Below are 72,089 nucleotides of genomic sequence, written 5' to 3'. Positions count from 1 at the left end.
AAATAGGCTGTAAAATCATATTTTATATGAATGAATCTCTCGCAATTATATAATTTATATTTATATGTGTTTAGAAGTGTCCATATATGTTACCTTTCAAACTAACGCGTCAATGGATCCTCGCAATTGAGTAGAATATAGGTGTGTGCACTATGAGCGTCTTGTTCACTCAACCACCAAACCTGTTTTGACTTCCCTCTGAGTCGCCCAATCTGGCTAAAGAGATCTGGAACACCAGCAACTGCATATGTTGGCGCAACACCACCATCATCATATCTTCTTAGAGCTCTTCTCCGGGTACGTACTTTTGACGCAAAGTAGTACGATGTGAAGTGAGAAACTTCTTCCGTCAAACTTCCAGCAATTATAGAACCTTCAACTTTGGCGAGGTTTCTTGCTTTTCCCTTCAAATATTTCATGGCTCGCTCATACTGATACATTCATCCGTAATGTACAGGTCCACGAAGCAACGCCTTATATGGGAGGTGGACAGCTAGATGCTCCATGATGTCAAAAATATGGGAGGAAATATCTTCTCCAAGTTGCACAATAAGATGGGAATGTTCTCCTGAAGCTGTTCCACAACTTCTTCTTTAAGAGTGTGTGTGCTCAGATCCCTGAAAAATGCTCCAATGCCTTTTATATTCCAAAAACAATTAAACACATTGTTAGTCATATATTATTTTGCAAACTAAATCGTTATAAAATTATTGCGCTATAAAACACTACCTGCAAGTGCTTCATGTACGTTTGTTGGTAGTAGCTCCGCAAATGCAAAGGGCAGTAGTCGTTGCATAAAGACATGACAATCATGACTCTTCATCCCAGAGAACTTTTGACCCTTTTCAACACATCTAGAGAGATTTGAAACATACCCATCAGGGAACTTCACTTCTGATACCACCCAGTTGAACAACACCGACTTTTTTTCTGAAGACAATCTGAATATCAGAACTGGAACTTGTCCATTGCTTTTTATATGTAACTCGCTTCTTGAGCAAATATCCGACAAGTCTAACCTTGATTTTATGTTATATTTTGTCTTCCCTGGTACATTCAATATTGTATTCATGATGTTCTCAAAGAAATTATTCTCTATATGCATCGCATCGAGGTTGTGGCGCAGAAGAAGATCCTTCCAATATGGCAACTCCCAAAATATACTCTTCTTGTGCCAGTTGTGATGAACACTGTAAGAATCAGACATATTACAAGGGACATGCCAATTACCACCCCAACGAACTGTTTCGTTAGCTCCGTAGTATTTGATTTGCGCTTCAATTTGTTCTCCGGTTAGATATGGAGGAGGAGTGTCTCTCACAACCCTTTTGTGCCTTAACAAATTCTTGTTTCTTCGGTACGGATGGCCAATGGGAAGAAATCGACGGTGACACTCAAACCAACTTGTCTTCCTACTATTCTTCAGTTGAAACGCATATGTCGTTCCATTACAATATGGACAAGCTAATCTCTCATGTGTAGTCCATCCAGACAACATCCCAAAGGCAGGAAAGTCACTTATGGTCCACAAAAGCATCGCTCGCCTCGTAAAATTCATTTTCGTTGAACAGTCATACGTCCCCACCCCTGTTGACCATAAATCCTTCAACTCTTTTATCAGTGGTTGTAGGAAAACAGCCAGAGACCTTTTTGGATGGTTCGGACCAGGTATTAATATGGTCAAGAATAGCAACTCCCATTGCATGCACATCGCCGGTGGCAGGTTGAATGGCGTAAGAAAGACTGGCCACAATGAATATTGTCTCCCTGACATTCCGAATGGACTAAATCCATCTGTGCATAATCCGAGATACACATTTCGGCTATTGCTAGCGAAATTCGGATGTACTTTGTTAAAATGTTTCCAGGCTCTTGCATCTGATGGATGAGTCATCTCACCATCCGTCTGAGTATGCTCGGCATGCCATCTCATCTTTCCAGCTGTCTGCTCTGATTGGTACAATCTTTTCAATCTGTCTGTAATTGGTAGGTACCACATCCTTTGGTACGGTACCATATTACGTCCCCGTCCTTGTGGCTTGAATCGTGGCTTCTTGCAGAATCGACATTCTTATAACTTCTCATCATCTCTCCAGTAGATCATGCAGTTGTCGATGCAAACATCTATCATCTCCGAAGGCAACCCAAGACTATAAACCAGTTTCTGAATCTCATAATAAGAATCAGCAGACACATTATCTTCCGGCAAAAACTCTTTAAACAAGTCTGCCCATTCGTTCATGCAACTTTCAGATAAATTGTGATCAGTTTTAATATTCATCATTCTAGCAGCCAACGAAAAATTAGAGAGAGCTTCTCTACAACCACTGTAAAGTGGTTGATTTGCCGCGTTTAACATTTCTTAAAACTTTTTTGCATCTATATTAGGTTCTTCGTCTTCGTCATGAGCTACGAATGCATCAGCTACCATATCATGAACCCTATCATAATCTACCATCTCCTCCTGATGGTAACTATGTTCATTATGCAAATGATGATCAACCGGTTCTTCCTGAAAATTGCTATTACTACTACTAGCTTCATTCTGATCATAATTATAACTTCTCCATGTTGAAACCAGATATAGTAATTTGGCGTGAAACCTCTATTTATTAAATGGTTCCAAACATTTTTATGGTTTGCCAATTTCGAATTGTTGCATTTCCGACAAAGACAGAACATCTTACCACTTTCTTGGGCGAGCGGTGTTGAATCTGCTTGATGTATAAATATTTCCAGCCCCGCAAGGTATTCTTTCGTCACTCTCCCGTTAGCATCTCTATGCATATACATCCAATTCCGCAATTCGAAAATATTCCCGGAGACAGCCATTTTTTTATTTCACGTTTTTTTTGTTGATGTGTTTAAAATGATGTTCAAACATCCCTATTTGTAGAAAATTTTCGAATCTGGTAGTTGTAATTTTCCTACGAATTTACGACGAAAATTAGTTAGGTGGCCGAAAAAAAAACGTGTGACAAACAAAGTTGGTGGATTCAAAATTTCGTCGCTAAGTAGACGTAAATTATTTCCTCGTAAAGATCACGCTAAGTTTACGTGGAATGTACGAGGATATACGATTTCCTCGTAAAAGGCACGTCACTTTACATCGACTTTACGACGAAACTGTTTCGTCGTTACTTTACGAGGAAATAACGCTGATTTTATTTTTCCGCGTAATTTCCTCGTAAAATCGACGTAAATTAACGAGAAAAAATATTCCTCGTTAATTTTCCTCGTTAAGCTTGTGTTTTCTTGTAGTGGAAATCCTTTTGGTTGGTTCATGTAAAACTTTTCTTCAACTAATCCATGAAGAGACACCGGTTTATATCCAGTTGCTCAAAGTCAAGGTTCAACAGAAACCTTACAGATACATATTTCACTATGGTTGAACACACATCTTGATAATCAATACCCTCTCTTTGAGAGTTTCCCTTTGCAACTAACCAAGCCTCGAATATAGGCTTCTCAACACGATTTATACTAGACTTCAGTTTAAACATCCACTTGCAACATGTCACCTTACGCTTCTTACAAGTTTCCAGGTTTGGTTCTTATCTAGTGAATCACATCTTCACCACATGATTCATCCCATTGACCACTTTCTTTGCTGCTCATTGCTCCATGATAGTCTTGAGGTTCTTCCACACATACATCATCAGCTACATGTAGCGCAAACTCTGTTATATCCTTGGACTCAGAGTACCATGCAGGTGGCACTATTCTTCTTTCATCCTCTGTCCATTTCTAGCCGATATCTTTCAAGACTTTTCAATTTGTTCAACATTTGTGTCAACAGCTATGCCAGTTGTTTCGTCAACAGCTCCACCTTAAGTGTTAACTTCTGGTCCTGATGCAGTGTCCTCATCGATAATATACAAATGTGGATAAACTTCTTATAATCACCCTCTTAAACCAAGGATCACATAAACCAGTGATTCTTCAACCTTCCAGCGAAACCTGAAACCCATCTTACACCGCCGTCTGTACCAACGGAACACGCCGCTTAACTCCACATTTGTTAAGAAGACTTTTGACACCAAGACCACATAGCATCATTCGAAAGGTCACACTGAGGGTACCATCCACACCAGACTTGAAGTTACATTCGGAGTTCCACACACAAAACGTCATGTACATGCCGGAGAGCTTCACATTAATCATGTTTAAAAAGGAAAAAAAAAGAAATGCTTACAAAATTTATAAAGAAAAGCCACCGTATAAGTTTACATTTACATATATTCCCTAGACATTATTTGAGAACTGATTTGTAACATGTCCTCTCTACAATCACTTTCACAAAAAAATAAAAAATATGACATGACTACTAAAATTGATGACATGGTTTATAGATAGATTTGACATGAATAATTACATTTAAAGTTGATTTATATTTTTGGTAAACTTTTTATATTACGGTAATAACTCATACATTACATTCAATCTTGATTTATATTTTAAATAAACTTTTAGAATATGGTAATAACTAATACAATATCATTAATATATATATATATATATATATATATATATATATATACATATATATATTCTAATATGACATTACAAATTTTGAAATATTATTTAATTCTATTTTTATAATTATACAATTTTATCATTAAACTTTTCGAAAAAAATTACAATTTTTTTTTAAAAATAAATTTTAATCGTAATATTATTATTTTGTTTTATATATCTACAAATTTTATAAATACTGTTTTGTTTAAATTTTTGATAATAATAAATTTTTTTATCAAATTTTTTTTATTAATTTTTTACAAGTTGATTTAATATATTTAACCAAAATAACTAGATTTAAAATTTATATAGTATTATAAATTTAAATATATACAGATATATTCTTAAATGTAATTTAAAACAAACAAAAATATCTTTTATCGTAATTTTCTGTTTAGTTAAATCAAATTTATATTAAAATATTGGCAAGAAAATAATTAAATCTACAATATTAATAAAATTTTATTTTAAATATAATTTTAATTAAAAAAATTATTACTCACTACAAAAAAAGGACTAGTTTACATCATTTATTTTATATATTTGCATTAGTTATAAATGATGTAAAAAACTTTTACATCAGTTAAATAAATGACTCTGAAAGTGGTGATGCAAATAATTTAAATCATTTTATTCAAAACTGATGCAATAAAATTATAAATTTACATCAATTATTTTAAATGATTTTAAAATATATCATTTGTAAGAAAATGATGTTAACTTTAAGATCAGTTATGCGAAATGATTTAAGTATTAGTGTCAATTAGAAAAACTGATTTGAATTGTTAAATTATTTATTATAAACTGATGTAACAGTAACATAAATTCTTAGAAATGATATTAGTAATTGTATCATTTATAACAAGAGATTTTAAATAATATATCATTTTAAACAATTGATGTTAACCTTAAATCAGTTTTTTAATAGTGATTTTACTAATTATATCATTTAAAGCAAGTGATTTAAAGTATTATTATCATTTTACGTATTGATGTTAAATTTATATCAGTTTTAAGAAGTGATTTTTATAATTGTACCATTTACAATTTAGTGATTTAAATTTCTATCATCATTTGTATATAATTGATGCTAAATCGATGTCAGTTTTCATAAATGATAATAATATATTTCACTTATATATAAATGATACAAATATTATTTTATTTACATATTTATGATTTATATTAATATTAATATATAAACGAATTTTTGTTTTGTTATTAAATTTAAAATATATATATAAAAATTTAGGAAAATTAATTAAATGAATAAAACCTGATTTAGATAATAAATAAAGTATTAGAAATCAAATCAACTAATCCATCATGCAAATTCATAAAATAAAATAAATTGAAAGTTGTTATTAAACTAATGTTGATGAAGATCACTGCCATTGCTTCCAACGTCTGAGTCTTAGTCTCTAACATCATCATCACTCCATTCCTGAAATTGAATTATAAAATAAATCAGTTAATATTTTGAATAATTATTGATTAGAAAACTAAAATTAATTATAATTTACCTGATTTGGATTTGGTGGAACTGGTACGTTGGTAAAAGCTGGATTTAGTATGTTAGCAAAAGCTACGGCAAAGCTTGAAGCCCATACTCTTGCCTAAATAATTAGTTCAACATATATTAGTTTACATATCAAAAGTATAAAAATAAAATTAACTTATAAACTATACACTACAAGAAAACATAATCTTAACGAGGGCGGTTTTCCTTTACGACGAATTAGCGAGGAACCACGTTTGCTCGTTACTCATCTGTCGTAACACATATTTTATCGCTAATTCGTCGTAACTTAGCGAGGAATATATTTCGTCGTAAATACGAAGTAGATCATTTCGTCGTAAAGACCACGTCAATATTCCACGTAAGGAGGTCGCTATATTTCTTCGTAAATACCTCGAAATGAGTTCCTCGTAAACTACACGTAAATACCTTGAAAGTGTTTCCTCGCAAAATACACGTAATGATCACGAAAGGATTTCCTCGTAAAATACTCGTTTATCTTTCCTCGTTATTTCCTCGTAAATGTTTTCTCGTAAAATACTCGTTTATTATTTCTCGTCATTTCCTCGTAAGGTTTCCACGTAAATAGGTCGTACATTAGCTACGAATTTACTTCGTTTTTATTATTTTACAGAATTTAAAAATATAATTAAAAAATAATTAAAATTATTTAATTTATTAATAAAATTTAAATTTAAAATAAAAATAAATCAATATGAAAATATTTTATATATAAATAAGTTTTGAATTTATAATACAACAACCGGAAAAAAAAAAACTAAGGGTCGTTCATCGCCTGGTAGAATTCATCACTCCTCCTCGTAACATCCGCCTCGTTATGTACGTTGGATGACTCGCCTCGAATGGGATGTTGTTGTCGCATGTTCCTCAACATGGACTCCCATTCCGGATTTGTGGCCGCTATAACGTCCAAGAAGCCCTCGACTCCACCCATACGAGATTTTGTCGCGGACAACTCGTTACGCAGCTGAGCGGACTCTCTACGCAGCTCAGTAACTTCATCATCCCGTCGCTGACCATAAGACGATGTCGCTCTCGGAACATCGTTGACGGAACCAATCCCCAACGTCCGTCCCTTTTTTTTAGGGACAACCTTAAAAACAAAAAATAAATATTGTTAGTAAAAATTTGAAGTTATATTAAATGAATAATAAAAAATTAAAATTTTTGAAAATATACCTCCTCGTAAATCTTATCCACTTCAAGTGTGGATAAGGTGACAGGTAATCCGTCGGTAGACTGCTGGGTAAGCTGAGTCTGGCGGTCTTCAACCCGAGCAACCACGTCGTTGTAGATTTGCTCGGACTTGCCATCTACAAATACGCCCGCCTTGTTCTTGTGGGTCCTCTCGTAAAGTTCCATAAGAGACGGGAGATGTCCCGTCTCTTTGGCCTAAAAAACATTTAAGAAAGTTAGAATAAAATATATATATTAAAAAATTAATTTAATAAAATATTTGATTACCATTTCCAAACGGACACCGACGTGGGGTTTTTGGCCCGTAGTGTGAAGCATCGGCCCGTTTCCGTGCTCATCGACCGTGTTACGGGAGTTAGAGCAAGCCTGGGCGATTCTAATGGAATCAGGAAGGCGCCAATAACGGATGAGGCCATCCCACACATTCGTGGTTAGCTCAGCGGGTTTGCCACGCTCATACCCCTGCACGATCCAGTCACCCTTCCAGTTGGAGACCGTGTCCAACAAGCGAACTTTCGCCTTCGCGTTAAACTTCTTCCTCACCCTCTCAGTGATCCCCAATGCCCAATTATATTTTTGTTGTTGGAAAAAATAAATTAACAATTAGTTTTTTAGAAAGTATATATATAAATCATGAAAAAATTAAAGTATATATAATTAATTAATAGAAACTTACAGCGTAAATTTTGAACCACGTCTTTCTGACGTAGTGAGGCGTCTTACTCCAGTTCGGATGTGCCATGGAGAAGTAACCTTTGATCGTGTCGGTTACGTCCGATGCAAGACATCCGTCAACCCCCCACCTGGAAAATACAAATTTAAAATATAAATTATTTTTTAATGTTATAAAAGAATTTTAAACGAATTAAAAAAAATTAATGCAACATACCACAAAGTTCTGTCCGGTCGGTCAGGGTCGATGACTGGTAAACCTTCTCTGCCTGGCAGACAGAGAATGTCCTCTACAGTGTACTGCGAGTAAGGAGCACTCGGAGGCACCATCAAATCGGGATGAATATCGGCGGCCATCGGAGGTGCCATCGGAGGAGGCACAGGAGGAGGCATCGTCGGATGAGCCATCGGGGAAGGCACATGAGGAGCCGATGGTGCACTAGAAGAAGTAGACCCAGAGACTCTCTGAGTGTACTGAGTCTCGGGGACAGTCTCCTGACCCGAAGAACCAGGGGCTGAAGAAGAGGCCGGGTCTAAACGACTACCCGACTCACCGAAGATCTCTCTGTAATGGGCAGTAAGTCTTCCTTTTCGAACCTGAGAAAAAAAATTAAATTTTTAAAATTAACATCAACAGTATATTTCCCAACATTATCCACCTAATGAACACTAAATAACATAAAATCCGTAAACCTATCTAAATTCCCTATACTAACCACCTAATCTATCCTAAACTAACCAAATTAGAGAGGAATTAGAGAGGCTTACCATTGCTACGAAATGGAGAGGAAATGGAGAGGAAGTAGAGAGGAAAGAAAGAGTGAGCGCTCGGGGGTATATATAAGATTACATATCGTCGCAAATTCGTCATAAGTTACGACGAAATAGCGAACAGTTACAAAGGCCCGTGTTTTTCAATACGAGGAAATTGCGAGGAATCACAAAGGCCCGTGTTTTTATATACGAGGTATTAACGACAATTTTGCTTACGTGGAATTAACGAGCCTTGCTTTCCTATAAATATACCCACAACTCTCATTCTCAAACCACACACAAACTCCCAAATCACACCCTATCTCAAATCACATTCCTCAGCAAAATCCTATTCAAATTATAAATATTTGAAAAAAATAGGAAAAGGAGAAGATATTAGAATTCATGTGGGCGAGACTTACGTATTATAATTGCTGGAAGTCTTGCCACATGTTAATCTGGTATTTTTCTCCTTTTCCTTTTTTTCTAGTTTTTACACTACGAGGTATTTACGACGATTTCTGCTTACGTGGTATTTACGACGATTTCATCCAACGTGGTCTTTACGACGATTTGGGCTTACGTGGAATTAACGAGTGTTTTGTTTAAATCCTTTTACGTGGTGTTTACGACGATTTCTGCTTACGTGGAATTAACGAGTATTATGTTTAAATCCCTAAAATCTGAAACTTCTAAACCCCAAACCACAAACCCCAAACCCCCAAACCCCAAACCCCACACCCCAAACCCCAAACCTGAAACCCCAACCCCCAAACCTCAAACTCCGAAACCTCTAAACCCCAAACCCCAAACCCGAAACCCCAAACCCCAAACCGCAAACCCCAAACCCGAAACCCGAAACCCCAAACCCCATATTCCAAACCCCAAACCCCAAACCCCAAACTCCATATTCCTTATTTTCATATATTCCAAACTCCATCTTTATTTTTACATTTCGTCGTTATTTCCTCGTTGGCTTACGAGGTATTTACGACGATTTCTGCTTACGTGGTATTTACGACGATTTCTTATACGTGGTCTTTACGACGATTTGTGCTTACGTGGAATTAACGAGCCCCGCGTTCTTTATTTTAATATTTCGTCGTTATTTCCTCGTTGGCTTACGAGTCCTTAACAACGATTTGTGCTTACGTGGAATTAACGAGTGTTATGTTTAAATCCCTAGAATCCGAAACCCCAAACCCCAAACTCCATATTCCTTATTTTCTACTTCATATATTCCAAACCCCATCTTTATTTCCATTCCAAACCACATTTCCCACATTTGCTTATTCATAAAACAAACTCCCACATTACCTTATTCATAAAACAAACCCCACATTATCTTATTCATAAAACAAACTCCCTCATCTTATTCATAAAACAAATACATCAATCGGATACATCGACATTCTCGTCATCACTAGAAACATTATCATTTTCATTAAACTCGTCTTCAACAGCTTCGTCTGTGGCATCATCGGTAAGATCTTCATACTCGTGATTATGCGGATCAATGAGAAGGATGTCATCAATTTCTTGTTCAGGTTCCTCGACTTCATTTATCTGTTCTTCTTGCAATGGTGGTTCTTCTCCACTGATGATTCGTCCTCGAGGTGTAACTTTGATCACTGCTAACCAATTTATACCTGAATCTCTCATCCGAGGGTATGGAAGGAAGCTAACTTGGTCTGCTTGTGAAGCTAAGATGAAAGGCTCGAATTTGTTGTACCTTCGTCCACCGTTGACATCAACTACACCGAATTTGTTAGACCGAACACCTCTGTTGACGACGGGGTCGAACCATTCACATTTGAAGAGGACGCATTTCAGCTTCAGTATCCCTGGAAATTCGACTTCAATAATCTCCGTCAAGATCCCGTAGAAATCTGTTTCCCCTTTCACACATATTCCATAGTTACTGGTCGCCCGCTGTCTACCATACTCATATGTATGAAAAGTATAGCCTCGTGTGAAATACATCTGTGATGTGGTGACCTTTACAAGTGGAGATTGAATTACTTCGTGTAACCACTTAGGATAATCTGCATCGTCGTCGTCATAATCAACCTGCAAAAATAAAGAGAATGTTAATGAAATACAGATCATGTATGAAAAAAGAGTTTGAGTTAATACCTGATTCCGCAACCACTTAATGAAGTGTTGATCTTTCCTTTTGTCTACGTCACTTGTGGATATACCAGGAAATGTTTCTTCGACTTGAGAAACAAATAGGCTGTAAAATCACATTTTATAGGAATGAATCTCTCGCAATTATACAATTAATTATACTTATATGTGTTTCGAAGTGTCAATATATGTTACCTTTCAAAATAACGCATCAATGGATCTTCGCAATTGAGTAGAATATAGGTGTGTGCACTATGAGCGTCTTGTTCACTCGACCACCAAACCTCTTTAGACTTCCCACCGAGTCGCCCAATCTGGCTAAAGATGTCTGGAACACCAGCAACTGCATATGTTGGCGCAACACCACCATCATCATATCTTCTTGGAGCTCTTCTCCGGGTACGTACTTTTGACGCAAAGTAGTACGATGTGAAGTGAGAAACTTCTTCCGTCAAACTTCCAGCAATTATAGAACCTTCAACTTTGGCGAGGTTCTTTGCTTTTCCCTTCAAATATTTCATGGCTCGCTCATACTGATACATCCATCCGTAATGTACAGGTCCACGAAGCAATGCCTCATATGGGAGGTGGACAGCTAGATGCTCCATGACGTCAAAAAATCCGGGAGGAAATATCTTCTCCAAGTTGCACAATAAGATGGAAATGTTCTCCTGAAGCTGTTCCACAACTTCTTCTTTAAGAGTGCGTGTGCTCAGATCCCTGAAAAATGCTCCAATGCCTTTTATATTCCAAAAAAATTAAACACATTGTTAGTCATATATTATTTTGTAAATTATTGTGATATAATACACTACGTACCTGCAAGTGCTTCATGTACGTTTGTTGGAAGTAGCTCCGCAAATGCAAAGGGCAGTAGTCGTTGCATAAAGACATGACAATCATGACTCTTCATCCCGGAGAACTTTTGACCCTTTTCAACACATCTAGAGAGATTCGAAACATACCCATCAGGGAACTTCACTTCTGATGCCACCCAGTTGAACAACACCGACTTTTTTTCTGAAGATAATCTGAATATCGGAACGGGAACTTGTCCATTGCTTTTAATATGTAACTCGCTTCTTGAGCAAATATCCGGCAAGTCCAACCTCGATTTTATGTTGTCTTTTGTCTTCCCTGGGACATTCAATATTGTATTCATGATGTTCTCAAAGAAATTCTTCTCTATATGCATCACATCGAGGTTGTGGCGCAGAAGAAGATCCTTCCAATATGGCAACTCCCAAAATATACTCTTCTTGTGCCAGTTGTGATGAACACCGTAAGAATCAGGCATATTACGAGGGACATGCCAATTACCACCCCAACGAACTGTTTCGTTAGCTCCGTAGTAGTCGATTTGCGCTTCAATTTGTTCTCCAGTTAGATATGGAGGAGGAGTGTCTCTCACAACCCTTTTGTGCCTAAACAAATTCTTGTTTCTTCGGTAAGGATGGCCAATGGGAAGAAATCGACGGTGACAATCAAACCAACTTGTCTTCCTACCATTCTTCAGTTGAAACGCATCTGTCGTTCCATTACAATATGGACAAGCTAATCTCCCATGTGTAGTCCATCCAGACAACATCCCATAGGCAGAAAATCACTTATGGTCCACAAAAGCATCGCTCGCATCGTAAAATTCGTCTTCGTTGAACAGTCATACGTCCTCACCCCTGTTGACCACAAATCCTTCAACTCTTTTATCAGTGGTTGTAGGAAAACATCCAGGGACCTTTTTGGATGGTTCGGACCAGGTATTAATATGGTCAAGAATAGCAACTCCCGTTGCATGCACATCTCCGGTGGCAGGTTGTATGGTGTAAGAAAGACTGGCCACAATGAATATTGTCTCCCTGACATTCCGAACGGACTAAATCCATCTGTGCATAGTCCGAGATACACATTCCGGATATTGCTAGCGAAATCCGGATGTACTTTGTTGAAATGTTTCCAGGCTCTTGCATCTGATGGATGAGTCATCTCACCATCCGTCTGAGTATGCTCGGCATGCCATCTCATCTTTCCAGCAGTCTGCTCTGATTGATACAATCTTTTCAATCTGTCTGTAATTGGTAGGTACCACATCCTTTGGTACGGTACCCTATTACGTCCCCGTCCTTGCGGCTTGAATCGTGGCTTCTTGCAGAATCGACATTCTTCTAGCTTCTCATCATCTCCCCAATAGATCATGCAGTTGTCGATGCAAACATCTATCATCTCCGAAGGCAACCCAAGACTATAAACCAGTTTTTGAATCTCATAATAAGAATCAGCAGACACATTGTCTTCCGGCAAATACTCTTTAAACAAGTCCGCCCATTCGTTCATGCAACTTTCAGGTAGATTGTGATCAGTTTTAATATTCATCATTCTAGCAGCTAACGACAATTTAGAGAGACCTTCTCTACAACCACTGTAAAGTGGTTGATTCGCCGCGTTTAACATTTCGTAAAACTTTTTTGCATCTATATTAGGTTCTTCATCTTCATCATGAGCTACGAATGCATCAGCTACCATATCATGAACCCTATCATAATCTACCATCTCCTCCTGATGGTAACTATGTTCATTATGCAAATGATGATCAACCGGTTCTTTTTCCTGAAAATTGCTATTACTACTACTAGCTTCATTCTGATCATAATTAAAACCTTCTCCATGTTGAAACCAGATATAGTAATTTGGCGTGAAACCTCTATTTATTAAATGCTTCCAAACATTTTCACAATTTGCCAGTTTCGAATTGTTGCATTTCCGACAAGGACAGAACATCTTACCACTTTCTTGGGCGAGCGGTGTTGAATCTGCTTAATGCATAAATGTCTCCAGACCCGCAAGGTATTCTTTCGTCACTCTCCCGTTAGCATATCTATGCATATACATCCACTTCCGCAACTCGTAAATAGTCCCGGAGCCAGCCATTTTTTTTTCACGTTTTTTGTTGTTGGTGTGTTTAAAATGATGTTTAACCATCCATATTTATAGGAAATTTCGAATCTGGTAGTTGTAATTTTCCTATGAATTTACGACGAAAATTAATTAGGTGGCAAAAAAAAACGTGTAACACCTACAAAGTTGGTGGATTCAAAATTTCCTCGCTAAATACACGTAAACTATTTCCTCGTAAATAACACGCAAAGTTTATGTCGTATTTACGAGGAAATAGTTTTTTCTCGTAAAATACTCGTCAAATTACATCCACTTTACGACGAAACACTTTTGTCGTTACGTTACGAGGAAATAACGATGACTTTAGTTTTCCACGTAAGTTCCTCGTAAAATCGTCGTAAATTTACGAGGATTGTTTTTCCTCGTTAAATTTCCTCGTTAAGCATGTGTTTTCTTGTAGTGATATTATTACCTGTTGACCAGTTGAAGTACCAATTACTTGTTGGATGAACGTAGTCATTCCCTTGACTTGATCTAATAATCTTTCACTTGTGACTTCAGGTCAATAAACATTTATTAATTCTCTATCTCTTGTCTCGTAACAGGTGAATGGTTCACTAATTTTGAAGGTGTAGGTCCACGACCAACACACTGTACTCGTCCTGGACGCTCTGGACCAAAAACTTGTGCATATTCATCATCCAAACTAGCAATAGCATTGTTTGTCACATGTGACTTTTGGCCTAACAACGTCGTAAGTTCTTCCTAAACCACAAATGAAGAATAAATATCAAGTAGAATTAACTTACAAATCTATGATAATATTGACTGAAACTAACCGTTCGTGTTTTTGCTTCTTCACATACAAAGCTTCCATTAGGTTTTGTGCGAGTCTCGAAAAAAAACTCTGCTCGACATGGTCGTTTTCCAGTCTTGATTGTCTTTGTAACATTCATAAATATATATAATATTAGTATAGTAAAGTAGTTTATATCAATATAATAAACTAACTTTACATTACTTACCATATCATTTCTTTTCTTTGAAAACCTTTTTCTTCCAAGTACGTGAGGCATGATATTTTTCTTTTGGCTTTCTATATTCCTCTCTTGCATTTTCTAAAATCTCACATAAAAAAATATTGCTTGTATTTGATATAGAACTATGTATAAATATCTAACAAATAAAATTGTACCTTCCACTTTTCAGTAAATCTCATGTGAACGAAATGACCCCATTGATTTTCAGGAACATTTTCTGGTCGATTGAGCAATGTCTCACTTAGACTGTTTCGCTTGTATTCTTTCCAAAGACGTAGTTTCACATCTTTGCATCTGCTACCTAATGCATTCATCACAAACACTTTTCTCATTGGTGGATCATTAAACCAGAGTTTGGACTGAAATAATAAAAACAAACCAAACCATGTTCATCAGACGAATATATTATCTTACATCTCAAAGTTAAAAATTTATAAAGAGATTAAATGTTATGTATTACCTGTATTACTTCCCAGACTTTATTTTTTATGTGAGGATTAACCATTCTCCAGTCACTGTAGTTAATGGGTTGCAAATTCGCATCATTTCTTAGTTGACCTAACCATGACCCTAGTAGACCTCCCGACTCTCCGATTGAATTTTCCAAACTTCTTTAGATGTTATCATTTTTCCTTCGATTTTCCCAGCAGTATCTTGTTAATAAAAACAAAATATGAGTGTTATATAATAGGCTAAACTAGCATGAAGTATCTTTTTTTTTTGAACGGACCATATAGAAATAATTCTAGCATTGCAAACAAAAAAGCTGATTATCTAGACAAGACATTGTGCAAGAATAAACATTAGCTCTCTTGATGAACTAAGTTAATACGGTATAGCAAATAAATTGACTATAACTGAATCTTCCTTGCCCACACAAATGACGGTGCCGTAGTGACTACGTTTAATAATGTGTTCTCTGAATTTCAATTTAACTTTCTCTACACATTAAAAATATCTGATGACTAAATAACATAACAATTTTAAGAAAATAAACAGTTTTAAGAAAATAAATTTCAAGTAAAAAAAAATAGTTTTTAGTTATATTACCTATAACTTCTATTTTCCATTTGAAACTTTTGCATTCGGCGGCAAGTGGAGGAGGCATGCCGTACTCTGTTTCCAGATATGGTAAATCATCTGGTTCTTCTGTTTCTGAGTCTATGTAATCCATGATCTAAAATAATTGAAATCAACAAATCTATGAATCAACGATCTCCTTCTCATTATTTAAAGTGAAGAACACAATACAATACCAAAACAATAGACCTAGAGAGATACATCACCTTGATCCAATAAAATTCACCGATATTAACTCGCAGAGATAGGTTGCGGGAGGTTTTCCCTAGAGAACGTGGATTTGGTATTTAGGAACCCTAATTAGAACAATTTTATTAGAGGTGGTCAGTTTATATAAGATATAATTATTTCAATTCCCGCTTGAGATGAAAAGATAGCGGGATTTTAGTTTTCACCAAATAAATATATTTTTAGAGTTTTCTTATCATTTGTGTGCTGATCCGTATAAGCATAAAAATAAAGTTAGTTATACTGCTCACCTGGCGTGCTTGACACCTGGACGCGTTCATGTTATATATCATGCGCACACACAGAAAACATACACACTTGAGTATGCATTTAACATGGAGATACAGCTCAAGCTAGAGTAGGACACCTGGACACCCAAGAGCCTTTGTCACCGACAACAGCTATATATATTCTGTTTGACAAAGAAATTTCATATATTATGTTATACCTTTTCAGTGACTTGAGATGTAGAATGTTTAAGAAGATCAGAGATAGAGCTCGTGGAATTATTTGACAACGAAGCTCACCATGTGTCTATTGAAGTGACCATCGAATGCTATGCAACATAAATATTCAGGCACTATTACTTCCATCATATTCTGCACCTAATTAATAAGTCACAAACAAACAAGGAAAACAAAACCAACGGAAGAGAATAACATGTTAAAAAGACAATACGAAAACCAGGAGAAAAAGAAGAGAGACAAAAGCATAAAAAACAACTTGTTAAAAATAATTCATCATAAAAATAGTCTAACATTCTAAAAACCGATAACCAAATAAATAATTAAATATCTCCTCACGAAGAAACAGAGATGCTAGGTTCGGATCCATCTTCCAACGGCTCTGCATCATCTGAATCACCCATGTCATACACATCTCGAGGTTGAACATGAACAGCAATATTCCATTCTACTTCAGAGGGATCTTTCACATAATAAACCATTTTTGCCTGAGACGCTAATACATATGGTTCATCCCCTTCTTCTTCAGTGGGTAAGAAACGTGAAAAGTTTACCATATGATGACCATACGCATCCTGTTTATAACCCCGTTCTGTACGAGTGTCCATCCACTTACACTTAAATAATCCAACTTTGAAAACTTCATAGTAATTTAGCTCCATAACTTCAATCAGATTTCCATAGTAAGTAACAGTTTCTGTTCTTGAGTTAGAATCACGAGAACTAGCATAGCTCATAGTCTCAGCAGCCACATACACACCACTATTTTGTGTTTTCATATTAGCTTCTCTTTCTGTTGCCCAAAATTTGAAACCATTGACATTGTAAGCTGTGTACTTTAAACCTTTCTCAAACGGACCCATAGCTAAGCATCGTAAATCATCAATTATCCCATATATCTCATTAGTCTGTACTTTCTGTTTGATCCATTCTGAAAAATTAATATGAACTTCTCGGTCAATGTCGATAGCACGATTTGTCAACAATTCATTTTTGTATTTCCTACACAGACAATTAAAAAACATGTACATTAGAGGACGTCAAGCAAAAATAACTAAAATAATAATAGAACCTTACTCTCTTAAGTGATCAAGTAGTTGACAGTTGACTAATATATGTCGATGTGCTTGCTGCCTCTCTACATGATTAAGAGAATAAACCTGACCTGCTCCAACAAATCTTCCATGGTTTGGAAAAATATGTGGAAGTTCTGAATTTGTTCTTATACTAATCTCAACTGGAGGTTGATCATCTACGCGTCCAATCCGATTAAATCGTGTCTCTATATCATTTAGATACATTGAGCAAAATGTTATACACTCATCAGCTAAATATTGTTCACTTATAGAACCTTCAGGCTTGACGCGATTTCGAACATATGATTTGAAGTGTCCTAGAGTCCTGTAAATAACTGAATCATGTAAGTTTCCAGTTTTGTGTATATACATATACATACATATACATAATAAAAACAACGCACCTCTCAATCGGATACATCCAACGAAACGGAACTGGTCCACCAAGTTTTGCTTCTTATGTCAAATGTACTATTAAATGTACCATCACTGTAAAAAACGATGGAGGAAAAAACATCTCCAGACGACATAAAGTCATAACAGTACGATCTTGTAATTTATCAAGCTCATCTATATCAAAGACTTTTGCAGATATATCTCTAAAAAATTGGCAAAGTTCGACAATGGCTGATGACACATCTGTAGGGAGCAGATTCCGAATTGCGACTGATAGTAAATCTCTCATTATCACGTGACAGTTGTGGGTTTTTAAGCCTGATAGCTTTTGACTATTAACATCAACACAACTTGACAAGTTAGAAGCATAACCATCTGAGAGTTTAACATTCTTTAAGACACTTAAGAAAATGTCTTTCCCATGATTGTTAAGAGAAAAACATGCAGCTTGATATTTCTCATTATCATCAGGCCACAAGTCAGAACGTATATTTAGCTCACGAAGATCTTTTCTGGTATTCAGATTATCTTTCGATTTTGTTTTGTTATCCAACAATGTGTAGACTAAATTATCAAACACATTCTTCTCTATATGCATGACATCCAAGTTATGTCGCAGCATTGTAAATTTCCAATAAGACAGCTAAAAAAATATGCTTTTTTTCTTCCACTGCTGAGTACTAGATCTTCCGGCATCACTTCTGTCTCTCTTTCTTCCAACTACCACAGACTTATCTTTTTTACCAAGAGTAACATTAAATTTCTCTAATTGATGAATAATTGTGGAACCTGTCAATGTGGCTGGTGGAGATCTGGTTTCTAATTTTCCATCAAAATGTGCTCGATTCTGCCGAAAGCCATGATCTAGAGGAAGAAAACGATGATGACCAATAAATTTTTTTTTTCCATGTCGTAAATGTTGTCCGATTCCATCAAAGTTACAGGTTGGGCAAACTGATGCTGTATACGTATTCCAACCCGACAAATTTCCTAAACCCGGAAAATCGCTTATTGTCCACATGATGGCTGTTCGCATGTCAAATGTTTGTTTTGTGGAAGCATCTAGCGTTTCAAAACCATCAGACCATCCTTCAGATCTTTGATAAGTGTCTGCAAGTAAACATCAATATCATTACCAGGCATATGTTTTCCGGGGATAACCATCAAGAGAATCATTGACATCTGCTTCATTGACATCCACGGTGGAAAGTTATAAGGAAATAATATCACTGGCTAGATGTTATAACTACTACCCATTGTACCAAATGGGTTAAAACCATCAGTCGCCAACCCTAGTCAGGATATTTCTTGGATCAGATGCAAAGTCAGGATATTTCTTATCAAATTCCTTCCAAGCCCTTCCATCTCTTGGATGTCGTAGTTTACCATCATTGTTAGTAGCAGATCCATGCCATCTCATGTGGGCAGCAGGTTTTGATGACATAAATAAACGCTGTAACCGTGGCTTCAGGGGAAAGTAACGCAAAACTTTTGCAGGAGATCTTTTCTTCTTTTTTCCTGATCCAGAGACATCTGTGCTCTTTGTATCTTTCCAACGAGAGGCCTCACATATTTTACAAACTTCCCTTTCTGAATCAGCTTCCCAATATAACATAAAATCGTTTGGACATGCATGAATTGACTCATAAGTCATTTCTAATTTGCGAATAACCTTTTTCATATCATTAAATGAATCTGGCAATTTAGCATGTGAAAATGCTTCTTTCATCAAATCAAGCACCATGGATATCCTCTTGTCACTAATCCCACACATACATTTTATATGGTATAACTTCAGTATAAAGGACAACTTTGTGAATTTATCGCATCCAGGATATAGCTCTTGATTGTAATCAGCAAACATCTCATCAAAACCTTCTCTTTTTTTTAGAATTTCCACTTGAAGCTGATTGTCTATCAGTGTCCATAGGTTGCCCAGACGACCCTTCTTCATGTTCCTCATTCATATTTGTACTAATATCTGGAAAAATATCGTCCAAGAGGTTGAAAGTTGAATCTAGTTCAACATGAGCACTATCAGAAGGTACTCTTGCATTTCCTGTGACACACATATCTTCTTCGTGTACTATCCAACTTGTGTAAGAACTTAAAAAGCCATGACAAATAAATTACCTTCGATATCTTCCCTTGTCTTAAATTTGGCTAGAGAACAACGAGTAGATGGACATTTTACCATGGGTGCTTTAGATTTACCAAATGCAAAATCCAAGAAATGTTTCACTCCTAATCTGTAATCTTGCGATAAACGTTGTTTGTTTATCCATGATTTATCCATTAGAACCAGAAAAAAACAGATTTTCACAATTAGTAGACTTTTAGAAATTCACGACAAACAATTGAACTTCAAAAACCCAACAAACTTCATATCAGTAAGTAATGGGAGAACAGTATAAATAAATTACATCAATTGTATGCAACGTCTGATTTTCTGAGATGCTCACTATTGAGTTTTGAAACCAAAAGACAAAACTATCTTTGCCAGAGAAGAGAAAGAGATATATATTAAGACTCTTATAATTGTTAAGAGGAAAAAAAAACAGGATTGATTAAAATTTACAAGAAACTTACTTTCTTTTGTTTCAAATCTCTTAGAAACACAAAGAGTTATAAGAACAATTTTTCTTATTAGCTTTAGAAACTACTCAAAACTAAAGCTCTCAATATGTTTCTCTTAGATCATATGGAACACCTCTTTATTAGACCTATATTTATATGAAAGACAATTTCCTTTAACATGTGAGATAAGGAAAACACAAATCAAACCTAAATAGAAACTTTCTTTTCCTATTTCTAGGTTTCCTTATTGTGTTTATCTTAAGACCATCCGCATTAGCGGTTTTTTACCGGTTCATGGGCTCGATATCTTAGGCCCGTTGGATTAAAATAAAATGAAAAAAATGATTATTTAGATGAACCGGGCCTTGGCCATGAACCCGTAAGGCGCGGTTTTTACCACGCGTCGTGCTCTCGTTTGTCAACCGCTTCGGCGTTGACGAGGAGGAAAGGTGGGCTTCCTCGTGATTCATCTCATTTTCCCCTATTTCTCAAAAAACTAGGGTTTCGCCGTGAGAGGCGATTTTTCATGCGACGACGACTCCCGGAGATTTGCTCCACCCAATCGACGACGATCTCTAGTATCCACGAGCGTAGGTGAGTATCAAGTAGTTTTACAGAATTTTTGGGTCGATTTTGTGGTTGGATGACATTATTGGATTTTGAAAAAAATTTGGGGGTTTCGAGTAAGGGATCTAAATCGATATATGGGTTTCGATAAAGGGTTGTAGATCGTGATGGTGGTTTGTTTTAGGGTTCTTTTCTTTGAGTTTTCAAATCAAGTTAGGGGTTTCGTTTTATGGTTTAAATCGTCATGAGGGTTCGATTTTGGTTTCGTTTAATCCTTTTGTTTCGTTATTAAGGTTTAATTTTGACATAATTTTGAACCATTTTACAGATGGATCCGGCAGAAGATAGAAAACATTCAAAGAGGCAAAACCACCACATCAACATGTTAGGGTTCGTGACCGATTCCGAGTACGGGATTCCTAGAAGGTGTCCATGTGGTGGGAGACTCATTAACGAGCTTCGCGGGAAGGAGGACTACGACACTCTTCCTGGGAAGCGGTTCTTCACGTGCAAAAACTATGAGGTAAAGTCTCCTGTGTAAAACTACACTTTAATAAGTTGTATATCATTGTTGTTATTGTTGTCAATCAAAAAGACTCAGATTATTCTTTATGTTGTAACCAAGGCTGATGGGTTCCATTATCGTCAGCCTTGGGTGATAGGTGTGCAGGAGGAGCTGGAGAGGCTGACTAAACGGGTGGAGGAGGCTGAGCAGGTGATGATGGGGGTCTCGAATCTCACTAAACAGATTGAGACACTTGAGGTTAGTGAAACATTGCTCTTTCATCGCTGTAATTTATTTTTCCATATATTTTTATTACAGTGACTAACACAAATGTCCTTTATTTTTCCCATGTCCAGGAACAGGTTAAAATCCTCAATGAGCAGGTCTATGACCTCACTGTGCAGGTCGATACCCTCGAGAAGGTCTGCTTCGATTGACAACCAAAGGTTAGACTCAGCTAAACTAAATCTCTGGTCATTGGTATCTCTCGATTGAATTAGAAGTAGAACTAGAACTAGAACGAGAACTAGATGTAGAACTCAACTAAACTACAACGAGAACTAGAACTAGAACTAGAAGGAGAACTAGAAGTACAAGTAGATATTTTTTAAACACACATTAATGATCTGTTGGTTGGTTGGTTGGTTGCTGTGATTAATTTGAATTGTACTTAGCAGGAGTTAATTGTTTCGCCTGATTTGATGTGTATCTGCTCATAGGTATCTAGTAGTTGTGTAATGGCTTGTGTAATGAATTTTGGTTGGTAAAGTTCTTTTAATTATCTCTCATTTCAAACGTAAAAACTACTTTAAAAATATAGTAACTCCACACTTAAAATTCACAGAAACATCTACACACCAACCCAAACCAAAACACCCCAAACCAAAAAACATGGACCCTTTTTCCCTTAACTCTACCGGGTTTGTAGACTCTGCTGAGCAAGGTGTTAACTCTCCCGGGTTAGTTAAGCCTGCGGAAAGGAGAAAGTGGTCAACCAAAGAAGGCCTTGTGTTGATCAGTGGTTGTTTGAACACCAGCAAGGATCCCATAGTCAGTAATGAACAGAAGTTGGGCTCGTTTTGGAAGCGAATAGGGGGGTATTTCAATTCGAGTCCTCAGCTCATTGGCTCTGCTCCTAGGGAGTGGGGTCAATGTAAGCAGAGGTGGAGAAGAGTGAATGAGCAGGTTTGTAAATTTGTGGGATGCCATGAAGCGGCGTTGAAGGAGCAGGCGAGTGGCCACAGTGAGAATGATGTCATGAAGGCGGCGCATGACATCTTCTTCAATGACTACAAAGTCAAGTTCACACTTGAACACTGCTGGAGGGAACTGAGGTTCGATCAGAAATGGAGATCACACGCTATCTCGAAGGAGAAAAGGAAGGAAGCTGATGCGGAGGTGGTGTCTGAGGAGGAAGAGGTGAGGCCGCCCTGTGTTAAGGCCAACAAAGCAGCGAAGCGAAAGAAGCCAAACCAGGCAGCTTTTGATCAAATCCAGAGCATCCTAGCTCAGAAAAATACCATCTCCAAACAAAAGATACTTCATCGCCTCGTATCCCAAAAAGTGGAAACACTTTCTGATCTGGAACTTGCTCGTAAGACTAAAGTCATCTCAGAAATGCTTTAGTTGGTCAGTAGAGCTTCATTGAATCTGTTAAGTAGTTTTGCTTGATTGAATGTGTTGTCTAAATGGTTTTATTACTTTTCTTTTGGTTGATTGAATATCTTGTCTTGTCTTTTGCAGGTCACGGGTTGTAGGACACGGTGTTGCAGGTCACGGGTGGGAAGGTGTTGCAGGTGAAGGTGTCTTTTCTTTGTTTCTATATGTTTAAGCCACGGGTAGTAGGTGAAAGTGTAGCCTTTTGTTTCATGCTACACTTCAGTCACGGATGTACTATGTCTAGACTTGATGTCTTTTGGTTTTGTTGTAACATTGATGTTGATTCACGGATGTAAACTTGATGTCTCTCTCTATATAAACTATGTGTTCCTAACTTGATGTTTGGTAAGCACAACAAACTTGTTTCTCTCTCAGTTCTCTTCTCTTGTTTCTCCCATTTCACTACAATAAAAGCGACAACAAGCTTCAAAAAAATTGAACAAACTTCTTTCTTACAACAAACCTCTGAACCATCTATCTTCTGTAACAACACACTTCAACAACCTTCTTTCTCATCGTGGTGGTCAAACAACAAGCTTCAAGCTTCAAACCAAAACAACCCTTCAAGCTTCTTTCTTCAAGGTATCAAGGTAAGTGAAACATTGATAGAATAAAATGAAAACAAAAGAGTTTATGAAAGAATATTATAGAATCCTTGATTAAATGTTATAAATTTTTGTTTATGAAAAGTTTTATACAATTATGTAAAAAATAAGAATTTGAAAAAAAGATGATAGAATACTGTTAAAAAATTATAGATTATATGAATACTGTTAAAAAATTGATTATGAAAGAAAATGATAGAATAAAACTGAAATCTCCTTTTGTCGTTTTAGGAAAAAAAATTACCAATGTCTTCCTCATCAAGTGATGAAGTAGATGAAGCTTTAGAAGAAATGGTCGACCAAGTAGTTGATAATTTCATCGACTCAATGGTTCATGCTCACCCGAACACGAGACGAGCTTATATCGAAAGAGATCGGGAACTAGGACACAATCAACTATGGAACGATTATTTCAAGGAAAATCCTACATATCTACCGGAAATGTTTAGGCGTCGTTTTCGAATGAACAAGCAATTGTTCCTTCGCATTGTCGAACGCTTGAGTAGTGAAGTTCCATACTTTCAGCAACGAAAAAATGCTCACGGAAGGTACGGGCTATCTGCCCTTCAAAAGTGTACGGCAGCTATACGTATGCTGGCATATGGTTAATCGGGAGATACATATGACGAATATCTCCGACTTGGTGAAAGTACATCACGTTTATGTTTGGAAAATTTCACTAATGCAATAATACAATTGTATGGAGATGAGTATCTACGAAGACCTACACCCGAGGATCTGCAACGATTACTCGATGTTGGAGAGGTACGGGGGTTTCCGGGGATGATAGGCATCATCGATTGTATGCATTGGGAGTGGAAAAACTGCCCAACGGCTTGGAAAGGTCAGTACACACGTGGTTCAGGAAAGCCGACAATTGTCTTAGAAGCTGTGGCATCACAAGATCTTTGGATATGGCACGCATTTTTCGGATTACCAGGTACCCTCAACGATATCAATGTTTTTGATCGGTCACCAGTTTTTGATGACATCTTACAAGGCCGAGCACCTAAAGTTAAGTTCAAGGTCAACAACCACACTTATCGTATGCCCTATTATCTTACTAACGGAATTTATCCAAATTGGTCAACATTTATCCAATCCATCCCACTTCCTTAAGGTCGTAAGGCAGAGCTATTTGCTGAACATCAAGAATCCTATAGAAAAGATGTCGAACGGGCTTTTGGAGTTTTGCAATCGAGGTTTGCAATTATTAAAAACCCAGCTCTACTATGGGACAAGGAAAAGATAGGAAAGATAATTAGAACTTGTGTCATATTGCACAATATGATAGTAGAAAACGAATGACACAGATACGCTCAAATTCATACATCTGAGTTTGAGACAGGAGAGTCAAGCAGAAGTTCCAAGGCCAAAAAGAGAGAAAGTATTCAGGTCGATAATATGTTAGGCATTCGCAGAGAAGTTCGAGATAGAGAGAAGCATGATCGTTTGAAAGCTGATTTAATGGAGAATGTATGGCAAAAGTTTCGTGATGAAGATGAATAATCTTTGTATTTTCTTGAAATCTCAAATGTATGAATTCTGAAATGTATTGAATAAAACTTTTATGTAATTTTTTTTATCTAATCTATTCTTAATGTATTGAATAAAAAGTTTTAAAATATTTTTATATATTATTATATTTTATTCATGAAACGTCAATATATTGAAAAGTTTTAAAAAAATTAAAAAATAATATTATTTTATTCCTATGAACCTTTTTTGAGGTTCACTAATGCAAGAACACAATAGATAGAGGTTCATCACTATTCAAGGACCCACCAAAAATATATTAGAAAAATCCTATGAACCCCAAGAGGGGGTTCACTAATGCGGATGCTCTAACATATTAAACATCTAATAATATGTTAAGTTTTCACAAGCTTGGAATTATCCAACATTCACCTCCTTAATTCCAACTTGAATTAAGGAGATCAATTTCTTGAACTCCGATTAAGCTCCTCATTTTCTTGAACATAATCCTTGCTAATGGCTTAGTAAGGATGTCGGCCTTCTGCTCAACACCCGGCACATGCTCCACTTCGATCTGCCCGTTCTCCACACTCACGAATGAAGTGATACTTCTTGAGTACATGCTTACTCCTTGCATGGAAAACTGGATTCTTGGTTAGAGCAACGGATGATTTGTTGTCGATCCTAAGCTTGACCTTCTCGCCTTCTTTGCTTAGTATCTCACTCAACAATTCCTTGATCCATATAACTTGCTTCGTTGCTTCTGTTGCTGCCATGAACTCTGCTTCGCATGATGACAATGCAACTGTCTGCTGCTTCTGCGATGTCCAAGTGATCAGTGATGAACCGTAGTAGATTGCATGACCTGACGTGCTCCTCCCGTCATCGAGATCAATGTTGTGACTGCTGTCACTATAACCAACGACACTACTTGACCCATCTCTCTTGAAGAACAGATTGTAGTTTGTTGTTCCTTTCACATACCGCAATATGTGCTTGATGGCTTGTCCGTGAGAGTCTCTCGGATTGTGCATGTATCGGTTAAGAACACCTACAGCGTAACACAGGTTGGGTCTTGTGTGAAGCAGATACCTCAAACATCCTACGATTCTTCTGAACTCGGTAGCATCTATCTCTCGTTCATCTTTAGCTTTTGAGATCTTCAAATTCGACTCCATTGGAATTTGAGTTACGTTACACGCTTCCATCTTCGTGTCACACAGGATTCCTTGAGCATACCTTTCTTGTTTTATTCTGATTTCGTCTGCTCCTTGAATCACCTCTATGCCAAGGTAGTACGTTAGCTTACCTAGATCTGACATCTCGAACTTCTTAGAAATCTCCTCCTTGAATTGCCTAATCACCTTAAGCGAAGTCCCTGTCACAAATAGATCATCAACGTAGATGGCTATGATCAAGATGTATCCTCCTTCAGTCTTGTGGTACACTGATGGTTCCTTCGTACACTTCTCAAATCTCATCTCCTTGGGAACCTGATCGAGTTTCACATTCCATGCCCTGGGTGCCTGGCGTAACCCATACAAAACCTTGTGTAACACATACACTCGATCCTCTTCTCCTTTCTTTTCGAAACCTTCGGTTGAGTTACATACACTAACTCCTTTAGATCTCCATTCAAGAAAGCGGTCTTCACGTCCATGTGATGTATCTCCCAACCGTTCGTTGCTGCGAGGGCTATTAAGAGCCGAATAGTCTCAATTCTTGCCACTGGTGCAAACACTTCCCCGAAATCTATTCCTTCTCTTTGTACATAGCCTCTTGCCACAAGTCTAGCTTATACTTGCTCACTGTACCATCCGCCTTTCTCTTAATCTTGTAGATCCACTTCAACCCTATAGGTTTCACTCCAGCCGGTCTATCCACAAGCTCCCATGTCTTGTTTCTTGTGATAAACTCCAACTCGGCCACCATCGCTTCAACCCATTCTCATACGTGTTCAGCTTCAAAATAGTTTTCTGGCTCGCCATCCACTGTGAGCAACAGCATTCCACTTTCTTGATCTGCAAGTAACACATAATCATCGAGATATCTTGGTTTTGTTATGGTTTGGCCTTGTCTAGTCACTAACGGTTGACCTCCACCGTCTTGGTTTGCATTGTGATCCGCATCTTCTTCTTCTTCCTCATCTTGGTTTATAGCTTCCTGTTCATGATCCTCACCTTGATCATTACCTTCTTCTATGTCACCCTCATGTGGAAGTTTAACCATGCTCGGTTCACAATCAGCTTGGTTTGTTGTAGACGCCCAGTCCCAAGCTTTCTCCTCATCGAAAATCACATCTCTACTCACCATCACCTTCCTTGTCTCTGGATCATAGAGTCTGTAGGCTTTGGAACCCGGCTCAGTTCCAAGATTGACCATACTCTTTGATCTCTCATCCAACTTCTTCAGATAAGGCCCAATGATTTTCGCATGAGCTACACAACCGAATATCCTCAAGGGCTTGATATTTGGTTTCTTCGATGTAAGACACTCGTATGGCGTCTGATTCTTCAAGGCTTTTGTAGGAACTCTGTTGATGAGGTAAGTTGAATGTCGTACAGCTTCATCCCACAAGTAGTTCGCCATCTTCATTGCCTTCAGCATACTTCTTGTTATTCCCATCAAGGTTCGGTTTCTCCTCTCCACAATACCGTTTTGTTGAGGTGTGTAAGGCGCGGTTAGGTGCCTTTTAACTCCATTCTCTTCACAGAATAGATTGAACTCAGCTGAGGTAAACTCTCCTCCTCTATCGGTGCGAAAGGTTTTGATGGTTGACCCTGTATGCTTCTCTACACTCTCTTTAAACCTTTTGAATCGATCGAATACCTCACTCTTCTCCTTCAATAGCATAACCCACATATACCTAGAGAAGTCATCGATCAAGACAAAGACATACTTATTATTTGCTGGCGTTGGTGGTGTGATTAGTCCACACAAATCTCCATGCAATAACTCTAATGGCTTTGTCGCACGAAACATGGCTTTGGTCGGGAATGACTGTCTGATCTGCTTCCCTGCGAGACATGCGTCACACACGCTTTCTTCGTGTGTTACACACGGCATTCCTATGACCATATCCTTCCTTAGCATGTTGTTCATCACTCCATTGCTTATATGTCCTAGTCGAGCATGCCACCTCCATGTAGCATCTACGTCCCTGACATGTAAACACTCCGGGTAGCTTATCTCCATAGGGGTCTTGTAGAGACGGTTTGGAGATCTTGTCACACGAACTAGCAACCTTCATGCGAATCTGTGAGCGTTAAGTAGACATCTTTCATGTTAACCTCACATCCGCTCTCTGTTTCTTGCCCAAGACTCAATATATTGTGCTTCAGATCAGGTATGTAGTATATGTCTTTGAGTGCCTTCTTCTCTCCAGTCTTGCACACAAAGGTAACAACACCCTTTCCTGCAATGTCAACACACGATCCATCACCAAACTTCACCTTCCCTTTGGTCTTGAGATTCAAACTCGAAAAGAACTCATTGTTCCCTGTCATGTGATTGCTCGCTCCATTATCCAAATACCAGACACTTGCATTGCCTTTGTCGATATCAAGATTCTTTGGAATCACCTTATCTTCGTTCAAAAACACCACCTCGTGTACATACAGTGCATCATCCTCTTCTGTCTCATTTAGGTTGGTTTCTTGATTCGTCTCTGTCTTCTCGGGACATACAGTTGCGTAGTGACCAGGCTTGTCACATTCTCCAACATATCAGCTTTGAACGATTCTTATTCGAGTTGTTATCTTCGGTGTGTGACGCACGGTTTTGGTTGTGTGACCTACCTCGACCTCTGCCTCTACCGTTCCTTCCTCTTCCTCTACCACGGGAATTCTCATAGCCCCTCTGACTATGCTCTTCATTGTTCGAAAACATCAGCTTCCCTTGGTCTTCTTTCTGAGTTTCTTCTCCTACACGCTCCTCGTACGCCTTAAGCCTTCCAACTATGTCTTCAAACCCTGTCGAGTTGAGATCTAGGACTTGCTCAAGTGATGCTACGATCTGGATATACTTGTGTCTCGGAAGACCCTTCAAGAACTTCTTGACCATCTTGGATTCTTCTATGTTTTCTCCCAAAGAGGTTTCTTTGGATGATAGGCCTGATATCTTCCCTGCGAAGTCATCGACCGTATCTGAATCATCCATCTTCAACCTATCAAACTCCGTCATCAATGTCTGAAGTCTCGCATCCCTTACACGATCAGCTCCTAGGTGTCGCGACTTGATGGCGTTCCAGATCTCTTTTGATGCGGTTTGTTCTCCCACCTGGAGAATCAAAGTCTCTGGAACAGATTGAAACAAAAGAGCTATCGCAACATCGTTCTTCTTTTGATCATCTGAACCGGGTTCGATCGTGTCCCACACTTCATGAACACGAAGTAGAACCTTCATCCTCATCGACCAAACTGTGTAGTTTGTCAATGACAACATCAGGCATTGGATGGATGTAGATCCAAAGTCCTTCGTGCGTGGAGCCCTAGTCACGTCTGCCATCTTGCTTACGCGATCTCTTGTTCACAAGCACCAGGATCTTAAGCTACAACTTAAGCTTAGATCGAGTCTCCAACCTGAGGCTCTGATACCAATTCAAATCTCTTAGAAACACAAAGAGTTATAAGAACAACTTTTCTTATTAGCTTTAGAAACTACTCAAAACTAAAGCTCTCAATATGTTTCTCTTAGATCATATGGAACACCTCTCCATTATACATATATTTATATGAAAGACAATTCCCTTTAACATGTGGGATATGGAAAACACAAATCTAACCTAAATAGAAACTTCATTTTCCTATTTCTAGGTTTCCTTATTGTGTTTATCTTAACATATTAAACATCTAATAATATGTTAAGTTTCCACAAGCTTGGAATTATCCTACATTGTTATTCAAACTTTTTTTCAAAAGCTAATGGAAGGTGATGACGCTGTGATCGTGAATGACTTTAACGTAACGAAGCAGACTTTTTTCTGATTAGGAGAGAACGCCAAAAATTGTTTTTCTTTAATTTTTTTGTATATTCTATACTTTCTTAAAGATAAATATCAACTTAAATCTCTTATTATTTTTCTACTATAAAATATTTATCAAAGTATATCAACATAAAATATAATTATGATAAAAAGTAATATATCCATAAATATGTAATGAAAATTAGTTTTTTAATATCAAATATTTTAACTGATACAAATTAGGATAAAATAGTATCATTTATATTTAATTGATGTAAAAGAAAGAGATAGTTACATCATTTTCTTATAATTGAAGTTAATACTAATAATTATGTTTTCGAAAAAATATATATAATTAGAATCACTTTTTAATCGATGTAAAATTTGTAACATTTGCATAAATGATTTTAATCCAGAATAAATTTACATCATTTATATAAATGATATAACTTAAAAATTTAGCATCAGTTTTATTAAAGTGACGCTAATCAAGATGAATTATATCAGTTAGTCAAAGTGATGTTAAATTTGTTAAAAATAACATCAGTTGTTATAACTGATGCTAAATTATCGATATTTTGTATCATTTACAAATAAATGATTGAAAGCTGTATTATTTAATTTTGTGATACAATTTAAGTGATACAATTGACATCTTTTTTTGTAGTGACTGTACATAGTGCAAGAAAATACGTAGTATCATACTCCCTCCGTTTTAGTTTAATTTTTATTGTAGAATAAAATTTTTGTTTTAAAATAAGTGTTATTTTAAAATTTCAATGCAAAATTTATTAACAATATTCTGTAATTTATTTTTATATTGGTTGAACAATGATTATGTGCATAGATAATAATGTTTTTATTTATAATATTGAAAATTAAATATATTTTGTAATCTATGTGCATAAACCTAAAATGACAAGTAAAATGAAACAGAAGAGGTATTAATATTAATCAACCATTGGGACAAGAATAGTTATTAGTGTTGAAATCATCACAATCAGTGTTATGAATCATGAAGTGGATGGTCCATAACCTAGACCATACAAGTTCAAGACTAGAGTCCATTGGAGGTTTACATCCAGCCACATGGAAGACCCATTCAACCTTAGTCTTTATGAGTTTGACCATGTCATTATGTAGAGTATCTTTGTAATCAATTCTCCATTTGACTCCACCTTGTATGAACCACTATATATAGTGGTGTAAGCAATAAGAAATATACAACACATTCTCACAAACCTTCTCTCAAATCTTAACACGTTATCAGCACAAAGCTCTCTCCACCTGAGCAAGCTCTCCGCCGGCGACCTCCTCTCCTCCGGCGACCTCCTCTCCTCCGGCGACCTCCTCTCCTCCGGCCAGCCCCACGCCGGCCACTTCTCCACGGATCATCTTCCTCTCTCTCTTAAGGTGGTCCATTCAGAATCCTTGTGGTGAAAAGGTAAAATAATCTAACCCTAAAATCTAAGAACACCACATATCTGAATTTTGATTATAAAGATCTATATGAATCTGAATTTTATATGAATCCTAAAACTTATAAAACAATAGAAATCTATAGATATTATAAAAGAGAAAAATCTGTAGAACTAAAATCATCTCAAATATTAATCTTGAATCCTTGATCTATATGAATCATGATTCTAAGAACCATTTGAATCATAAACAAAATTATTGAAAGATTGCAAATCCCCTTAGCTAAAAGCCATTCATAAAATCGGCTGCTCCTCTCTCCTTTTGTCATCCATGTTTCCGGATTTGATGAAAGATTAAAAAAAAAAAAAACCATGATTCAATCCTTTGATTGGCCTAATTACCAGATGTGAAATCATGAATGTATAATCTGGCGTAATCAAAAACCCCATCAAAATCCTCAATCTAAACTGATGTGATGTTTGCCAAATAAAATCGGCCATTATACACATCAAACTTTTTCTCTTGCTTGGTTTCACAACCAGCAAAATCCAATATCCAAAATTCAAAAAAAAAAAAATAATAATAAATAAATAAAACAATCATGATCACCATAAAGCCAAAATCGTTTTTGATCCTTTGTGATCAGTCAAAATCAGAATAAATGAAATATTAAAACCCATAAATGAAAATCTTTGACCATTGATGTCTGATTTTGAAAACTGAATTTTTTTTTTTTTTAAACTTTTATGATTGTTTAAATGAAAATCTTTGACCATTGATGTCTGATTTTGAAAACTGAAATTTTTTTTTGAAAAACTTTTATGTTTGTTTAAATGAAAATCTTTGACTAAAGTAAATATTTATTTCAAATATTATAAACTATAATCAAGTTTTTAAAATTAGTATATCATATAATAAATTTTAAATACTTGTTTTGAAAACATTTGATTATAAAGTTATAATTTGATCACATAGTTATTATTAAAACCAACCTTGAAATCGATTTTTATGATTGAATTTTATTAGTGATGATTGAAAAATATAAAAACATTTCAAACATTCAAAATCCCCATTGATCATCTTATTATGAATCCTTATCCCTTTATGGATTATTTGATTCAGATGTCGAAAATCAACAATCTTGAGTATGCTGCCCTCAATCTCTCCGGAGACAATTACCTTCAATGGGCACTTGACACCAAGATCATTTTGAAATCCAAAAACCTTGGTGCTTGTATCACTGATGGCAGTGAGTCATCTGAAAAGGATAGATACAGTGCGATCTTAATCATATGCCATCACCTTGCTGAAAGTCTCAAAGACCAATACCTCACTGTTGAGAATCCTCTGGAACTTTGGACAGAACTGAAATCCAGATATGATCACCAGAGGACGGTGCTCTTACCAAAGGCCCTATATGATTGGAGGAACCTAAGGATCCAAGACTTTAAGTCTGTGGATGAGTATAACTCGGCTCTATTCAAGATAGTCTCAAAGTTGAACCTGTGTGGAGAGACTATCACTGATGCTGACATGTTAGAGAAGACACTCTCTACATTCCACACAAGCAATGTTTTGCTTCAGCAACAATACCGAGAAAAGGGTTTCTCCACCTATGCAAATTTGATCTCTTGTTTGTTGCTGGCTGAGCAAAACAATGAGTTACTCATGAGGAATAGTGAGATGAGGCCTCCTGGTGCTAAGGCATTACCCGAGGCACATGCGGCCATAGAGCCAAAAGATGAGTCTCCAAAGAAAGAGTCAAACCATGGCCGTATGAGAGGCCGTGGAAGATTGCAAGGTCGTAACCGTGGGTTTCAACCACGTGACCGTTGGTTTCAACCACGTGACCGTGGGTTTCAACCATGTGAACACCTTGGTCGTAGCCAAGGCCGAGGATATGGCTGAGGTAATGGCCGAGGGTATCAACCTAGCCGTGGGTATAAGTCCGACTTCAAAACCCATGGCTCGACCAAATCTTCTTGTCATCGGTGTGGGATGGCCAATCATTGGGCCAACCGATGCAAAACTCCCAGTCATCTTGTTAAACTCTACCAGGAGAGCATAAAGGGAAAGAACCATGTGGCCCATTGGGTCCATCATGATGATGAGAATGATCTCGACCATGAGGATGTTCAAGCCCCGTGGGTATAAGTCCGACTTCAAAACCCATGGCTCGACCAAATCTTCTTGCCATCGGTGTGGGATGACCAATCATTGGGCCAACCGATGCAAAACTCCCAGTCATCTTGTTAAACTCTTACCAGGAGAGCATAAAGGGAAAGAACCATGTGGCCCATTGGGTCCATCATGATGATGAGAATGATCTCGACCATGAGGATGTTCAAGCCCATGACAATGATGATCAGACTGAATTTGAGACTTCAGATATCCTTAAAGAGGCCAATTAAGATTTCGACATCATGTTGTTTTTGTCTTTGCATTTCCCTTTGGCTTTATGTTTTTGTTCTACTACTTTGAAATAAAGTTCTATCTATGAAATAAATTTGATTTTATATATCCAGTTAAACTTCCTAAGAACATTTAAACAAAGCCAAATAAAACATTCTTATACTTAAGAAATGTCTAAGATGATGATCCTTGTCTATTTTTCAGAAATGAAAGAAGACAAGAACATGCTAGTGGTGGATAGTGGATCAAGCCACACTATATTAAAAGACAAAAGATATTTTGTTAACCTCACCCTAAGAAGTGCCAATATCAATACTATAGCAGGCACAACCAGTCTTATTGAAGGCCATGGCCAGACCCACTTAATGATGCCTAATGGCACGCATCTAGAAATTTCTGATGCATTATATTCTCCTAAATCAAAGAGAAATTTGTTAAGTTTCAAAGACATTCGTATGAATGGTCTATATGTTGAAACTAAGGGCGAGGGAAAGAAAGAATTCCTTTTGATTTATGAAAATGCCCAAGGCCATAAGAAAGTCCTAGAGACTATCCCTGCTATATCTATGGGCCTTTATTGTGCCCATATAATCTTGATCGAGGTTAATGTCACAATGACTAAAGAGTTCAGAGAAGCCTTTAACCAATGGCACGACAGGCTCGGCCATCCTGGTTCGGCTATGATGCGTAAAATGCTCTTGAACTCAACTGGTCATTCCTTGAAAGATAGGAAAATTCTCCCTAATAGCTTCCCATGTGTTCCATGCTCACAAGGGAAATTAATAATAAGGCCATCACCTGTAAAGGTGGTTAAGGAAACATTAAACTTTCTGGAAAGGATTCAAGGCGATATATCTGGACCAATACACCCATCTTGTGGAACATTTCGATATTTTATGGTCCTCATTGATGCATCGACCAGATGGTCGCATGTTTGTTTATTATCCACTAGAAACCTGGTATTTGCTAGATTACTGGCCCAGATCATAAGACTGAGAGCCTACTTTCCAGATTTTCCACTTAAAACTATTCGTCTTGACAATGCTAATGAATTCAATTCCCAAGCTTTTAGTGATTATTGTATGTCCATGGGGGTAAGTGTGGAACACTCCGTGGCACATGTACATACACAGAATGGATTGGCCGAATCCTTCATTAAAAGAATCCAACTCATAGCTCGACCATTACTCATGAGGTCGAAGCTTCCAGTATCAGCTTGGGGACATGCGGTATTACATGCTGCTGAATTGATATGCATAAGGCCATCTAGTGAACACAAATATTCTCCATCCCAATTACTCTCGGGTCATGAGCCAGACGTGTTCCATATCAAAACATTTGGATGTTCTATGTATGTTCCTATTGCACCACTACAGAACAAAAATGGGACCTCAAAGGAGGATGATAATATATGTTGGATTTGACTCTCCCACCATTATTAAATAGCTTGAGCCAACAACAGGAGATTTGTTTAAGGCCAGATATGCAGATTGTCATTTTGATGAATCTGAGTACCCAACATTAGGGGGAGAGAATAAAAAGTTGGGCAAAGCAATAAAATGGAATCAAACATTCCTATCATGGCAAGATCATCGGACTCAATCATGTGATTTAGAGGTCCAGAAAATAATTCATTTGCAAAAGCTAGCTAATCAATTGCCTGATTCCTTTGCTGACCCGAAAAGAGTGACTAAGTCCTATATACCAGCTTGTAATGCACCAATAAGTATTGATGTCCATGATGGACACAATCAAGTGGCTACAGAGTCTAAAGCACGTCTCAAACGTGGTAGACCAATTGGTTCCAAAGATAAAGGACCTCGGAAATTAAAGAAAGGTGCAAAAGAAACCGAGGTCATAGATTGTCCAGACAAGGCCGAAATGGCCATCCCTAAGGTACCAACCAATGAGACTCGGGACGCCGAGCCTCATGGTACTGAAGGTGCTAATGATGAGATCTCAATTAATTATCTTATGTCTGGGACAAGATGGAACCGAAAAGATGTCGACATCGATAATATATTTGCTTATAAAGTAGCCCTTGATATGATGGACTTAAATGAGGATCATGAACCCACGTCTATTCTAGAGTGCACTCAAAGATCTGATTGGCTCAAATGGAAAGAAACCATAAACGTGGAGTTAGAATCATTAAAGAAAAGGAATGTCTTTGGATCGATTATCCTGACGCCTTCTAACATTAATCCAGTGGAATATAAGTGGGTATTTGTGAGGAAGAGAAATGAACATGGTGAAATTGTAAGATACAAATCACGGCTTGTAGCACAAGGATTCTCAAAAATACCAGGCATCGATTATGAGGAGACATACTCCCCTGTGGTGGATGCAACTACATTTCGCTTTTTAATAAGTCTGGCCGTCAAAGAAAATTTGGATATGCGGTTGATGGATGTTGTAACCGCATACCTTTATGGTCCACTGGATAATGAAATATATATGAGATTACCAGAGGGTATTGAGCTTAAAGATAACAAAGGTTCTCGAGAAGAACACTGCATAAGGCTGAACAAATCCTTATATGGACTTAAGCAAAGTGGTCGAATGTGGTATAATCGTTTAAGCGAATACCTTGCCAAAGTAGGCTATAAGAACGACCCTATCAGTCCATGTATCTTCATAAAGAAGTTTGCAAACAATGGATTTGTTATCATAGCAGTGTATGTTGATGATTTGAACATCATTGGAACCTCTGGGGAAATCACCCAAACAGTTGAATATCTCAAGAAAGAGTTTGAAATGAAAAACCTAGGTAAAACCAAAGTCTGTTTGGGGTTGCAACTTGAGTATATGAAAGGAGGAATCCTTGTGCATCAAATAGCATATGCTGAAAAAGTACTCAAGAGATTTTATATGAACCAGGCTCACCCATTGACCAGCCCAATGGTCGTGAGGTCCCTTGATTTGGACACGGACCCATTCGGTCCTAAGAAGGACGATGAGGATGTCCTGGGTCCAGAAGTGCCATACCTTAGTGCCATAGGAGCATTAATGTATTTGGCTAGCCACACTAGACCAGGTATATGTTTTGCCGTAAACCTCCTATCAAGATTTAGTTCTTGTCCGACCCAAAGGCACTGGAACGGAATTAAACATATCCTACGTTACCTACAAGGAACTAAGGATTTGGGTCTATTTTATACCAATGAAACCAAAGATGGTTTGGTAGGCTTTGCAGATGAAGGCTACTTATCTGATCCACACCATGGTCGGTCCCAAACTGGTTATGTGTTCACTCATGGTGGTACTGCTATATCATGGCGTTCCATGAAACAAACTATAGCAGCCACTTCATCTAATCACTCAGAAATTCTTGCCATGCATGAGGCAAGTCGTGAGTGTGTATGGTTGAGGTCCATGACCCAACACATCCGATCAGATAGTGGAATGGTCAAGGACAATGGTCCGACCATAATATATGAAGATAATGCTGCTTGCATTGCTCAAATCAAAGACGGGTATATCAAAGGTGACCGAACCAAACATATTCTACCCAAGTTCTTCTTTACTCATGAGTTGCAGAAAGCTGGAGAGGTCAACGTCCTTCAAATCCGGTCTAGTGAGAACTCAGCCAACCTCTTTACCAAGTCATTGCCCACTAGCACATTCAGGAAGTTCACGCAACAGATTGGCATACGAAGACTCAAGGACCTTCAGTGATGTCCAAATCAGGGGGAGTAATGTGTGTTGTACTCTTTTTCCTTTCTCTGGTTTCCCTTTTACCACATTGGGTTTTGGGTTTTCCGGGAGAGGTTTTAATGAGGCAACATTAGCATGTTACAAGCCCTATATGGTTATGGCATCCAAGGGGGAGTGTTATGAATCATGAAGTGGATGGTCCATAACCTAGACCATACAAGTTCAAGACTAGAGTCCATTGGAGGTTTACATCCAGCCATATGGAAGACCCATTCAACCTTAGTCTTTATGAGCTTGACCATGTCATTATGTAGAGTATCTTTGTAATCAATTCTCTCTTTAACTCCACCTTGTATGAACCACTATATATAGTGGTGTAAGCAATAAGAAATATACAACATATTCTCACAAATCTTCTCTCAAATCTTAACAATCAGTTTTTTCTTGCACTATTATTTCGTTTATTCTCTAACTATGTTGGAACTTGGAAGTACATCGCTTTCTCTAACTATTCTGTCATCATATTTTTTTGTCAACAATATGTATTAATTTTAAAATTCTGAAGGCAGTACGAGAGGATATGGGCTAGATAAGATAAGGTCTAGAAAGATTACAATAATAGATACAATTAAGTCAACCAAAGTAACTGAGTCAAGATTTGATCGGCATGCACGACACCTGTAGGGACATGCGTCATTGATATCACTCAAATTACCCTATAAATGATTGATTTGTACTCTCTCAAATAAGATTTTCAATTCTAGTATTTAGTGATCGAATTCACAGGGAGCTAAGGCACACAATAGATCAATCTAGTTATATAGTTAAGCTAGATTGAAAGGTTTTAAAGCAGTAAATAAACAGTGGTGAACAAATAATTGTTCAGTTGATTGATTGGGTTTTAAGGATTGATATGAGAGACGTTAGACTTAGGGTTTCTATTCAGTCAATCAGGATTATAGAAATATAGACAACTAAGTATATATGGATATTCTAGAACTCAAACAATTAGAATACTCGATCAACTTTCGTATATTTAGACTATCTATCGCCGGATCTATGACATCAGTTGTCACTTGTTGGTCCTGAGAAAGTGTGGATCGATTCCAACAACGAGGTGTCGATCAATACACCTTTCAGCCCGTCGATTGATGCAACTAGTGAGTTGTCGATCGACGTTCCTTCTAGGGAGCGTTACGAACGGGTTTGAACGTGTTCATTGGGTTAACTAAATCAGTTTCCGCTTGTTTCTAGCAATCCTAGAACAACCTAAACTATTTCAAACAAAGAACCAATATTCCAAATGCGCCCTAATATCTATAGGAAGGTCCTAGTTAGCTACTCTAGAACACATGCATTAAGAACAGTCTAGTTGATTAATATCCTGACACTTAGCAATTCTATATTTTGGGCTAATCCCTCATGAATATATGAACCTTAAATCTAACAAGATGAACTACTCAGACATGGCTAAGCAATTTATAACAATAAAATAAGTAAACTGCATCAATAAGATAGAGTAAAGAAACTGGAGTTCCAATCAAAAAGCTCTGAAGGAGTTCTTGGATCTTCTCTCCAAATCTAAGACTCTAAGTATTTTTCTATATGAAAAGTAGAAAGTATGAAAACGTGTGTTGCCTAGAACAATGGCAGAGCACATAAATATTAGGTTAAAACTCGTCAGGGGTAATATGGTAATTCTGGTGGTACTTGAACTTTATGTCGGCTGGAACCCAATCTGGTTTCTGCGCGCTTCGCTGTCGATCGATACCACAGAGTGTGTGTCGATCGATTGTTGCCTTCGCCCAACGATCGATAGTCATGGTCGATGGTCAACTTCGGGTCTTTATCATTTTATCTCCAAAATGCACCAAAATCACTACTTTCCTCCAAATCAATCCAAAACCTGAATACATACTAGAAAGACTCCAAAACATATATAATGTATTTGAAAACACCTATATACCATGGCTAAAAATGGGTAAAATCCATGGTATGTCACACCCCCAAACTTACTCTTTTGCTTGTCCTCAAGCAAAACAACAAGCAGTCTCTATGGAAGCGGTTTGAAAACAGCAGGGACTCACATAATTTAAGAACTTACTATCATCACCTCAACAATTTTGCAACCACATAGAATCAATCTTAACTTAGAAGTACTTTCTATGCAATATCCTAGCTTAGCAACCAATTCCAGTCATCCAGCAACTTAATTAATCATGTCTGACTAACCCCTCTACTGACCTCACTTCATAAATATACATTAAAGGTGAAGGCTTTACCTTGAGAGTATCGATCACTGGACACATTGACTCTTACTCAAACAAGTATCTGAACACACATGTAGTCTTATCTAGTTCTTTTCCTCCCTCTCTTCTCACTTCTTCTCAGTCAATGTCTCCTTTTTTTAAAGGGTGTCATTTTATTTTTTTAATTGACTGAGATATTTTGGACAGGTTTCCATGAATCAAACTCTAATGGTTGTAGCCACCAAATTCTATTCACTTCTTTTTGACATTTATCTCTTTCTAGAATTTTTTATGAATCAAGTTTTAATGGTTGTAGCCACCAAATTCTGTTCTAATCCTTTTTAAAACTGAAGGGGAGAGAGAGGGGAACTAGCGACACACAGACTTTTTACCTTCCAGACTTGCAGAAGAAATCCGATCCAATGTATACCAAGCCCCAATACAAGCAAGTTAAGCTCAATTAAGTAGGAGGTCAGCTTTGGTTCTTCCAAATATTCTCAGCAAGTGTGAATAACTGGTAGGCTGATCCACTGTAGCATCTCTAGTACAATCTGCAGTCAATAATTCTAAGAATGGTGCTAATGAGTGGTTAGATGAGTAAGGAAAATTGTAGAAGTTCATTGTCCACAAGTAAATAATATTAGTAAACCTCTCCCCCCCCCCCAGACTTAAATTACACTATCACCAGCGTATATCTAGTCGGAGTTTGGTGAGAATATAAATCATAAGTACTAATTGTAACAAGGAGAACGATAATACTTGATCGTTGATATCGATGTCGATCGACACAGGAATGTGTCTATCGATCGGTGCTAGGGTCGTGATGTTGATCGATGTCGACCTTGTCTAATTTGTCGATGACAAGTAACCTCTCCTTGGTTCTCATTTTTGGTTTTTTCTTTTTTTTAGACCTGCAATATGGTAAAAGTGAAAATAAATAACATGTAAAAAATAAAGCTATATGAAATACCTAATAGTGGGTTGCCTCCCACTCAGTGCTTTGTTATAGTCATTTAGCTTGACTTTGGAGGTTGTTTTTGGCTAGTAATAATCAAAGTGACCACTTGGTTGTATGCAAGTGTCCACTTCATCTTTGCTCATCTGAAACCAAGTGCTAATGAAGCTTCTTATGGCTTCATCCCCTCTGGTCCATTGATTCTTCAATCTTTCTCTAGCAACCTCACTTGCATGCTCCTATGCTGAAGATTCTCAATGCTGCGCTGTTGTATTTCAAGTCTGGCATATGATGTTTCTGAAATGTCCTTCAGCTCCTGGTAGACATCTTCTTTCAATAAGTCTTGAGAGAAAGTGATCTCATCAAGCTTATCATGTAGTGACTTCTCAGTAACCAGCTTTCTTTGTCGTTCTGTGTAGTCACTGCCGATCAATGGTCGAGTCCTTATGTCGACCGATGGTGACGGTTCTGCTTGAGAATCGAGTTGTCTCTGAATCATAACCATCTCCTGTTGCAAAGCGTCCAGGCGTGTGGTCAGGAAATCTACACTATCACGTAGTGGGTAGTAAACAGGGAAATCGGCTAATTCATACATCAACAGAGGACCGCGGTTCCGGTCAGTACACACACTGAGTACCTGTGCAAATTCATACACGAACACATGATTAATTCAAATTTCATACATAAACAATCACATTATGTCTAATACATACTTTGACCATGATTCTGTTAGTCAAATGGTTGCGGTGGCTTAGGTGGATTTAACGGATGCTTACGTGGAATTATGATATAATGATGTGTCAATATAATATATTTTTTCTCAAAAATCGTTTTCCCTAAACAACGTCGTTTTGTTCTCTTCATTTAGAAAAAAAAAAATTTCCTTTTGCATACATGGCAATCAAACCTAGGTTCTACTTGAAACTCAACAGAAAGACAAACCACTGGGCCACATAAGTTAATTGATATATACTCTCGTAGTCCTTTTATATGTATAATCATCTGTTATTCTAATATTTCAATCTTTTTCCTCTTTTTTTTTTTAAAAAGATCTTCTTCCTCTTGTTTCTCTGTTTATTTCATTCAATCTCTTTCTCTCGTTTTTTTCTTAATAATCTAGATCTCTTCTTCTCATGGTCGAGGAAGATAGGTTTGCACGTGCACCCTCATCATGACTGAAGTTTTTTTCAGATTTGTCTCCTAGACCATAATTATATTTGATTTGGTTTTGAATTTGGTATTGATTGCTTAATCTCGTCACATTATGTAACTGGTCGAGGAGGATAGGTTTTCTGTAATTAGATATATGAGAAGAAGAGAAAGCGAAGATGAAATAGCAAAGCAACATATACATTAAGAATAAAACCATAGATACAACATTCACTAGTTCTTCTTTGGCTTATTGGTTTTGCTTATGTGGTTTTACTCATCCAACCTGGGTTCAACTCTCCCACAAGCATAATCCATTATATTTTTTTTTTCATAATTAAAAGACTAAAATGACGCCGTTTTGATTTTCACCCGATTTAAGCCATTTCATCGCCACAGCATCTTTAGTTAACAATCAACTAACATTTAAAAAACAAATTCACGGTCAAAGTATGTATAAGCCTTAATGTGATTGTTTGTGCATGAAATTTGAATTACTCAGGTGTTCATGTATGAATTTGCACAGGTACTCAGTGTGTGTACTGATCGGGACCACGGTCCTCTGTTGATGTATGAATTGGCCGATTTCCCGTAGTAAACACCATCAAGCCGATAGGTGAATGATTGTAACCTAGCTTCGAATGGTGCTAGTCGAGCGTCGATCGATTCTTGGATGATGGCGTCGATCGATGTTTTAGTGTGAGCGTCGATCGATGTTGATCTTCCTGTGCCGACTCCATGTTGTTTTTGAAGAATGGCTATGTCTTGCTCCATCTCATCTGTGCGTGTGGTTAACCAACTGATATTGTTGTCGAATGGATAATAGATGTCATCGAGCCTCTTCGAATGGAAATCATCTGAAGTTCTGATAACTCTGTAGATTCCATCTACTAGAGCATCAATCTCCACTTTTATGTAGCTGTTATGTGCTGGCACGGTCGGTATGGGTACATTTGCGTACTCTGGTAGACCAATGCAGATGTGGCCAACCATTGCGGCTCTCTGTAGAATAGCTCGGATGTCCTCCTTGGACACATGGATGATTCTTCCATCTTCATCATGTGCAAATCCATCCTCAACTTTGTATACACCATACTCGTCTCGACTCTCCGAGCGAGGTTTCTGCTTCCTGTTCAACTGAAGTGTGCTTCGGCTGGATTCGAACTGACCGTCGATCGATGTTGTGGCTCCGTCGTCGATCGATGGTGGATCCTCTGATCTTTTCTTGGGGTTGAAGAAATTACTGGACCCATTCATGGCAATGATATCAGCTATGTCCTCCTTGGATATGTTGAGAATGCGTCTATCCGTTGCTCTTGCTTGGCCTTCTGGATCTCTGAAAATACCAAATTCATCTGGAGTTTGATAACCATAATCTTTATTATCTTTAACTTGTACCTCAAGATTTGGTTTTTGATGATCGTCGATCGATAGCCTGTTGTTGCTGTCGATCGATGGTAACATCGCATCTGTAAATGATGCACGGAGAAATCCTATGTCATCCATGGCAAGACTGTGGTACTCGATGCTCTTCTCCCTGTGGTAATCCTCGTCATACTCATCAGTTCTCGTCTCAGGTAGATCAGTGTCCACTGCGTATCTCTCATGAAGGCTATCATCTGCCCAACTGCCAATAGAATAATTGCCATGTATGTTGATCGAGTCACCGTAGTAGTAGTCAATTGCTGTCTGAGGCTGTGTAGCAACGTCAAAGCACATATAGCAGTGTGATGGCAAAGTGAAAGTCTCATTCGCAGGACTGCTGTCGATCGATTTTCTGGACGTGTTGTCGATTGGTGGATGAATGTCTCTGTTGATCGATGATGGAGCCCAGCTGTCGATCGATTCTGAATATACGGTTTCATATTTATCCTTATAATTGCAGTGGCATCCTACAATGAATCATGTGTTAACCCCAGTTTCGGACGTCCGTGGCCTCACAACTCTGACGGGATCATAGTGGACATCGGGATTTATTAGTATTAGACACAGCTGATTTGTCTGCATGTTGCAAACTGCTCCAACAGTGTCCATGAAAGCTCTCCCAAGCAGGAGAGAATGATTCTTGTTCTGCTTGTTTTCCAGGACATGGAAGTCAACTAGAACTAGTGCCTTTCCAATCTGCACCTCAAGGTCTCTGATGATTCCTCCTGAGTTCCTCGTAGAATGATCCACGAAAGTGAATGAATCCTTCGAAGGCTCTATCTTCATACCCAAATGTTCTGACATTACCTTAGGTAGAATACTGACTGATGAACCTGTGTCACACATCGCACATGGAAATTCAATGCCCTTAACCAAGTAAGGCACTACAAATTTCTCAGGATCGCTCTTCTTTAGTGTAATCCTCTGCTTCATCCTATCTCTGATCTGATCAAAGAATCTATGTATGTCCTGTTCAGTTTCCTTGGTTTCCCTGAAGAACATCCACAACCTGTGGGTAAAGTAAGCCTCCTCAAATGGCTTGTCCAAGGGTATTCTGAGAACTCTTTTGGTGAAGCTATCCATCTCCTTCTCATTAACTCCTCCCTTGAGATGCTTAGGAATCTTTTCCTTTTTTTTCCTCAAGGTTCTTCTCTCAGATGTCTGATCACGGCTCTAGTGCATCATCTGAAAGCTGTTCGAAGTTATCGGCCATGTATTTTGAAGGTTGAGATGGGTTTCTGAGTGCATTTAGTCGCGCTACGTCTATCTTTGGTAACTGCACTTGGTAGGTTAGTGGTGGTTGTCGATCAATGCTAGATGCATTGTGTAGATTGTCGGTTGAGTCTGAGTGTCGATCGGCGGCTGAATCCCGTTGTCAATTGATGTATGACTTCTTGATGCGGAAGGGTTTGGGTGGATGAGGGTGTTTAGCTGCGAACTCCTCGTGAGTTAGGATTCTGACTGTCATGCATGCTACAACCTCCTCTGTCGATCGATGTGGAGAAATTGATGTCGATCGATGTACGCCTGCCTCCGTCAGTCGATTCTCAAAGCTTGGCATCGATCGACACCAATGTGAACCGCCGAAACTCATGAAGCTTTCGACTTGGAAATCGCCCTCCTGAAGCTTCTCCTCCTTAACCACTTGCCAGAAATTATCATCCTTGATGGCATTCACGTGGTGCTTCAGTGATTCATCTCCTTTACCCTTCATGAAGGCTTCCTGCCTTTTAATAGTGTCTGCAGTCTGAACCACTTGTGTCTCCAACTTCTTCACATGTGTGTTCAATGACTCAAACTTTGAGTCCAACTCTGAGTAGACAGCATCAATCTTCCCATTCAATTCACCATTAACTTCTACTGGCCCTCAAGAACTTGATCAAGCATGGACTCTATCTTTCTCTCCCTAGTCTGTTGTGGCTGATTTTTGTAGTAGGAATTTCCATTGGGTTTGTTGCGGCTGTTGTAGTTGCTGCTGTAGGGTTTCTGGTACTATGAACTCTGGTTGTATCCACTCTTCTAACCATTGCCATATGAGTTTATGTATCCACTCTGATTTCCAGCCCTCTGATTCTGAAAGCCTGAACCACTGACAAAGTTCACATCCTCTTATTCTTCCATGTCGCTGTTGACATCTACAGCTTCTACATCCTCTGCAAATCTAACTTGTTTCTTGAGAAGCTTGTGAACACTGTCTAGCTTAGCTTTTACATCTCCAACTCCTCCTTCCCTATGGCAGGGGCCGATATTTTTTTTCTCGAAATCAGTGTTCTTGGTGCTGTTGCTGGATGTCAAGTTCTCAATAAGTCTAATCGCCTCCTCTAGATTCCTAGTGTTGAAGTTTCCATCACTAGCTGAGTCTAGAGCCATCTAATATGCCAGCGTGATGCCTCTGAAGAAAGTTTTGAGTAGCTGCACTTGATTGAATCCATGGTGTGGGAAATCTCTCTGATATGACTTGAATCTGATCCAGGAGCTTTTGAATGACTCTGTAGGCTCATGTGTGAATGTAGCAATCTTGCTCCTCAAGTCTTCAGTGGGTGCCTCATCAAAGAAATGGCATAGGAATGCATTCTTGATTTTAACCCAGGATGTCAGAGATCATGGTGGTAACTACTTAAGCCAGTGTGAAGCCTCTCCATAAAGTGAGTACTTGAAGAGCTTGCAAAACAGATAGTCCTCAGGGACTCCATTGGCTTTGATAATAGAAACTAGATCCTCAAACCTCTCCAGATGGTCCATAGGATGCTCGTATGATAACCCACAATAGAGTGTTTGTCCCACGAGTGTAAAGTACGGATGCTTCAACTCAAAGTCTTGCCTCTGTATGGCTGGAGAACGGATAGCAGATATGTTCTCGTAGTATTGATCTGACCTGTTGTAATCAGCTAATGTCCTCGGTCTAGCAGCCTCACCTACAGCTTGAGTAGCTGCAATATCAGCATCAGAATCAGGGATTACAGCCCCCTGATCATCTATCTTCTGACCTGCTGCATTACATAGATGACTCTCCTGGTCATGCAGGTTCCCAGTTGCATCCTGAATTAGTAGTAGTGTCGCAATCATGTTTTGTGGCTCAGTGTCGATCGATGTCCTAGGTGGAATGTTGATCGATGTTTGGTTGGTATGGACGGTCGACGGAGGAGCAGATTAGGTTGGCGGTGGAATGTGAGTGTCGGTCGACGGACATGTGTTGTTGTCGATCGATGAGGTACGTTTTCCTTTGCGGATGGTGCGTTCTAGTAGTGCAGGATCTGAAAAGAGAAGTGTTTGTTCCTTATTTCTTTTGGTACTGTTGGGCATGCACCTGAAAAGACAAGAAAAAAAATTATCAGTTTTTTGCAAGTAACAATAACCTAGACTAAACCTAAATAAGTTTGATCTAATGGAGATCGAAGCTCCCCGGCAACGGCGCCAAATTTGATATCACTCAAAATTTTTTTTTTTTTTGAATGAATGTAAAATTTATTCAATCAAAACTTCTTTTACATCAAGTGCATCAGTTTTTGATTTGGTTTTACAATCTAATGAACTACAAACCAATTTCCTCAACTCTACACTTCTTCATTTAGGAACCTTCTTGTCTTGATCCAAACCAAATGCACAGGCTATCCTTAAGGTAGTTTTGACCCTTACCCTTTACTGCTAGAAGCTACAGTCTGATCAATTTATCTACCCATTTAATCAACACCATTTCATCCTTTGGTTTCTCACCATGCCTACGCCCATTGTGTTCCCTCAAATTACCCTATAAGTGACTTGTACTCTCTCAAATAAGAGGTTCAATTGTACCATTTAGGGATCGAATTCACATTGAGCTAAGGCACACAATAGATCTATCTAGTTATATAGTCAAGCTAGATTGAAAGGTTTTAAAGTAGTAAATAAGTAGTGGTGAACAAGTAATTGTTCAGTTGATTAATGATTGGGTTTTAAGGATTGATATGGGAGACGTTAGACTTAGGGTTTCTATTCAGTCAATCATGATTATAGAGATATAGACTACTAAGTATATATGGATATTCTAGAACTCAAACAATTAGAATAGTCAATCAACTTTCGTTTATTTAAATCAGCTTTCGCTTGTTTCTAGCAATCCTAGCCCAACCTAAACAATTTCAGACAAAGAACCAATCTTCCGAATGCGTTCTAATATCTATAGGCAATGTCCTAGTTAGCTACTCTAGAACACATGCATTAAGAATAGTCTAGTTAATTAATATCCTGACACTTAGCAATTCTCTATTTTGGGCTAATTCCTCATGAATATTTGAACCCTAAATCTAACAAGATAAACTACTTAGACATGGCTAAGCAATTCATGACAATAACATAAGTAAACTGCATAAATAAGATAGAGTAGAGGAACTGGAGTTCCAATCACAAAGTTCTGAAGGAGTTCTTGGATCTTCTCTCCAAATCTAAGACTCTAAGTATTTTGCTGTATGAAAAGTAGAAAGTATGAAAGCGTGTGTTGCCTAGAACAATGGCAGAGCACATAAATATTAGGTTAAAACTCGCCAGGGGTAATCTGGTAATTTTTGTGGGACTTGGGCTTTAAGTAGGCTGCTGGAACTCAATCCTGTTTCTGCACGCTTCGCCTTCGATCGATACCACATAGTGTGTGTCGATCGATTGTTGCGTTCGCCCATCGATCGATAGTCGTGGTCGATGGTCAACTTCGGGTCTTTATCATTTTATCTCCAAAATGCATCAAAATCACTATTTTCCTCCAAATCACTCCAAAACCTGAAATCATACTAGAAAGACTCCAAAACAACTATAATGTATTTGAAAATACCTATATACCATGGCTAAAAGTGGGTAAAATACATGGTATATCAGTCATTCAAGCTAGGGAGTCTCCACCGACTCGCCAAAATCTCTGCCATCACGAGCTTCGCTGGAATCGATGCCTCTGCCTACTTCTTCCTTCTGTTGAAAACAGAAACCTCGTCGATTGAATTCTTTATGTACATGTGTATCCACCCTGCGCGCTTTCTCCTCTTGGCCACTGATGAATCTACGAGGACTTGAACTAACTCCCTAGATGTTAACACCATCCTTGCTTCTGGATGGTTGTAACATACCCTATTTTGGAACACTTTCCTTTATGGAAAGTTCTAAATCTATCGACTCTGAACACAATCACCGAAGGAAAACGAGAAAACTCAACTTTCAATTCTTCGAATAGATACTTTGCTTATGATATCACAGAACAAAGATTGACTTTTCCACAAATTGAAACTGAAGATGGCCAACAAAGTAGAAAAGCCCTTAGACTTGATCAGTAAATCTAATCTCCCGAATTAATTTAAAAATAGAAGAGAAAGAGAACTCTAGACCTAAAATAGAATCCGAAACCGGAAAATAATATCCGCGATGGAAGCAAAAGATTCGAACACATCAAAAAATATATACACCGCTATTAGTCAAATAACAAAAAGTAACCAAAAAAAGGTGATAACTGGTGGCTCATCAGCCACCGCCGGCCACCAAATACAGTCGGAAAAAATAGTTTTTAGTTTTTAGAGAGAAGGGAAAAAATTTAGAGAGGAAGAGAGAGAGATAGTTTTGGGTTTGATCGTGCTCGTACTATTGTGTCATCAAATGAATTCAACGAGGTTAATTTTATCCCCCTTTCTTCAGAAAAAGAAAGTGTTAAAGACTTTTTTTTGGTTCGTTATAATGTTAAATCTTTACTTTACATTTTTCTTTAATTTTAATCATTTGTAATTGAGTAAACCGGGATAAAGATGAGGCGAAATGGAATAGTGACGCACCAATGATTTGAAAGGTCGAATCATATCATAGTTCATAGGTCTACCAATATTTGATCTTTGTCAAATCAAAATATTTATATAATAGCATCAAATAGTTTTAAGTTTTTTACATACCATCCAATAAATATTTACAAATGTCATTTTAATATATATATCTAATTGTTTATCTTTGTCAACTATATTTTGCAGCCATTTGTTTTGTTCCATCTTGTTTTTTACTTTATTTTTGCCGAGATGGACCAGCTATAAGGTTCTATGTTTGTAAAATCTTTTAATCATTCTAATGATATTTACAATTTAGCAACAACAAAAAACATCTAAAATACTGGTTTGTATTAGTGTTGTAGGTATCAAATTCGATTGAAAACATATTGAAAAACTTTTATTTGTAGATGAAAGATTGTATAAGAATATAAGATTTAACTGAATTAGTTTCATCAATTTTAATAATATCTACTATAATTTTATTTTTTATAAATTAAGGTTTGCCTTCATCATGAAAACTTTTATTTTTTTGATCTCTGTTTTTTTATTTAAAAAAAACTAATTAAGTAACTATTCCTTTTATAAGTGGTATTTTTTTCTCTTGATTTCATTGTATTATGTTAAAACTATAAATAATACAAATGATCCTTTTTAAAGTGTTTCTAGCAATATACATGTTTTTGCTATCCACCAGATCGAGCCTCCAGTGTGATTCCTTCAGTTTCCCCCATATGCGTTTCATTCAGCATTGTCAGGTCAAGGTGAAGCTTCTTCTCAGTCGGAGTTGATTACTATTAAAGCATTAATGAATCTGATATGCAATTTAATTCGACAATACAAAAGTTAATTAATTTAATTCTTTTTACCATAAATATTTTTTTTGTCGGCAATATCTATCGCGCTACAAAAGTCACACTGATGGTCCAAAGGTATTTGACCAATAATTATGAACAGAGTAAAATCACAGTTTCGCAATTTGCATGCGTAATAGAAAATCGTTTTAGCCGCAAAGATATATATATACGGATTATTACGTTAATCAACACTTTAGACCAGTTAATGATTTGCGTGGTTCGGTTGAAATTCAAATAGGGATTCGAATAAGCGTGACGACAAATCAATCATTGAAAGGGAATTTACATTGAACCTAATAGTTATTATCTTAGTATAACAACACAAAAATTTAGTATGTACCATCAAAGATTCCTGATGCAGACATGCATGAAGCATCAATGTTTAAAAGACAATTCTTTTGAATAGTCATTTTTATGTTTTTGTCACAAAAATAGTATTCAAACAGAAAAATGACCAAAATAGTTTTTTTATTTTAAATTTTAAATTTTTATTTTTTATTTTTTTAAATTTGAAATTTTATCCTCAAAACCCCACCTCTTAATTCTAAACTCTAATGCTAGATTAGTTAACCCTATGATATAAATGTATTTTTATTCTCTGAGTTATGTGGAGAAAGAGATGAAACGAGATACCACATTTTCTTTGCATGTCCTTACTCCTATACAGTATGGGAGAGATCGGCTCAGAATCTTGTAGGAAGTGGGATAAACCCGGACTGGCAGTGGACGTTTCAGCGCTTGCAGAGAATGTGAGTGAAAGGAATGGATTCATGTCTGGCTTGACTCTTGTTCCAGACTACAATCTATCATATTTGGAGAGAAAAGAATGCTAGAAGACACCAGAAGCCGAGAGCTTCCACAGACAGCTTGCGAGGGCTCATATATAAGGCAATGAAGAACACGATCTGTTCACTCAAGTACAAGCCAAACCATAAGCTAGAAAGGTTATTAAGAAGATGGTTTGAAGTAACAGCATAGAAGTAGATATCATATCTATAGAACGGTTTTTTTCAGTTCTTAAAAGGGTTTGAGTTGTACATAACATTCTTTTGATAGTTTAATAAATTTGAAATTTCATCCAAAAAAAAATGTAGTTTTATTCTTTAATAAAACTTCTTTTGGTCATTTTTCTCTTTGAAAACTATTTTTTATAAAAATAAACTAAAAAGACTATCTTATGAAATTTTTCATGTTTTTTTTAAAACATGTCTATAAGAACTTGTTTAAATTTTTATCTCAAACCAGCTTTTTCCTAGAAAATGAAAAATGTTTTTGGTGACCATACATATTTATAAAATTACCAAATCAATATAATAACTTTTGGGGGGAAATTCGTCCTAGCAATTTCAATGGCGAAACACATGAAAATCGCATCGTTTACAAGAATGAGTCACAAATGGAGAGAGAAAAATTATGTATCGCCTTGCCAACTTTAAAGGGTTTCTCTGTAAGGCTTATATGCTACCAGTTGTGGTTAATCTAGACTTTGAGCTAGAACATATAGATGTCAAAACTACCTTCTTGCATGGAAGCTTGGGGAAAAGGATTCTAGTATATAAGGAAAATGTTTCTTCACTTTTAAAATTTTATTAATTTAATTTATTATAAGAAATATAAAAACAGTTTAAGTTTAATCTAGGTCTAAAGGTTACTTGAACAGAAAATAATCTTAGGTCAATAATCTCTACAAAGAAGTATATAAGGAAAATGTTTCTTCACTTTTAAAATTTTATTAATTTAATTTAATATAAGAAATATAAAAACAGTTAATTCATAAACAAACAAATAAACATGTAAATGCTGTTTTCAGACAATTTCTACCTATACATACTAATTTTTCATTTTACATCAAAACGGCTTACTAAATTTCTATTTTACATAAAGAAAAAATGTTTTATTATTCAGGCTTGAGTTAGTTTGCGTAACCAGACATGCATACTAATTGAAACATAATAAAGGTACACATGTATAGGAATAGTGCATGCATGTTTTGGATTAAAACGGTGTCTAAAGTAACTTACAAATTTTTCTAAAAAAAGGAAATCAACTATTTTAATTTTGATAATATAGAAAATTCGCTTATTAATAAATTAGAAGAATATCCACAATTCCCAATTTATATTTTCTTTATAAATATTTAATAATAACTTTAATAACTAGCAATGTGTTAGGATTGGGCACAGATCAAATAGTAACGTATTTTTTTAATAGTTGTGATTTACTTCGTATTTTACGGATACCTGATTATATGTACATCTATCAGTATAAAATATGACATTTTGTTAATTTAAATTAATGTAGCCAACTAAAGTCGGAATCTGAAACATTGTGGGTGATTGGTTGGACTTTATCTCTTTACTTTAGCTTTATTTACTTTTAAATCACTAAACTTTACCAATCACGTTGTAACTTTATTTTTAATAGTTAAAACTTAAATCAAGTTTCTATAAACTTTTACCAATCATGCTTTAGCTTTATTTTTAAAGTTACAGCGAATAAACTAAAGCAAAATTTTTTTTAATGTATTTTAGTTAAAAAAACCTAAAGCTTTCTTTTATAGACTGTAGAATCTGTGAAATAAAAAAATTATCTATAATATCAAATAAATTAGATAATCATAATTAAAAACATCTATAAATATTTAATTCAATTTTGGGTGTTGTAAAAATTATTGAAATATTTTAAATAAAATATATATTATTTACATATCACATTTTAAATAACAATAAACTTTGAGAATTTATAAAAAATATTAATATAAATTATTTGATTGATAAAAAAAATTATTTTATATATACATCCCAGAATTTCACATATTTTATTTTAAAATATCTACAGCCTATAATTTACAGTTACAACAAATTTAATTACAGCAAAAGTCTCTGCAAAAAAAGTCTACGCTAACAACTTTACAGCTACAACCAATTTACCTACAGCTAAATTTTTAGAGTCACAGTTGAACCAATCATCGTCATTCTCAATGATTTCTCTTGACTTGCTACAGCTTCGGGCTTTAATAATGGCTGATAAAACATTGTCAATAAGCATCTTCAATTATTCCAATCAACTGAAATAATTGTGTTGAGCTCAAAAAGCATTATAACATTTTAAAACTGAGGTTTACAGTTCAGTGACAGAAATAACTACAATTTCGTGATAAATAAACGATTAGCTTTTTAAAGTTAAAAATGTTAATGCTTTTTTATTGTTCTCTTATGAAAGTCTAGGAAACTTTGGGTTTCGTCCATAAAATCGCAGTTATAGATTACACTTCCCAAATATAGTTAAGGGACTCTCACAATATACCAATATGTTAATGTTGTAGTTCTAATTTCAACGGAAAAATATTGGGGGATATTCTGATTATACGCAAATTTGATATTATTTTAAAATTTTCTTCAAATGTTAACTATTTTCGTAAATACTTTAAGTTTATGATTAAAAAGACTAAACTAATAATCTATTATTATAAAAAAAAGTTTGCTCACTCCCGAGGGTTCCACGTCAGATTCCGCTTCGGAAAGTCGAAGCTCTTGGTGTCGACACATGTCCCTTATATACAAAACGCAACGCTTCATTAACTCGCGACTCAATGTGTATTGGGCTTTATTTATTAACTTTATGAAGATGAGTTTATGGGCTATGGAAACTGGCCCAATAGGCCAAATGATTCAGCCGTAACTGAGCTTTACGCGCGAAACCTCTCTGCCATTCCACATAGTTGCGTAGCTTGAGTTCTAAGAGTGTTGTTTCATCTTCTTCCTTATCAATCCGAAGAGCTACCAGTTACAGATTAACCCTCTTCAAATCCTTCTTAAATCCATACCCCATTGTTGGGGAAAAATACTCCGGTATAATAATTCCCCAAGTCCTGGGCAGGACACCGGCCTCCAGGTCCCTGTTGAGCAGGGTCCAGGTCCCTACCGAGAAAGATCCAGGTTCCAGCCCCTGCTTCTGTCTGTGCCTCCAGGTAAAATGTAAGTTTAACCTATACAAGACTATATAAGGGGAACTCATAAACAAGGGATCGACATTCAGAGACTAAGAGATTAGAGTTAGGCGGATAAAACTAGGGTTTATACACCAAACGTTATAGTTCCTGCTCAATTCATCAATAAAACATCTTTTAGTCTCGATTCTCTTGATTTTCTCTAGCTCTTCTATTGTTCTGTGGTATTAAAAACGACCATACACAAAAATACCCTAACAGTTTGGCGCTAGAAGGAGATGAGTAATCCTAACTACGTGACAATGGCAGCAGAAGAGTGTGACGAGCAACCTCAAGCTACCCCGAGTGAAATCGAGTTGCTAAACCGACTCGATGCCCTCCAAGGTCAAGTCATCGAGCTGCACAAGGCTCGGGAAACAGCCGTAGAGAATCCTGAGCTTCTTTCAGAAGTTCAAGGCTTAAAATATAAGCTAGATGAACACTCCAAACAGTTGGACCAAAGCGCCGAGAAGCCCGGAGCTCTCGAAGCCAAAAACCTCGTTCTCCGAAACGAGAACCAAGCTCTTAACACAACAAGCAAAAAGAGACGAAGATTACGAACTCAGGTTTGGTCCACAACTTCTCTCAATACGTCGATCGACGCGGACGACGAAGCGCAGCGACCAGCACCTACAGACGAAGAACCTGCGGCCGGAAACGGCGCAGCTAGGAGAACTCAGGTGCACGATGACGAAAATAGCGATTCCGAGATGGAAAATGAGGAAGAGGCACCCGAAGGAGTCACGACTTCGAAGACCACCATAACGGCTTACCTCGAGAAGATGTTCTCCAAGAACATGGTGGAGAGAGTTCCGAGAGTAGCCCCCCCCCCCCCCCGATTCGGAGAAGTGATCCCAAATCCTACGCCAACACTCTGTTTGTGGATGAAATCGCCCTGGTGGAGATGCCACCAAAGTTTTCCTTTCCCAATGTACGAATGTACGACGGGACGAGTGACCCAGATAATCACGTCGCACAATACAAGCAACGGATGCTCACTATAGCAATCCAGAAGGAGCTGAGGGAAGCGACCATGTACAAGGGCTTCGGGTCGACTCTGACTGGACCTGCCCTTCAATGGTACATCAACCTCCTAACTGGATCCATACGATCCTTCGCTGCCCTCAGTGACAAATTTGTGGAACAATTCGCCCGCAGCAGGAGCCTGGAGAAGAGTTCGGATGACCTCTACGAAATCCTCCAGCATAGAGCCGAGCCAATTCACACCTACATTGCGCGCTTCAACCATGAGGAGGTCGCCATTCCGGAATGCAATGCCGCGACAGCCATCTCCGCCTTCAAGAGAGGCATGATCCTTGATGGAGATCTCTACAAGGAACTGACCAAATATCAGTGCAAGACCATGAAGAACATCCTCTCCCGAGCCTATGGTCAGGTAAAAAGGGATGAAGACGTTGCTAGCCGGGCCAAGGCCCAGTAGAAGCAGGAGCAGAAACTGGCCAGACAAGCGAAGAACTATCGCGATAAGGGATCTCATCCCAAACTTGGGAGAGAGGCAGGAAGCAGGAATTGGGGCAGATATCAAAACCGCCCCCTAGATTGAGTTGAAGGGATGGCTGTGATGACATGGCCCGATATTTCTCACCTGCCTATATCAAAGCCAGAGTTAGTTAATGTTCTGACGCGGATGGACCAACAAGTCAAGTGGCCTCAGAAGAAAAAGACCTTCGTTTCCAACCGGTATCCAAACCGATGGTGCAACTTCCACAGTGACCACGGTCATAAAACGGACGACTGTGTCGCCCTAAGAATCGAGGTTAAGGAACTCCTCAAGAAAGGACACCTCAGGGAGTTTCTTTCCGATAAAGCCAAAAATCTCTTGATTAAAAATACCACAAATCACCCCACCAAAGTTACTCCTGCCTCACCGCCACGCCAGGATAGAGTAATCCACATCATCTCTGGTGGCTCGGAAATAAGCGGAATCAGCCATGCAGCCGCCAAGAAAAACACCAGAAACGCCAGGAACGGTCAAGAGACTTGGAAACCAAAGCGTCTACTCCTGGGTACAGGCGAAATCAGCTTCATCGCCAAAGAGCAGGAAAGAGTAATGGCTCCCCATCATGACGCTTTGGTCATATCGTTCACCTTGGTAAATTGCTTGGTGAAAAGAATACTGGTGGACAATGGAAGCTGCATCAATAATATCTTCTGGTGAAAAGAATACAGGTGGACAATGGAAGCTGCATCAATAATATCTTCTAGAACGCTTACAATGACTTAGGGCTGGAAGAAAAGGCTCTGGCTCGAAAGATCACTCCACTCGTAGGGTACAGCGGCGAAGTCAAGCAGACGACCGGAGAAGTCATTCTCCTGGTATACGCCGAAGGGGTCAACACGGCGACTAAGTTCCTGGTCGTTGACTGCATGTCCTCGTACAACATAATAAGGCCCTGGATCCACGACATGGGAGCTGTCCCTTTAATGCTCCATCAATCGATCAAGTTCCCTACTCCTTGGGGAATCAAAACGATCATGGGAGACCAAGAGAACTCCGGATTGTGCTATCATACCACCCTGAAGGGAAGAACCCAAGCCTTATAGCAATTAAAGAAAAAGCCTCCAGCCCCGCACACCGAGGAGCCGGAGGTCGAAGAGACGGACGATGTCTCACTTATTAGAAGGAGACGCGACGCGAAACCTTAAGGTTGGATCTAAACTCTTCGAAGGGTTAAGGCGAAGATTGATTGATTTCCTGCGGTCCAACTCAGACTGCTTCGCCTGGTCCCATGAGGATATGCCCGGGATCGATCCTGAAATCATTATACAAAATTGCAAGTAGATCCTCAATACCAGCCCATCTGACAGAAAAGGAGGAAATTCGCTCCAGAAAGGGACGAGTTCATCAACGAAGAAGTCAAAAACCTGCTCGACGCCGAGTTCATACGGGAGATACAGTACCCAAAATGGCTAGCCAACGTGGTGGTGGTGAAGAAAAAGAATGGAAAGTGGTGAGTCTGCATCAACTTCACCGACATAAATAAATCATGTTCGAAGGACCCATTTCCCTTGCCTCACATCAACAAGCTGGTGGACGCCACAGCAGGTCATCATCTAATGAGCTTCATGGATGCATTCTCCGACTATAACCAGATTCGTATGCATCAGAAGGACCAGGAGAAAACGTCATTCATGGTATCCAGGGGCATCTACTGTTACAAGGCCATGCCGTTCGGCTTGAAGAACGCCAGATCAACCTACCAAAGACTTGTAAACATGATGTTCGCCGACTAAAACGGTCAGACTATGGAGGTCTATATCGACGACATGCTGGTCAAATCCCCAGAAAGCAAAACTCCTAGGCCGACGCCCTTGCTAACCTAGGTTCAGCCCTAGAAACTACGAGTCAGATGAGCATTCCACTGGTCGTGCTTCAGTGGCCAGCAACGGAAAACAAAGCAGAGCCTGAGGAGATCTCTGCAATAGATGAGGGAGAAACCTGGATGACTCCATTTATTAGCTATCTAGAAAACGACACCCTCCCTAAGGATCATGGTGAAAGACAAAAAGTGAGAAGACAAGCAGCAAGATACTGCCTTTCCCAAGGAAAACTATACCGAAGGTCCTTCTCAGGAGCATATCTACGATGTCTATCCCCTAGGAAAGTGACAAGGATACTGGAGGAACTACACGATGGAGAGTGCGGATCTCATTCCAGAGGTCGGAGTCTAGTCCTCAGAGCTCGTAAAGCCGGCTACTATTGGCCTACTATGGCTGCATACGCCGACAAACAAGCCAAGAACTGTAGCCAATGCAAACAACACGCCCCGATCTCCAAGCTCCCACCAGAAAAGCTGAAATCTGTAAGCTCACCCTGGTCATTCAGGAAGTGGGGCATGAACATAGTGGGAAAAGTCCCAATGGCGCCGGGGCAAAAGGTTTTCCTCCTAATAGTCACTGACCACTTCTCTAAGTGGGTGGAAGCCAAAGCACTAAGCAAGATAACCGATCTCCGGATCAGAAAATTTATGTGGACCCACGTGATCACTCGATTCGGGACCCCAGGAAATCGTCACTGACAACGGACCCCAATTCACCAGCCATGACTTTAAAGACTTCTGCAGGGACTGGGGCATAAAGCTTACATTTTCCACACCAAGACATCCTCAATCCAACGGGCAAGCGGAATCCACCAACAAAACAGTGGTGAACATGATCAAGAAACGTCTGGAGGATGCTCATGGAAGATGGGCAAAAGAGCTACACGGGGTACTATGGGCTTACCGAACCACCACCAAAATACCCATGCTGGAAACTCCTTTCTCACTAGTCTACGGCACAGAAGCCATCGTGCCCACGGAAATGCACGTAAAGACGACCGTATCAGGACCTATCTCTCAGGAAGAAAACAACGAGTTAATGGCCCTGAGCCTCGATCTGCTCTATGAAAAAAGAGAGGCAGCACACTTGCGAAATTGGTCCTATCAGCAAGACATCGCCAAAAGTTACAACTGTAAGGTCAGAACCACGACCTTCCAAGAAGGGGATTCGGTTCTGCAACGAGTCTTCGACAAAACAAAAGAGAAATCAGCAAGAAAGCTCGCCCCCGGATGGGAGGGCCCATATTAGGTAATCGAGGTGCGGGGAGCAGGAGCCTATAAACTGCAGGACAGTAACGGCAAGGTCCAACCTAACTGCTGGAATGCCCTGCATCTCAAACTTTATCATTTTTAATATGATCTCCGGATCATGCTTTCTATTGCTTTAATATCTATATATATATATATATATTTAAGTATAATGGTTTCCACTCCTATGTATGCTAAAACTTCTCTGGACTGAGCTTATATAATATAATTAGTTCCGACTAGAGGAGTAGCAGGAATTCCAGTATACTTAAAGGGGCATACGACCTGGATCAGGCCCCAAGAGACCTTCGATCCTGGCCAACCCTCTATTTTCATGATACGTTCATGACAAAAACACTGGGTGTATGACATACGCAGGAACGGATCCGCATAAACCCTAGTATGCTGTCAAAAAACACCTAAATCCCTGCGTATAGGCCACGAGCCATACGTATGCAGGGACCTCACATACTAAGTGCATAAAACCATGCATTAAAACGCTACGTGCTAAACACAATGCAGGGGCATGACATATAATTGCAAAGTACTGTAAGCAGACCCCAGGGCTGATACAGGGAGCAAACAATGTGAAATTCAGAAGCACATTTTATCCTTACTTCTCCAGACGTGGAAAGTAGTAAGTCTGGCGCTTGGATCACAACACCATGTAGACCCACACCAGCACCGATCGATAAGACTGACGTTTGCCTAACCCTTGTAAGGGTCGAAGTCACACCAGCACGTGATTAAAGATTAAGAGTGGCTTTCTACAGAAAGCGGAGTGTAGCACAACATGATCTTGATAGTGGCCTACTTCCGAGTGGCAGAATGCTAATCCTAAGCCGAGATCGGTAGTGGCTTACCTAAAGGGGGCAGAATACGATCTCGAAGAAATCAACCTCCGGGTTTAATAAAAAAAACCTCTGGGTTTAATCAAACAAATCTCCGGGTTTAATCAAACAAACCTCCGGGTTTAATCAAACAACCTTCGGGTTTGAACAAGAAACCTTCGGGTTCAACTAGCAACCTCCGAGTTCAAAAGTAGGAACCTCATGGTTTTGAATCAAATCTCCAGATTCCAAGCACTCCAAGTGCTAACCTACGGGTTCTGTGCATTAACCTCTGGGTTCTGTGCATTAACCTCCGCGTTCTAAATATTAACCTACGGGTTCAATAAGGCACCTCCGGTTCCTAGAAAACACCTACGGGTTATATAAGAAACCTTCGGGTTCAATAAGCACCTCCGGGTCCTATGAGATAACCTCTGGGTTCCAAGTATTAACCTTCGGGTTCTACGCTAAATCTCTAGATTCTAAGTAAGAACCTCCGGGTTGACAACAACGACCTTCGGGTTCAGCCAAACACCTACGGGTTATAATCGGCCCCCGAGTCAAATATAAAGATCCCAAGATCTCTCGGAAAAGAATTCAAATCGTAACCTACCTAAGGGTGGTGCGATATGATCCTAGCGAAGTTCGAATCTATGGGTTCACTAATCACCTACTCAAGGGAGATAAAAAACTTTCTTATCAATAGAGGCCTACCCCAGGGAGGTAGAATACGTCAAGAAAGCCCCAGGGCTTGAAAGGTTGGACATTTTCCAAAGAGTCTCCAACCCTCAGGATCATCATGAAGGTCCAATATTCTCAAGATAAGACCTATATGTGGTCCAAACTAAACCAAGAAGAGTAAAAGGCATGGCGGCGACAAAAAGCATGCAATATCAAAATATACATAAAGCTAAAGGAATGCTATTTAAGAAAAATTAAGTGCGGAGGAATCAAAGTCCCAAAATACATTCAAAAGAAGAAGCCACAAAGAGCCATGAGTCTACAGCAGAAAGCCCATTATTCAAAGCCATAGATAAATAGAAATAAGGCAGAATTCGTGCCGGAAACTACTTATGGCCTAACACCATCTGCGGAAGACGAAGACATCGCCAAGGAGAAACCTCCAAGCTGGTCGTCTCCTCCCACCACAAGTGAATATTGGCGATATTCCTCCTCAGGATTCCAGTGCCCAACATTCTTCTCCAGCCATTCCTTCATCAATTCCCATCGAGCTGAAGTCCTGGTTCGCCGAACAGCCAGCTCTTTTTGGATCAGAATATCCCGTCGTGTAACCGGTGATGATCGCCCCTCATCGAGTGTTGTCGAGGACCAAATAATCCGCCATCACGATAATTTGCGAAAGTTGACGAGCTACCAGCCGGGGATATAGAGGAACCAGCTATCCGTACGGGAGGAGAATAGGGGTACCTTCTCCGTGTCTTAGCCTTATGATAATCATCTTACACAGCAGATATCGGCAGACGAAGAATGTTTCCTGAAGAAAGCACCGTCATTTAAAAGGAGGATCAAAGAATAGAAAGATAAGAGAAAATAGCCTTACCCCAAATCCGACTATCACGACTTATGATAATCATCATACACAAGTTATTATGTCCACGTTGTTTGTCTCAGTTCCACGGTAATATCTTAACTCTTTACTGTGAGATAGACCATGTTCGGTGGCTATTTGTTTGGTTGTTTTACTAGCTGTTTTCAATAGATAAAATGGAAATCATGAATCTAAAGTGAAATAGGATTGTTCACGATGGTTTATATATGTCTAATTAAATAGTGCAGATTATTGATGGCCTAAGGATATAAGCATTGAAAAAGGACAAGAATTCTGTGCCAAGTGTTTTCAGTGAGATCTAAACAATTACATTTACATTTCTGTGATTTACCAAATTGGGTGTTTGGCGGTTTGTTCATCGCCTTTCACACTAATGGATTCATGCACATAATCTCAAACAAGTAAGATATATACATATTAATCTAAGTGATATGTGTGTGTTTTATGTTATTTTACTACATATATCTAATAGTATTTTATTTCCCTATTTGGTTGACTACTTAATTGCTACGATTATGGATTTCCAAAGAGCTGACTTTGTATCTATAGAATTTCAATGCAATGAAATATTTTTCTCCATTAACCTATTCCAAATTTCCTTCATCTTCGTTATTTGAGGATCCATTTCTAACATCTCCATACACGTTTTACTCACTTCTTTATAATTGTAACTTGACTCATAATTAATTTGGGTTTGGCTCCATTTTCTAAAATTTTGGTTTGCTAACTCTGCATTAAAATTACTGAGCTATACACAGATTAACCTTAAACAATTTTTACCAAGTAATAAGTCTCAGCGCTACTGTCACTATTTTCTTTTTGTCGGGTACTTTTCTTTTTCCCTCAAGTTAAGTTTGCAAAAATATCTGTTCTTTCCAAAATTATAAAAAAACCGAAAGTCTAAACAAAGGCTACATGTAGTTTTCAGAACAATGATAAGAACAATAACAAAAAATGGATATTAAAAATTTTGAAATTTGCATAAGAAAGAAAATGTAATTTAAAATAATTTTATAATTGTTTAGCTACTTATATATTTATAATATTTATAATATTTATATATTAAAATTAACATACTAAATATATAATCAAAATTAAATTTTAAACAAAAATCCTTACGCCCGGGATTGTTTGCCCTAGTTAAACATAATCAATAAATCCTAAACCAAATGTTCGGCATATTTGTAGAAGTGGTATTCAATTTATCCTATATTCCAACCAATTTCTCAAAATATTTTGCTTTTTACCACGAAGATGTATAAGTTTTGACGCAGAATTAACTAAAACACTATTTTGTTAATGGTTAGTCGACTTACCATAAAAAGCTCTAATTAAGAAATATCAGGAATTTCTGAATTTTTTTTTTCTAATTTCATTACATTGGATGTTATGTAAGAACTTGCTTTCATTCGTTTTCTCCTTTTCTTTAGGTTCTCCGACGTGTCCACAATAAAAGACTCTTCTATCATCTCCTGATTCATATGACATTTTGGTAAATTTATATGCTTTAATGTTCTAAATGCTATCTCAAATTGATGTCATATAGATGTTGCTTTATAATTCTAAAGATTATTTACAATATATTGTTTTCCATGACAGAAAAAAAAAAAAAATCATCACTTAGTCTGACTATTTGTGTCATCTTTATATCGTTTCCTAATTAAAAACAAAGTTTTGACAAAAGGTAAACTTTATATAAATTTACAAAGATGGAATTATTCTGAATTTTGTAAAGATTTTTTTGAAGAAGTTAAGATATCTGGAAAAAAAAAGTCATTGGCTTAGTGCTAAAGCATGAATAAAAAAAGATTAAATTTTAGTTACTTATTGGTTATTATTTAGCCCATTTTTAAAAATGTACACCAATAAATAAATTTAATTATTTTCAATTTTACCATAAGAAAGTATATATAGGTATATCAAATTATTAAATCTCCAATGGAAAAATAACATTTGACACAAAAGGAATCCAATTTAAAAGTATTTGTGGCAATTTAGTTATTATAAAGAACTGATCACGTCTTCAATCCAAAATATTCGCCAACTATATAACAAACAAACACTCTCTTCTTCTCCTCTCTCAACCTCTCCTCCCCCAGATCATAAAATCTCCACGTCAGCAAAACTCAGTCGCAAACTCGCCAGAGAAACCGAGAAACTTTACCATCATGATTCCGTACGTAACGGTTGAGGAAGCTTCCTTCGCGCTCGGAAGAAACCTCACGTGGTTGGAGACAGTTTGGTTCGATTACTCCGCCACAAAGTCCGACTACTATCTCTACTGCCACAACATTCTCTTCCTATTCCTCGTCTTTTCTCTGGCTCCTATCCCTCTGGTTTTCGTCGAACTGGCTCGATCCGTTTCTGGGTGGTTCGACCGGTACAAGATCCAACCCAAAGTAAACTACTCCTTGTCCGACATGTTCGGTTGTTACAAAGACGTCATGAAGATGTTCATCCTCGTCGTTGGTCCATTACAACTCGTTTCTTATCCTTCCATTCAGGTTATCTTGAATCTTGAATCTGATATTGACAGAATCCTGAATGTTTCATCACATCATTTACGTTATTGTTCTTGAAATACAGATGATTGGGATACGATCTGGGTTACCATTACCAACACTTTCAGAGATGCTGCCACAGTTATTCGTCTACTTCTTGATAGAAGACTACACAAACTATTGGGTACATAGATTTTTCCACAGTAAGTGGGGATACGAGAACATTCATCGTGTTCATCACGAGTACACAGCTCCTACTGGATACGCTGCACCTTATGCACATTGGGCTGAAGTGTTGCTTCTTGGAATCCCAACGTTTATGGGACCAGCGATTGCTCCTGGTCACATGATAACCTTTTGGTTGTGGATAGCCTTAAGGCAAATTGAGGCTATAGAGACTCACAGTGGGTAAGGGCGTGGTTTTAAAGAAATCAAATAACAAATCTCTATTCTTTGCTTTGTTTTTTTTGTTGTTACTTTGCAGTTTATACACTTTTTCTTCGTTATATTAATAAGTGACTGCATCATATCAATGTTTCTTACATCTTTCCTTAGTTAGTTTATGTATTCTATATTATATATAAAAGAGGCCACGCTGTGGTAGATACAATAGTGGCTCACCTTTTTACAACTGGGGCTAAGTTAGGTATTAGGTTTTTTATTCTAACTTTTTGGGCTTTCTTAAGTTATTGTGAATTGTTTGGGAATTGGTTAGTAGAATACTTTTGGTGAACAATTAGATAGGCTCTATTTTTCTATAATTAATTTTGTAACCCAAAACATCTAAAGCAAGAGACAAGTGCGGTAAGAGGAAACTCGGCTCACTTTAGTCTCTTGGATTTACTGAAGTGTTTTCTTGCTTGCTTGAAAAGTTTGCAATGTATCTCGATTGACCTTAAAAAGGGCGTTTGTTTGTATTTGTTGGGTAAAAATGTTAAGTTATGGGGTTTGTTTGTTGTCATTGCAGATATGATTTTCCATGGAGTCCAACAAAATACATCCCTTTCTATGGTGGTGCTGAGTACCATGACTACCATCACTACGTTGGAGGACAAAGCCAGAGCAACTTCGCTTCAGTTTTTACCTATTGTGATTACGTTTATGGAACTGAGAAGGTAAGTGTTTCAACGAATACAAAATTAACCAAATTGATGCACCAATTCTAGCTTTAAAACATTAACCATGTGGTTATATATTATTCTTCCTCATTAGGGTTACCGATTCCAAAAGAAACTTCTTGAGCAGGTAAGCCCAGTTGGTCTTTTCCTGACCTCTAGAAGAAGAAGCTATAGAACGTATTGTTTTATCAAAATATGCTTTGTTCGTAGATCAAAGAGTCGTCCAAGAAGAGCAACAAGCATAACGGAGGAATCAAGTCCGACTAGTAAATGAAAATATGGTTCTGATGAAGAACTTCTTCAGAAGAAGTTACGTCTGGAGAAGATATAGGTAAATCTAGTCAGCTTTACGTAAAAAAAAAAAGATAAGGGGAGTAGTAGTAGCGGTTAATATTTTTCAGGCGTGTGTGTCTTATCTCTTACGTCTTCAAACTTGTTACTAACTGCTTTTTTTTTCTTAAGCTCACATGAAACCTGCTGCTTCCGACAGATGTGGGTCATGATATATAAGTGTGTCGGGACTGGGTTTTGCTCTTTTCTCGCATTTTATTTAGTTTATTTTGTTTCGTGTTGGAGAAGGAAGAATATGTCATCAAAGCCGTGTTTGTTCTTCTTATTAAAATGTATTTGATAAACCTTTGTTCGTACTTAATACTTATCACTACTTTGCTAAATAATAAAAATAATATATAAGTTATATATCTATAACAATCATCTAGCCCGTCTAGCTCAGTTGGTAGAGCGCAACGCTCTTAACCTTGTGGTCGCGGGTTCGAACTCCACGGTGGGCGATATTCTTATTTGCTTTGATATTGTACCAAACTTCGAGAGGGCTTCAAAAAGGCAAATCCATTAAAGGTTGTTTTAACATATAGGGAGGACATGTCACCATTCTATTTCCGAAACAAAAAAACAAAAGGGGAAAAATGGCGTCTTGTCCAAATTAATATACTTCACGAATGGGGCAACACCGGACTTGTTGAAGGAGCCTGAGAGCCAGAATAAAATGTTGGCTTTGGTTCATTCTTACAAGGGTAGTTTTCTTTTTTTGTTCACACAATCCCTGCTTCATACAAAACTATACAAGGGTAGTTTAGTCAACATGTCTATCTTGAGTATATATGGGCAAGAGCTTGTCGTGTTGCTTTCGCTATCTTGCTTTGTCCTTCAGCGAACCGGGCTTTCACGGTTGGAAGGTCTGATATATTGTGTTTTTGGCACATTATATGTACTGTTTTACTAATAGTTTTCAAGGTTTTATCGAGTCTTTTTAGTCCCTTTTTGAGTCATAACAGGTCTAGAGTTGTATTGGATGGGAAATGGATCAGCTAAAGGAAAAGAAGAGAGAAAAGTATGATTTAGAGTTTTTCGCGCAGAACAGTCAACCGGAGCAGCCTTAGTGCCTGCTCCAGCGACGGAGATAAAAAAAGAAGTTTTCAAATATTTCGGGATTTGCCCTAGATTTCCTATTTCTTTCCTATAGCCGCCTGTGGCTCCTATATATATAGTCTCATATTTATTACTTTAGACCTACCTTAGTTTTTACGCAAGAAAGACCTAAGAGAGCTTTGTGATTTGTGATTGCTACTGTAAGGGAGACGGCTTCATCTATCTTCTAGAGAAGATTATCTTGAACCCTCTGATTTCTATTATCTATTATATGCAGTATTATTCAGAAATCATGCTTCTTTGTTCTTGTGTTATGTCTAAGTAGTCACCGAGTTAGTTTAGGGTTCTAGGGTTTGGATTTGTTAGCTGAAGCATAAATAAGTCATCTTAAGATTGTCTACATTCATATATGTTCTTATTGCTTACATTGAACTGATCACTTAGTGCATGAATTAGGGTTAATCAATTTAGCTAGCCGTTAATTGATAACTTGACACGATTTGAATGAGCCTTGCATCCCTAGTCAGCGAGAGTAGATATTAGGGTGTATTGTGAACATATCGGACTTGATCTCTAAGGCTTGCCATCGTGTCTTGATCCAAACGAGAATTTAGTCATCAAGACCGACTCGCAAAGGAATCAACACCACGAGAGTGAGTTGATTCAATCAGAGTGATCCGAGTTTAGACTTGTTATAAACTGAACTTGAATAATTGCCTGGCTTGCGATTTCATTACCTGAAGAAGAAACCCTAGACTAGCGCCTTTTAATCAATTCAAAACAACCTAATCTTGTTACTTGTTATTTAAGTTATTACTTTATTAAAAAGCCCCACTTCGTTTTACCTAAATTTTGATCCCATGAAGATAAAGTGTGAACTGATCCTCTGGAATTGAATCTAAAGATATTACAACTACACTGTTAACTTGACAGTAGCAAATATCCAATTTTAGTGTATCAATTTTTGGCGCCGTTGCGACGGGGACCAGCTTTTTACCTTTATTTTTCGGTTATATATTTAGTCTAAAACTTCTAATTTGTTTAATCCTTTTTGCAGTTAATGACCCAGGTGTATGACTAGTAGATATACTCGGAGCAATACACAAGGGGACTTAATTTCGCTTACAAATCAGGAACTCGCAAGCTTAGAAATAACCAACCGTCAACAAAAATCAATTACTGCAACAATGGCCGACTTCGACACTCCAGAACAAATGGCCGCTTCTATGCAACAGTTGCAACAGCAGATGCAACAGATGCAAGAGTTGCAGCAAACAATCGCAGCGCAGCAACTGACTGCACAGCGGGAACAACCTGTCCCAATTGGTGAGAGAAACCTACTGCGTAACATCCCTGCTACGCGCTCTGCTATCGCTCCACCACCATGTCAAAGGGCAGACTTTGAGATAAAACCCGGTATGATCAATCTTGTCCAGAGAAAGATGTTCCATGGACTGTCAGCTGAGATACCGGTGGAACACATTGAAGCTTTTGAAGAGATATGCAGTTTCACTCGTGCAAACAGCGTCCCACCCGACTACATCAAATGCATGTTGTTTCCATTCTCTTTAGCGGACAAGGCTTCACGATGGCTTAAGTCATTACCTACAGGGTCTCTAACTTCTTGGAAACAGGTTAGAGCAGCTTTCTTGGGACACTTCTACACGAAAGCCAAAACAGCTGCCCTAAGGAACAAGATCTCCTCCTTCAAGCAACTCGCTAATAAACCTTTCAACGAAGTGTGGGAACGGTTCAGTGATACCCTCAGAGAGTGTCCTCATCACGAGTTTGACGATGACCATGTCCTAGGAATCTTCTACGATGGTGTGGAATGGGAGTTCCGCAATGCTCTAAACACAGCGAGCAATGGAGATTTCATGACTCAAACCACGGAAGGAGCTCACGCGCTAATAGAGAACATGGCAGCTAGTTCGTCCAACAAAAACGAGGAGACTGACCGTTCCAAGAAGGTGAACAGCATGGACACTAGGAAGATTGATGACTGTTGGGGTCAAAATCGGTCACGACGGAATCAATGTCCGAAAGTCCTCAGAAAAACCGAATCTCAGTCAAAACTTCAAAAGCCGAGAAAACGAATAGCCGAAACGGATCGCCCGGCGAGCTCGACCATGACACGAGCCAGCTCGCCCGGCGAGCACGGCCGTGTTGCCGGTCGACTCGCCGGCGAGCTCGGCCGCGACACGAGCCAGCTCGCCCAGCGAGCACGACCGTGATGCCGGTCGGCTCGCCGGCGAGCTCGACCATGGCACGGATCAGCTCGCCCGGCGAGCGCGGCCAATTCTCCGTGGACCATTCCAAACCCGGTCCCATCCAATAACCATGCATCTTCGTCCGAAGTTTCCGTAACTCAGTCTTCGGGTCCGTAGATACGACACCAATGTTCCGTCTAAAAAACATCGTCGAAAGTATTCGGGAAGTTGGGAAGGTTATGTCTCTCGAACGGATTCCTATTCTTCGTAGTATAGCAGGTTACAGTTAACTTAACTACCTCGGCTATGCGAAGAAACAGGGTTCCGTTGGACGAACCATGCCTATACCAACGGCTACTTCGCGAGTAAAAACGTAAAAATGGTTAAGTCTCGATACGGCCCAAAGAGTGTCCGAATTGCAGACAACAGCCCATCTATGGTCCCAAAAGACTTGAGCTCAAAGACTGGTATGACGGTTTATCTCATCCGCGGAAAGAGATAAATGTCAAATTTCCGAAGATAATCACAAAGAAGAAGGAAATATGGAAAAGCCCGCTTCGCGACAAATCCGGCCCAAGAAGAGGTAAACCGACCTAAGGAGGAGTATATAAAGAGGACCTAGGAAGAAGAGATCGGAGCACATCAGAGCAACTTAGCACTTAGAGAAATTTAGGCATCTTTTTCCGTTTTACTAATCGAGCTGCGACTCAACTAGTTTAGATTTAGGTCGCTAGACTAGCGAACGAACCGACAGCTCTTGTAGCCTAGGTCTTTACTTGCTGTTCACTCTCAAACGCGAATTCGGAAATAAGATCCTCTTATTCTCTTTTTCTGCTTATTTTCATTTTATTCTTTCATATTGATCGTGTCGTGTGTGGCCCAACAGATAACCGGGACCTTCAGGGAAGGCTAGGTTAACTTGGCTTTTCTCTGATTAACAAAACTCGACTGTTCGAATTTCGTTTTCCACAGTTTGGCGCTAGAAGGAGGGGGGGTACGGATCTATCTCTCTCGCAACCACACACGCTCAGTCCGATATGACGACCAACGCTGACAAAGACCCGCAAACGCATGACGGGACTCTCGTCGATGCCAACACTGATAAAACTCCAGCTGGAAACGTATCAACGGTCACTGCCGACACCACGATACTAGACCAGATGAAGGAAATATTCGCCTCTGCTCAGAAAATGTCGGACGAACAAGGAAAACTCGTGGCCTCTCTCGCAAAACAGGTGGAAACCTTAACGGCAAAGACCAGGAGCAAACCCCCGCGCGGGACCACAAGAGCCCACAGCGGTAGAAGACTTGATTTCGAGACTCCGGGCAATCTAGCTGCACACGCGGACAAGGCTTCCTCAGGCCAAAACCCTGATGAAATGCTCCAGCTAGGTGCACAGCCAACTGCGGAGAACCTTCCACCTCCTACCGAGAGCAATGAAGGAGAAGAAATCGAGCGCATCGACCTGGATATAACCGACCAGCCCGATCACTCGGACGACGGTGCTGACATCCACCCAAGAAGAACGCGAAGCCAGTCCGCTCGGCAGGACGCGTCCTTCGGAAGACCCATGACCGAGGAAGAAGAAAACCTCTATTGGGTAGAACAGGAGGAGCTGGCCGAAAAGCAGGCCAGGATCCACCGCAGCCAACACAGACAAGCTCGCATGGCTGCCAGAAATCCTGATGAGATCCACGATCTCCGCGAGTACATCGCAAAAACCGCAGCGGAGGTGAAAGCGGTGAAATCACAAATCCACCACGCGACAAGCGCTGCACCCGAGATCGACAGACTTCTCGAGGAAGCACGCAAAACCCCGTTCACTGCCTGGATTACTGAGACCAACGTCTCGGACCCAGGGAAGATCAAATTTCCCATCTACGATGGCACCACCGACCCGAAAGCGCCTGCAGTCTTTCCAGATCGCGATGGGGAGGTGCAAACTTAAGGAACGCGAACGAGACGCTGGCTACTGCCTGCTCTTCATCGAAAACCTCAAAGGAGTCGCACTCGAATGGTTTTCTCGCCTAAAACAAAATTCCATCGGAAGTTTCCGCCAACTTGCTTCATAGTTTCTCAAGCAGTATTCCATGTTCATGGACAGAGAAACCTCGGACGTCAATCTCTGGAGCCTGTCTCAAAGAGAAGATGAGCCACTTCGCGAGTTCATGAACAGATTCAAGCTAGTAATGGCAAGAGTCACCGGGATCAGCGACAAAGTGGCGATCGATGCTCTGAAGAAAACTCTCTGGTACCGGTCGAAATTCCGGCAATGGATATCCCTCGAAAAACCGAGAACGATTCAAGATGCTCTTCAGAAGGAAACGGACTTCATCGTAATGGAAGAGGAGATGAAAATCCTCTCCCAGAAGTACAACCCGCAGAAGACGCCCACAAAAAAAGAAAAGCTCTCGAAACGACAAGTATGTCCACCACGAGGGAGAAGACGTCCAGGGCGAGCACAACTACACTATCAATTCCGAACAAGGAAAGACACCAGAAACCAGTACAAGGATAACTCCAACTGCGAGTTCCACCAGACCAAAGTTCATTCCACTACGAACTACAAAGCTCTCGGCGCAAGGCTAGCCACAAAACTCCTCGCTGGTGACCTCTCGAAGGTCACTAGCATAAAAGACCTCATCCTGGATTCCGACCGCCCTCCCAGGACTGATAAAGAGTCTCCCGAGTGGGACGCACGCGCAAACCAGTCTGGCGAGAAACACGGAAGAATGCAGGATGACCATGGAGACAATAATACCCGCCGGAGGATAAACATGATCATCGGAGAATCGCAATTCTACCACGACTCTGTTTCATCCATCAAGGCTTACAGAAAAAAGGCAGAAACAAGTTCTAACTGAACGACTCGGTCCTCGACCGACAACGCTCCAAACGATACGATTGTTTTCGAGGAGTAGGAAACCGTCGGACTCGATAAACCTCACTGCGACCCGCTGGTCATCGACTTGGTGATTCGAGACCTCGAAGTGGGAAGAATCTTCATCGACACAGGCAGCACGGTCAACGTCATTTTCTGCGACACTCTCTGGAGAATGAATATCGAACTCGGGGAAGTCGTCCCGGAACCAAAACCCCTGACCGGTTTTTCGGGCACAACATCAATGACCCTCGGATCGATCAAACTTCCGGTCATGGCAAGGGAAGTCACGAAAATCGTTGACTTCGCCGTAGTCGATAACCCGACCATCGATAAAGTTATCATGGGAACCCCATGGATCAACGCAATGAAGAAGGTACCGTCGACTTACCACTTTAGCATCAAGTTCCCAACACCAAACGGAACAACAGTAATCCTGGGATGCCAGACACAATCTAGGCTCTGCTTTTTGGCCGAGCATAAGCTACGACAAACTCGGAACACCCCTGCGATTAGCCCGAAGCGAGTCAAGAAAACTCAGAGTACTCTCGAAGGTTCCACAAAGAGCGATTCATAATCACTCGCCCAGGCAACGGCTCCGGACAGCGACGCGATCCCGGATTCCATCGCCCTACCAGCGGAAAACCCGACTGACGAAACGGCCGCCGATTTAACTAAAGCCTCAACGGCCGAAGTAACAGAAACGGCCCTATCCAACGAGTAGGAACGCCCGCAACAACAAAGCAGAACCACGAGATGGCTTGATCCTCGAAAGAGGTACGTAGG

The 72,089-nt window shown here is 38.6% G+C and overlaps 6 protein-coding genes and 2 non-coding genes across 9 annotated transcripts; 5 read left to right on the top strand and 3 right to left on the bottom strand.

Moving 5' to 3' along the window:
• The first annotated feature begins 22,526 nt into the window (after nt 1-22,526).
• LOC106392864 (glutathione S-transferase T3-like) lies at nt 22,527-23,261 on the top strand. Its single transcript, XM_013833642.1, has one exon. The coding sequence runs from the start codon at nt 22,527-22,529 to the stop codon at nt 23,259-23,261; it is 735 nt and encodes a 244-aa protein (XP_013689096.1).
• Nucleotides 23,262-28,611: 5,350 nt separating this feature from the next.
• Nucleotides 28,612-29,881, bottom strand: LOC125582357. The gene is made up of 2 exons (XM_048749021.1): nt 29,173-29,881; nt 28,612-29,090 (listed from the first exon to the last, which is right to left on the bottom strand). The coding sequence occupies exons 1-2, from the start codon at nt 29,879-29,881 to the stop codon at nt 28,612-28,614; spliced, it is 1,188 nt and encodes a 395-aa protein (XP_048604978.1).
• A 2,998-nt stretch (nt 29,882-32,879) lies between these two features.
• On the top strand, nt 32,880-33,665 carry LOC106427306. The gene has a single exon (XM_048749020.1). It carries the CDS (start codon nt 32,880-32,882, stop codon nt 33,663-33,665), a length of 786 nt encoding a protein of 261 aa, XP_048604977.1.
• Nucleotides 33,666-44,081: 10,416 nt separating this feature from the next.
• Nucleotides 44,082-44,687, bottom strand: LOC106392860. The gene has a single exon (XM_013833638.1). The coding sequence runs from the start codon at nt 44,685-44,687 to the stop codon at nt 44,082-44,084; it is 606 nt and encodes a 201-aa protein (XP_013689092.1).
• An 11,100-nt stretch (nt 44,688-55,787) lies between these two features.
• LOC106392859 lies at nt 55,788-56,779 on the top strand. The gene is made up of 2 exons (XM_013833637.1): nt 55,788-56,327; nt 56,441-56,779. Exons 1-2 carry the CDS (start codon nt 55,788-55,790, stop codon nt 56,777-56,779), a joined length of 879 nt encoding a protein of 292 aa, XP_013689091.1.
• Nucleotides 56,780-63,247: 6,468 nt separating this feature from the next.
• On the top strand, nt 63,248-65,496 carry LOC106395025 (methylsterol monooxygenase 1-1). Of its 2 annotated transcripts, XR_001279095.3 has the most exons (6): nt 63,248-63,707; nt 63,790-64,112; nt 64,672-64,819; nt 64,917-64,949; nt 65,033-65,153; nt 65,285-65,496. XR_001279095.3 is itself a non-coding variant. In XM_013835554.3 (5 exons), exons 1-5 carry the CDS (start codon nt 63,372-63,374, stop codon nt 65,087-65,089), a joined length of 897 nt encoding a protein of 298 aa, XP_013691008.1. In that variant the 5' UTR covers nt 63,248-63,371; the 3' UTR covers nt 65,090-65,496. The 2 variants fall into 2 exon arrangements, 1 of the variants encoding a protein (XP_013691008.1); XM_013835554.3 differs by having other exon boundaries at nt 65,033-65,496.
• A 44-nt stretch (nt 65,497-65,540) lies between these two features.
• TRNAK-CUU lies at nt 65,541-65,613 on the top strand. The gene has a single exon. It is a non-coding gene; the product is annotated as a tRNA-Lys (tRNA).
• Nucleotides 65,614-67,893: 2,280 nt separating this feature from the next.
• LOC125582800 lies at nt 67,894-68,000 on the bottom strand. Its single transcript, XR_007320252.1, has one exon. It is a non-coding gene; the product is annotated as a small nucleolar RNA R71 (small nucleolar RNA).
• Nucleotides 68,001-72,089: the final 4,089 nt, after the last annotated feature.

This window comes from Brassica napus, chromosome C2 (assembly GCF_020379485.1).
Source record: "Brassica napus cultivar Da-Ae chromosome C2, Da-Ae, whole genome shotgun sequence".
NCBI classification, from domain to species: domain Eukaryota; kingdom Viridiplantae; phylum Streptophyta; class Magnoliopsida; order Brassicales; family Brassicaceae; genus Brassica; species Brassica napus.
Note: the sequence above shows the minus strand (reverse complement) of the source record. Positions and strands in the feature narration are given on the sequence as shown.

What these genes read in the sequence shown, in the direction of transcription:
- LOC106392859 (XM_013833637.1), top strand. Translation starts at nt 55,788, where the DNA reads ATGGCTGTGATGACATGGCCCGATATTTCTCACCTGCCTATATCAAAG. An exon ending in TGGTCATATCGTTCACCTTG is followed by an intron (nt 56,328 to 56,440) that starts GTAAATTGCTTG and finishes AATATCTTCTAG; the next exon opens with AACGCTTACAATGACTTAGG.
- LOC106427306 (XM_048749020.1), top strand. Translation starts at nt 32,880, where the DNA reads ATGTCGAAAATCAACAATCTTGAGTATGCTGCCCTCAATCTCTCCGGA.
- LOC106392864 (XM_013833642.1), top strand. Translation starts at nt 22,527, where the DNA reads ATGGACCCTTTTTCCCTTAACTCTACCGGGTTTGTAGACTCTGCTGAG.
- LOC125582357 (XM_048749021.1), bottom strand. Translation starts at nt 29,881, where the DNA reads ATGGCAGACGTGACTAGGGCTCCACGCACGAAGGACTTTGGATCTACA. An exon ending in CGGTAGAGGCAGAGGTCGAG is followed by an intron (nt 29,091 to 29,172) that starts GTAGGTCACACA and finishes GATATGTTGGAG; the next exon opens with AATGTGACAAGCCTGGTCAC.
- LOC106395025 (XM_013835554.3), top strand. Translation starts at nt 63,372, where the DNA reads ATGATTCCGTACGTAACGGTTGAGGAAGCTTCCTTCGCGCTCGGAAGA. An exon ending in TTTCTTATCCTTCCATTCAG is followed by an intron (nt 63,708 to 63,789) that starts GTTATCTTGAAT and finishes CTTGAAATACAG; the next exon opens with ATGATTGGGATACGATCTGG. An exon ending in GCTATAGAGACTCACAGTGG is followed by an intron (nt 64,113 to 64,671) that starts GTAAGGGCGTGG and finishes TTGTCATTGCAG; the next exon opens with ATATGATTTTCCATGGAGTC.
- LOC106392860 (XM_013833638.1), bottom strand. Translation starts at nt 44,687, where the DNA reads ATGGATAGCTTCACCAAAAGAGTTCTCAGAATACCCTTGGACAAGCCA.